The following is a 72089-nucleotide window of genomic DNA, read 5'->3' as shown; positions in this document are numbered from 1 at the left end:
TTCAAAGAACAAAGCGCACACCTTCCCTCGTTTGCAATGAATCAGCACGGGATGGTTCCTAACATCTAGAGAAAGGAAAAAGAAAACAATTTGGTTAGAATATCATGAACAAACTATACTATTTAAGATAGTGAAGTTCAAGATTTTGTAATACCGAGCACTACTCTCAAAGCTTCGCGAATCTTATCATTTGGAATGTTGACAAAGGGTTCCTGCCCACATTATGTGTAATCAGTGTGCAAAACAATGCTTTTTCAGATATTAGTTAAAATATCATATTGTCTTTTGCTTCTCCTCCCTTGCCTGGCAACCCAGGCGGAAGAAGGCAAATTTTGGGGCGGGGGTTGCTAACCTGTTGTGGGAGATTCCCAGGACATAAAAACTAAAAGCATGTCGAAAAAATCACTGATGATTGTAAAATGTTAAGAGCAAATTCAGCATAAGAGACACCTTCATACACTTGCTAAAGATTGACCTACTAGGCTACTAGCACTTAAAAAACACAGGTTACTCACCTGCTGTCAATAGCATGGAGCATATAGTATGAATCTTATCAGATAGTAATTGTACAAGCTAAGATAGACAGCTTTTAAGGAACATTCCTCAAAGGTAAAACGATCTCTAGACATAAAGATCATATTCATTTAAACCATAGCAACTTAAGGTTATATATATGTCCAGCCATCCCTGCCGTGTTCTTCAAAGCTTTGGTGTTTGGGTTTAGACGTTTCGTACAAGAGAGAGTATGAATGTTACTATTAGTATGTGGAGGTAAAGAGGACTTTTAGTTTGTACTGAAAGTCTTAAATTAAGCAAGACTACTGACCAGAAGGAATAAAAGGAGTATGAACAAGTGTTGCTTGAGGTTTTAAAATCAAAAGTTGGCTTTCAAAAGGTAACTAGAGTGTTATTGAACTGACTTATTTGAGCTTATCTACCGAGCTGAAACTTGTGAGATTGTTTGAGAAAAGGTAACTAGAGCCTTATTGAATTGACTTATTTGAGCTTATCTATTGACCTGAACTTGCAAGATTGCTTAAGAAATCTTATGAAAACTTCAGTTTATTTACATATAAGCTCTTCAAAATAACTTATGAAACCAGATTATAGCTTTATGATAACAACTTGACTCTCTATTTAATCATTTACTATGAGCTTGTGAAAAAATTGTTTATCCAATCAGAGCTTAGTTTACTTATACACACCCCTGTAAGAACATGCACACTCATGTTTGGATTCACAATAGGTATCAATTTGCAAGTATTCAACACGTTGGAATCAATCAAGTAACTCTAGTTAATAACAATACAACATGAAATTGTGATACAAACCTTACATCCATCAATACCAAATTGATAAAGCCTAATTCCATTAGCCTTCAAAAACTCCGCGGTGGTTTCAGGATAGGGTTCAGGGCACAAACATCTGCATCAAAACGAACATAAACACAAATCTTCCACAAAACAAACAATACAATACATAAAGGGAAAAATCGAACTCTCTCACATTACGGAACGTAGACGAAGAGATTTCATGAATCCGAAATTCGCAGAATCTGGAAATCCAGACCTGAAAATACCATTATCAACCATCGCGAAATTCAGCGGCGGCACGAATGCTTCATCGGTGTCGTCGGAGTTATGCAGCGGAGTAACATCGACGGCGGCGGGGAAGGAGATCTGGCCGTTGGAATTGGAGTTTTCGAGTTTCATGATTTTGGCGCGAAAATGGGAAAAGAGTGAAAGATGAAATGTTATTTTTATTGTTATTGTGATGAGTGATTCATGGGATCTAGAGTTTATAGAAGGCTCAAGGATGAACAGTGAATTGAATTGAAAATTGGAAAATAGAAAAGGAAAAGAGAATCTTGTGAAAGATGCTATGAAGTGTAGAAAAGGAAACGTGTGGAGAAAGAATATGCTTGAGATTGGAAGCCACCGAGAAAGGAAAAAACCCAAACTTGTTTGTATTTTACTGTTCAAAGTATCAAACCCACCCCCCACTCATGTGTAAAGTTGCATCTTTTCTTTATCCTTGTTACTTTTCTTACTTTTACTTTGAATCTTCTTTAACAATTGACTTTTGATGAATTGGATATACATGTAGGATGCCCAACTTTTTGTCTTAGAGTGAAACGTGTCATATTAAGACATGTACTTAAGGGCCTAATTTATGTCAAACTCATGTCACGATCATTTTTATTTTTTTTTTAAGTTGATACTAATTTGTTTTAAGTTGTTGTATATTTGTTATTTTCGTATTGATGACCTTTAAGAGGTTTTTAAGTCTTATATGTCATTAGATCATGACGTTTTTGAGGTTTAATGAATTGTCATTGTGGAAGATGATAAATTTCATATTTTCAAATAACTGGACTAAGACGTCTTGAGGTTTAACCCAACCTTAAGACGTGTCACGATCATCGAGAACGTACTCAATACCACATTCATAACTGGTGTGGATTTGGAGACCACCTTATTTCGTGATGACTATAAAGGTGACTATGAGGTCGGGATTCCGAGCACACTTTGACTAGGGAGTGCAGTGGACTACACAGAGTTGAGGTGAGTGGTAATTGTGGATATCATTAGTTTTCGACTAGCATAGTTAGTTATGTTCAGTACATAGGTGGTAGGAATTTTTGGTACAAGATGGCAGGCATCATGTGACTTTGAATTTTTCTCCCTGGAGTAACTCTCCTACACAGCTGTATCCAGAATGTAACGGTTTCTTATTTTTATTATAATAAGTATTAATAATAAAAAACCAATTTAATGTGGTCCATTGTTTTGGGATTTTGGTTCTGAAAAGGGTATGATTTATTTTGGTTTTAATGTAAATTGATATGACCATTTAATTGGATGGTAATGAGTTTTAATGGCTTTAAATTCTTGATGGTAGAATCAAGCCTATAAATAGTCTTTGGTCTCCAAAGATTTCTCTTATAGAAAAGAAATACACCATTTATATTGAGAGAACAAGAGCTTGGAAGAATCAAAGGCAATGCACTCACAACACTGCAACAATGGTTGGAGGTGAAACCTCTAATTCTATTTCCGCATTTTGTTTTATTGATCTTGTTGTTCTTTTGTTATCAGGAACATAGGATCAATATATATATATATATATATATATATATATATATATATATATATATATATATATATATATATATATATATATATATATATATATATATATATATATATATATATATATATGATTCTTCCATATTCGGTATTTTTTTGTGATTTAATTTTGAGTTTTGAATTTTAGAATATTATGTTTCAAAACATAGCAAAAAATTAAATAATTTACTTTCTAATTTTTTTTCCCTAATCCATGACATTCATGAATGTTACCGCTGGACTGCTTTGTTAAACATGTATTTTGATTATGTTCATATTCATATGATTTCATTTTTACTGATCATTATGCATTATTATTTAATCTTTGAATTAAATTTGTGCAAAAATTAAAATTGATTTATAATGTTATTATTTTGTTAAGCAATTGTATAGGAGATCTTATTTATTTAATTTTGTTCTCTCATATAATTGACTTACTATGTAGAGTGATCGTTATAATTTTGATTAATTTGGATTAGCCACGGCATCCTTAAATTAATTGAGATTATTTTTTTAAAGTTTTGAGATCACATAAATTATAAGACATAAAATTGTAATTAATTATACGTGGTATAATGAATTTTATCCTACAAGAATTTTTATTATATTTGTATGATTAATTGGGATAAAATGTCAAAATATTTTCATAACTTGCCCACATGAATTATGAATTGATACATAATTTGATAATTTTATCATAAAGTATTAATTTTGGATAGAAAAACAAAATTATATCATGCACGTAAAGTGTGAGGTTTGAAAAATCTATCGCAATTTTTTTAAAATCTTATTACATTAAAATTTAGCGCACAAGTAATTTTTATGTTGCAAGATTTATTTTATGGTATGTTTATATTGATAATAAATACAATTTGGATAATATTTATGCCTCAAATTTTGACATCAATTTTGTTTATCTTTTTAGCTTCTCAACCTGCTAATTTTTCTGATATCCGATGTGATATTCCCGAGCTCAGAGGAGATAATTATAAGGTGTGGAAGGAAGGAATTTTTCTCCATCTAGGATGGATGGACATAGATTATGCTATTACGAAATTTCTTCAGTTGCAATCGCACTATATGAGCGGTGGGAGAGATCCAACCGGCTCAGTGTGATGTTCATTAAGACTAAGGTCACAGGTGGAATACGTGGTTCTGTCGATCATCATGAGAATATTTGTGATTTGCTGAAAGTCATTGATGATCAGTTCGTCACTTCTGAAAAGACTTTGGCAAGCACATTAATTATGAAATTTTCCTCCTACTGACTCACTAGTGTGAAAGGTGTGCGTGAGCACATAATGAAAATGCGTGACATTTAAGCTCAACTTAAGAAACTTGAGATTGATATGTCTGACTCCTTCCTGGTGCACTATATTCTGAACTCTCTTCTGTTTGAGTATGAGCCTTTCAAGATCTCCTACAATACACATAAAGATAAATGGTCAATCAATGAATTAATGACCATGTGTGTTCAGGAAGAAGAAAGGCTTGTAATGGAACAGAGTGAGAGTGCATTGCTGACAAGCACTCATGGGAAGAACAAAGCTTTCAAAACTGACAAGTCACAAGCCAATCAGAAAGGGAAATTCAAAATACCACCGCAAGATGATATCAAGAAAGAAGCAAAGTGTTACTTCTGTAAAAAGGGAGGACACATGAAGAATGAATGCCCTGTATTCAAAGAATGGTTTGAGAAGAAAGGTAATTTATTCTCATTTGTTTGTTATGAATCTAATATGACCGATGTTAATATTAACACTTGGTGGATTGATTATGGATCAACAATCCATATAACAAATTCCTTACAGGGTATGCAAAACTTAAGGAAGCCAGTGGGAAGTGAGTGGACTGTCCTATCAAGAAGCAGGATGGGTTCACATGTGGAAGCTATTGGAACTTGCAATTTAATTTTGAATAATGGTTTTGTTTTGAAATTAGAAAGAACCTTTTATGTACCAAGTTTCTCACGAAACTTGATTTCAGTTTCTAGACTTGTACCTTTTGGATCTTCCTTTAATTTTAAAGACATCTTGTTTGAATTATTTTATAATTCGGAATGTGTTGGGAATGGTATATTGATTGATGGTCTTTATCGTATTAATTTACAAATCAAATCCATTTATAGTTCAATGCATGTTCAAACTGGCACTAAGCGGTGTAATATTACTGAGAATTCTTCTATGTTATGGCATCAGAGATTATGACATATCTCTATAGAGAGAATTAAAAGGTTAGTAAAAGATGGGGTACTTAATACTCTAGATTTTGCTGACTTTGAAACTTGTGTTAACTGCATTAAGGGAAAGCAAACCAACATGTCTAAGAAAGGTGCCAATAGAAGTTCAAGTATATTAGAAATAATTCATAAAGTCATATGATGTCCTGATATGGATGCACATGGTCAGAAATATTTCATCACTTTCATAGATGATTACTCACAATATATGAATATTTATTTGCTTAACAATAAATATGAAGCATTGGATGCCTTCAAAGTCTTTAAGGCTGAAGTTGAGAACCAGTGTGGAAAACAAATAAAGATAGTGAGATCAGATCGGGGTGGTGAATACTATGGTAGATACACTGAGAATGGACAAGCACCTGGTCCATTTGCTAAGTTTCTTCAAGAACATGGGATTGTTGCCCAATACACCATGCCCGGTTCTCCGAACCAAAATGGTGTTGCAAAAAGAAGAAACCAAACATTATTGAACATGGTGCGGAGTATGCTTAGCAACTCTAATCTTCCTAAATCATTGTGGAATGAAGCACTAAAGACGGTTGTGTATATTCTAAACCGGGTTCCATCCAAGGTTGTCCCAAAGACACCATTTGAGTTATTTAAAGGATGGAAGTCGAGTTTACGACATATGCGCGTTTGGGGATGTCCGTCTGAGGTGAGGATTTATAACCCACAAGAAAAGAAACTAGATCCGAGGACCATTAGTGGGTATTTCATTGGATATGCCGAAAGGTCTAAAGGTTATAGATTTTATTGTCCATCTCATACAACTATGATTGTGGAGTCAAGAAATGCAAAGTTTCTTGAAAATCATTTGACTAGTGGGAGCGATCAAATCAAAAATTCAATTTATGTGCATGATCATATAGAGTATGAACCTTCCACTTCAAGTAATAGATTAGTTACTATTTACAACATCCCTCAAGTTCAAATGGATGTTGATCAACCAATCATCGAGACTCCACAAGCTACTGATGATCCAGTAAATCAAGTTGGTCATCAAGATGATGAACAATTAGTTGAACAACAAGATCCACAAGAAAAATATTGATCAAACATTAAGAAGATCTACTAGGACAAGAAAATCAGTAATTCCTAATGATTACATTGTGTATCTACAAGAATCTGACTATAATGTTGGAGCTGAGAATGATCCTAAGAGCTTTAGACAAGCCATGAGTTGCAAAGAGTCAAATTTGTGGTATGATGCCCTGAATGATGAAATGAATTCCATGAAAAACAACGACGTATGGGATCTTGTAGAGTTACCTAATGGGGCAAAGGCCATTGGTTGTAAATGGGTCTTTAAAACCAAGAAAGATTCATTATGCAACATTGAGAGATACAAGGCCAGACTCATTGCTAAGGGATTTACTCAAAAAGGAGGGAGTCGATTACACTGATACTTTTTCTCCTGTATCAAAGAAAGATTCTCTTCGTGTCATCTTGGCATTAGTTGCACATTTTGACCTTGAGTTGCATCAAATGGATGTGAAAACAGCCTTTCTTAATGGTGATTTAGAGGAGGAGGTTTATATGAAACAACCTGAAGGTTTCTCTTCTAATAGTGGTGAGCATTTGGTTTGCAAGGTTAAAACAAGCCTCTCGTCAATGGTATCTTAAATTCCATGAAACGATATCCTCATTTGGGTTTATTGAAAACCTCATGGTTCAATGTATATACCAGAAGGTCAGTGGGAGTAAAATTTGTTTTCTCATTTTGTATGTGGATGGCATACTACTTGCAACCAATGATAAAGGTTTTCTACATGAGGTGAAACAATTCCTCTCTAAAAACTTTGATATGAAGGATATGGGTGAGGCATCTTATGTCATTAGCATTAAGATCCACAGAGATAGACTTCGAGGAATTTTGGGTCTATCACAAGAAACTTACATCAATAAAGTTTTAAAGAGATTTAGAATGAAAGATTGTTCACCAAGTGTTGCACCCATTGTCATGGGCGATAAATTTAATTTGAATCAATGCCCTAAGAATGATTTTAAGCGGGAACAAATGAAGAACATTCCATATGCTTCTGTTGTTGGAAGTCTTATGTATGCTCAAGTATGCACAAGGCCCGACATTGCATTTTCTGTTGGAATCTTAGGAAGATATCAGAGTAATCCAGGTATGGATCACTGGAAAGCTGCAAAGAAGGTGTTGAGATATCTTAAAGGAACAAAAGATTACATGCTAATGTATAAGCAGACGGATAATCTTGATGTGATCGGCTATTCAGACTCCGACTTTGCTGGTTGTGTTGATTCTCGCAAATCAACATCAGGATATATTTTTACAATGGCTGATGGAGCTATTTCATGGAAAAGTACTAAGCAAACTTTGGTTGCTACTTCTACTATGGAAGCCGAGTTTGTCTCTTGTTTTGAGGCTACTTCTCATGGTGTATGGCTTAAGAGTTTTATTTTTGGGCTTAGAATCATGGATTCTGTTTCTAAACGTCTGAAGATTTTTTGCGATAATTCAGCAGCTGTCTTTATGGATAAGAACAATAAAAGTGGAAGTTGAAGCAAGCACATCGACATAAAGTATTTAACCATTAGAGAAAGAGTTAAAGATAGAATAGTAGTTATTAATCACATTAGTATTGATTTAATGATCGCTGATCCTTTGACTAAGGGCATGCCACCAATAAAATTTAAGGATCATGTAGATAACATGAGACTTGGGTCCTCCTTATGATTGTATACATACAGTTTATTTATAAAACTCTTATATTGTGACGTTTTCTCATTTTCATGCGCACATCAGTTTGAGAAAATATGTTACATCTGGACCAAGAGTAAACATTGGTTTATTCATCAAGTTAGTTACCATATTACAGATATATACTTGAAAATAGACGTGTTGTAATACATAGATGAGACTACTCGCTTTAAGAGGGACTATCTCTATGATTCACATATTTATTTCTTGAGTAAGTTTTCCATGATTTATGCCAATAATCAGTTCTATGGACCAAGTGGGAGAATGTAACAGTTTCTTATTTTTATTATAATAAGTATTAATAATAAAAAACCAATTTAATGTGGTCCATAGTTTTGGGATTTTGATTCTAAAAAAGGGTATGATTTATTTTGGTTTTAATGTAAATTGATATGACGATTTAATTGGGTGGTAATGAATTTTAATGGTTTTAAAATCTTGATGGTAGAATCAAGCCTATAAATAGTCTTTGGTCTCCAAAGATTTCTCTTATCAGAAAAGAAATACACCATTTATATTGAGAGAACAAGAGCTTGGAAGAAAATTAAAGGCAGTGCACTCACAACACTGCAACAATGGTTGGAGGTAAAATCTCTAATTCTATTTCCGCATTTTGTTTTATTGATCTTGTTGTTCTTTTGTTATCAAGAACATAGGATCAATATATATATATATATATATATATATATATATATATATATATATATATATATATATATATATATATATATATATATATATATATATATATATATATATATATATATATATATATATTAATCTAACATAAAAGACTTTATATTATTTTATTGATTATGGTTTGTATCATAACTATCTTCTGTACTTTATGTATTTGGATATGTCATACCCCAAAATTTGCCCATTAATATTTCAAGACATTTCAGGGCACTCCGACTCACTTTATGACACTTAAAGGAACAAAGACCCAGCTCGCGAATGACCCAAATTGGCCTACTCGCTACACGCTCACCTAGTGATAATATGAAAGTGGTTTATTTGGAAGCGGAGGAAAAGGGGTGCAAAAAGAAAGAAAACGAACCAAACAGCAAAGCCCAACCCAAAGTACAAGAACACGGGTGTGGCATCTGTGACGAGCGTCACAGAGGCTGTGACGAGCGTCACGCCTACCCCTGTGACGGGCGTCACACATGGTGTGACGAACGTCACACCGTTCCCCTACTTTTTGGGCGCAGATAATGCTTCGGAGACTTGAAGGTCCGTTGGGCCCTAGATCCACGCGCGCGTTGAAGACCTTTTTTGGCAGCAGGCATGACCTAATGACAACAATATAAATAGCCACCTTGAAAACCTAAAAAGGGGGCTTTTTCCGAGATTCTTTTTCCTTTGCCGTTTTCGCCTTTGCATTTTTTCTTCTTTTCCAGCAGCTTAGGCATTGTGTTCTACAAGTGCTACACTATTTCTTTTGCAATTCCGGATTCCCTTTTGGTATTTAGTTAATTCTTTTCGCACAATAGTTTCTACAACGGAAACTATTGTGTGCCTTTTTACCGAATCTAATCTTACGGCGGCAGCAAGGTCACCTCCGCTCAATTCTATCCGATCGGCCAATTCAAGGTTGCGACTCAATTGCAAACAGGTTTGCGTTACTATTATCGCTTTATGTTCCTAATTCACATGTGATATCATAATTGAGATTCATAAATATATTTGAGGCTTTGCATGTAACTTAAGTATGCCTGGATACTTTGAATTGTTGTAATGGATGTCGCTGTTCTTCGTAACCATGCTTTGTTTACCTATTACTTTGGTGCAACTCTCGATTGCACCCTGATTTGGTATTCTAACCCGTTTGCTGAATTTTGCAAAGGTTCATATGTCCCGGGAAAAGATTGCTGTTTAGGTCTCCCACTTTATTTGTGGGATACCCTTGTGGAGACTCACCCTAAGTGGCCTAATTAATTTTAATGTGTTCATTTTAATGTCTTAATTTTAATGTATTAATTTTAATGTATCAATTTTAATGCATTGATTTTAGTATGGACTTAATTACTTAATTGACTTTAAAATATGACCTTTAAATAAGTGATCTTGGACCTCTCTTTGCTGCCTTACGGTATCACGGTATAACGGTCATGTCCCGCGAATATGGGGATATCCTTAGCAAAGACCCTTCGGTAAAATCATCATAGTCCCTCGGATGTTGCCTTCGGAAATACGATTTCGTCCCTCGATGACCCTTCGGTATAGCCTACGGTTAAATGATGATCGTCCCTTCGAATGCTAAGGTATCCTCACAACTGTTGCCTTCAATGACCTATCAATGACCCTACGATGACCCTTCTACATCCCAAGGATAAAACTACTTACTTCTCAATAGTAAGGACAGTTTTACCCTCATAAGGATAGGAAATGCCCGGAAAGACCTCGGACAGGTATAACCTAAATTGCTCATTCATAACCAAAAAAATATACTTTTCACCTCATACCTTTCAAACATCTTTTTGGAAAATCACCACTTAGCATACATCCGCACTAGGATCATTGTCGAGTTATATTTTTCTAAACTATTTTCTAAATTAAAACGAGATAACCACTTTGTATACATTCATGCAAGAATCATTACAAAGTTAAATTCTCATTTTGCAAAACATTTTTCACACCTTTCTCAACCACCTTTTTCAAACTAGAAAACATAAATGATTGAGCAATTAAGAGCCCATGGATAACCATGGATACAGAGGGTGCTAATACCTTCCCTTTGTATAAAGTACCTCTCGAACCTAAGAATTTAAAATTAAGGTCTTTCCTGTTCTTTTCCACCTTTCCTTATTGGATAAAAGAAAAGTCGGTGGCGACTCTTGCTAACCGCGACATTGCGATTACAAATCCAATAAAGTCCAGTTCACCGTATGACAGAACTGGCGACTCTGCTGGGGACTACAAAGAGAGGTCCATCTTAAAAAAAAAAAAAAAAAAATCATTTATGTTTTATTATTCCTTCTTTTAAGGGGGCTTTGAGTGAAAGATCCTACACCCGGATCTAGTGTACCTTAGGTAAGTAGCAATAGATCATCGCGACTATCCGGCGTATACTGGAATGGTCAAAATGATAGCTACGGTTAATGTGACACTTTGGTTGTCCTGATGGTCCTCATGTTATTTGAGGAAAAATTTGGCTTCCGCGTGGTGTCATCAAAGCATTAACCAGACCTTTAGAACCCTAATTGACTCATCCTAGCCATTAGAAAGTAGTGAGATAACTGACTTCGGTTCCGACTGGGGTTGGTTGATACTCGATACTACACTCCTTGAGATTGGACTTTAGGGAAGCTTCGGTCAACCACTTGGTGTTGCACTGAAGTGGACTTGAGGGAAGGTCAATGATTGGAGATCCTTTTAGAACCCGGTTACTATTCTAGGACAGGTTGAACCAACTAAACTTCAGTGGGGAGGGTACTTACCTATGGAACTCATGCAAGCCTTAAAACCTAGGAATGATGGTTGTGTGACTTGCTTGTGCTTGTTATTTATTTAACCTCATAACATCATAACATCATAACCTCATGACATCATAACATCATCATACTAACCATTTCAAGGACTTAGGAATTTAGCTTTGCTCTTTGAACAGGTTATGGCTTCCAGGAAGACTATCCGGATCAATCTTGTAGCAATCTCTCCTCAACTCAAGGATTTGGTGTCAGAACTCCCCGATCATGCTCAGTTCAACAAGAAACATGGTCATCTCCTCAATCTGGTTACCACGGGTTTCAAAGAAGATATGATGAGAGTCCTATTCCAGTTCTTCGATCCTAAGCATCATTGCTTCACTTTCCCAGATTATCAGTTGGTACCCACGTTAGAAGAATTCTCCCAGCTGCTTGGGATACCTATCCTGGATCAAATACCCTTCAGCGGTTTAGAAAAGATGCCAAAGTCTGAAGAAGTTGCCGCAGCTTTACACATGACGAAATCTGACATTGAGACCAATTGGGTAACAAGAAGTGGAATTAAAGGTTTACTCGCCAAATTTCTGATAAGTAAGGCCCGAGAATTCCTAAAAGTTATGAATGTTCATGCTTTTGAAGATGTTCTAGCATTGTTAATCTATGGTTTGGTGTTATTCCCTAATCCAGACCAATTCATAGACATGAATGCTATTAAGATATTCCTCACTCATAACCCTGTGCCTACCTTGCTTGGAGATGTCTTGCATTCCCTTCACACTCGTACTATGAAGAAGCAAGGGACTCTCATGTGCTGCGTACCATTGTTGTCTAGGTGGTTTATTTCGCACCTCCCTCAATCAGTCTTGAAGAATGATCAAAATCTGAAATGGTCTCAAAGGATAATGACACTCTCCCATTCAGACATCCGGTGGTGTTCTAACCTCAGAGAAAATGTTATCATCATCGACCGTTGTGGAGAATTCCCTAATGTACCCCTCATGGGGATAAGAGGAGGTATTACTTATAATCCTGCCTTAGCCCTACGTCAGTTTGGGTATGCCCGAAGAGATGGTCCACATGAAATGATTATTCAAGGTACAGTGTTCGACTATGACAATGACCCTCAAAATCTCCGTCAAAAGTTTGTACGAGCTTGGGGCATGGTGAAAAGAAGCAATTTAGGCAAGAAAAATTCTATTCCTATGGAGCCTTATCTCAGATGGGTCCGCGCCAGAGCTCGTGAACTTGTCATGCCATATCTTGCAGTCGGACCATTGATTGTTGAATCGGAGGTCGAAGGAGGTACTTCCCAGATCATTTCTTACCCAGATATGCCTACTGATGCTGAGGAATTGAAAAGATCCTGGACCCAGTTGAGAGAGGAGAGAGATACTTTCGAAGCTCAGTTCAATGCAGAAAGGAAGAAAGTATTAGAGCTCACCAGTCAGCTTAATGAGGAACGAAGACTCAATGCATATCTTCGCCCAAAAAGAAGTCGCCCCTGGGAGATTTGAGATGTCATTTTATTTTACTATTATTCCTTTTGTAATGAACATTGATTAAAAAAGTAGCAATAAACATTTCTCTCTTGTTGACTATTTATGCAAAGTTAAATTCCAAAAGTCCTTGAAAACATTTCATGCATTGCATCACATAACATAACATGGCATAACAGGTATTCTAAAGGACCATATTCTCACGGTCTGCCTCTTAAACAGAAAAATGGATCTCGAGCAAACTGTCAAAGATCTCCAGACTCAGAATGCTCAGTTCAAGGAGATGATGCTAAGCTTATCCAAGGGGCAGGAGGAACTGAAGGCTCTTTTGGCCGAAAAGAAGAAGGACAAGAAAGCTGTGAGCTTCATTAACCCGGGCAGAAGGCGTAAAGGACAGGCTACGGGAATCAAATTTGGAATCCCGAATGGTCCAGAAGAGGGGGCGGAAATTGATTCAGAGGAGGAGAATCCTGATTTCTCTAACCCTGAGGATGAAGATGAAGAGTATGAAAATGAACAGTACTCTCCAAGAGATGATAAGTACAAACTGCTGGAAGAACGCATGCTAGCCATGGAGGGTCAGAAGACACCTGGTCTGGATTTCGAAAGTCTGGGTCTGGTCTCCGATGTGACCATTCCCCGCAAATTCAAAATCCCCACTTTCACTAAGTATGATGGTGCGTCTTGTCCTCAGATGCATCTAAGGGCCTATGTGAGAAAGATTCAGCCGCATACCACTGATAAGAAACTGTGGATCCACTTCTTCCAAGAAAGTCTGTCTGGCACTCAGTTGGAATGGTATTATCAGCTCGAGAGCTCTGACATCCGCACCTGGACTGATTTAGCAACGGCTTTCTATAAGCAGTATCAGTACAATTCTGAATTAGCACCTATTCGGCTACAGTTGCAGAACATGGCCATGGGATCTAAAGAAAGCTTCAAAGAGTATGCTCAGAAATGGAGAGATTTGGCTGGCAGAGTCAAGCCCCCTATGACTGACCGAGAATTAGTAGACCTGTTCATGGGTACCCTGACTGGCCCATTCTACAGCCACCTACTGGGGAGTTCTTCATCAGGTTTCACTGAACTTATACTGACAGGCGAACGGGTGGAGAGCGGCATTCGGAGTGGGAAGTTACAGGCAGCTACTTCTACAAGCAGCAAAAAGTCCTACCATGGGAAGAATGAATCGAATGCGGTGTATGGTCAGAAGAATCCTAATAAGAAAAGTGGTGACCACGCCGTTGGAGCAGTGACGATCGCAGCACCGCCATCTCAGAACTTCCAACAAAGACAAGACAGACCAAGAAGGCAGTTCACCAGGATCAATATGACCTTGGCACAGGCACTGCAGGGAATGCTAAAGGCAAATTTGATCACCCTCAGAGATCCTCCTACAAATCCCAACACTTCCTCTTCTCGTTATAATCCCAATGCCAGGTGTGCGTATCACTCCGATAGCCCCGGGCACGATACAAACGATTGCTGGCCGTTGAAGAATAAGATTCAGGATATGATCGAAGCTGGAGAAATTGAGTTCGAGCCTCCGGAAACTCCTAATGTCATCACTGCTCCTATGCCTAATCATGACAAAGCTGTTAATTCTCTCGATGACGGTTCTCTCATCACTACTGTAGCGGACTTAACATCTCCTCTCCCGATCATAAAGAGGAATTTATTGCAAGCTGGTTTATTTCCAGGTTGTACTGAAGATTGCAATCTCTGCATACTCCGGCCCAAGGACTGTCTGAAGCTGAAGAATGGTATCCAACGACTGATGGACGATCGTACAATCCTCTTTGAAAGGGTTTCTAAGGCAGAAAACCCTATTGAAGAGATATCTGTGATTGCGAGGTCCAAAATTCCAGTGAAGATTACTGCTCCCAGAATACCTGTAAAGATTATTGCTGAGCCCAGAATAGCTCCCCTGATCATTACTGCACCTGGCCCGATCCCGTATTCCTCAAGCAAAGCTATTCCGTGGAATTATGGAGGTGATGTTTACATCCATGGTGTAAAGCAAGTTGGCAATTCTGCTAATCCTAATGACATTGTTGGGACTAGTAAAGTTACTCGAAGCGGAAGGATCTTCTCTCCAGAGATCTCACCTCCGGTTCCCGAAAACCGAGGAAAAGGACCAGTCAACCCTTCTCAGTCAGAGACACCGATCGAAGCTACTACTGAAGATGTTGCCAAACGAGAAATGGAAGAAATGCTGAAAATCATCCGCAAGAGTGATTTCGATGTGGTAGAACAGTTGGGGCATACTCCTTCCAAAATCTCGATGTTGTCCTTGTTGTTATCCTCTGAATCTCATGCCCATGCTTTGATGAAATTCCTGAAGACTGCCCATGTACCTCAAGAGACCTCCGCCGATCAGTTCGAAAACTATGTTGCTAACCTGACTGTTGACGACGGCCTAGGTTTTTCCAATGCTGACCTGACACCAGCAGGAAAATACCACAACAAGGCCCTGCATATTTCTATTGAGTGTAAGGGAATCACTTTGGCTCATGTGTTGATTGATAATGGCTCTTCCTTGAATGTGCTACCGCAAGTCGTGCTCGATAAACTTGGCTGTAAAGGCATTGAATTGAAGCCTAGTGATATTGTGGTACGTGCTTACGATGGTGCGAAGAGTGTTGTCCATGGCGAAGTAGTCCTCCCTATCAAGATAGGACCTCAAGTCTTCAATACTACCTTCCATGTAATGAACATTCGTCCTGCCTATTCCTGCTTACTGGGACGCCCTTGGATTCATGGGGCAGGTGTTGTAGCTTCGTCTCTCCATCAAAAGTTGAGATATCCGATAGAGGGTAAGATTGTCACTGTGTGTGGGGAAGAAGAATACATTGTCAATAGTGTGCATACCTTCAGATACGTTGAGATGGATGGTGAATTCTTCGAGACTCCAACTCAGTCATTTGAAGTGGTTTCTCCGCCCGATCCTGTCCTTAAGCCAACTCCCTGTGTGCCCAAGGTTATTCGTGCTCCTCCTGCTATGATTTCTCTGAAAGATGCTCAAGCTGTGGTCGAAGATGGTGGCTGTACTGGCTGGGGTCAACTGATCAACGTACCGTACAAGTCTGACAAAGCTGGTCTGGGATTCAACTCTGAAAAGATGGTCAAAGATCAAATCAATGCTGTAGAAGATGCTGACAGTGATGGCGACCTGGATAATTGGATCTACCCAACAATTGGCGACGGACTCAATAATTGGAAGGCTGAAGACACTATCCCGATTTCCTTTAGTCAGGAGTAATTGTTATTGTCCATTTAGTATTGCAAATCTTTATTTTTCAATTGAACCTCTTAAAGCATTGTGTCTACGCCCGGGGCACAATAGCTAATTTGTTAAGGGTTTTGTCATTTCATAAGCATATTCATATTCAATAAATCAATGGACTTTTTCGCATTCAAATATTGCGCTCTTTATTTTTTCCTGCCGTCTTTCGAACAAGCTATGCTTTCTTACACACACTCACGTAACAAATTGCAGATCCGTATCCACTCTGGATCCTATTGATAATAATTCCGCTACTGTTCATTATGACTTTGAAAATCCGATCTACCAAGCCGAAGATGGAAGTGAGGAAGATTGTGAAGTCCCTGGAGAGCTTGCCAGATTGTTACTGCAAGAGGAAAGGACTATACAGCCGCATGAAGAGTCCCTCGAAATCGTAAACCTGGGTACTGAGGTAGACAGAAAAGAAGTCAAAATAGGAGCAGATTTGGAAAGTAGTGTGAAAGTAAGGTTGATCCAGATGTTGCACGACTATGTGGAGGTTTTTGCTTGGTCTTATGAAGACATGCCCGGGTTGGATACTAATATAGTGGTGCATCGGCTGCCTACGAAGGAAGACTGCCGTCCTGTCAAGCAAAAGGTTCGCCGCATGCGTCCCGAAATGTCTGAGAAAATCAAAGCCGAGGTTATGAAACAATTCAATGCCGGTTTCCTAGCCGTTACTTCTTATCCTCAATGGGTTGCTAATGTGGTGCCTGTGCCAAAGAAGGATGGTAAAGTGCGAATGTGCGTAGATTACCGAGACCTGAATAAAGCAAGTCCCAAAGACGACTTTCCGCTCCCGCACATTGATGTTCTGGTAGATAACACCGCTCAACACAAAGTATTCTCATTCATGGATGGATTCTCGGGTTACAACCAGATTAAGATGGCGCCTGAGGACATGGAGAAGACTACGTTTGTGACGCAATGGGGCACGTTCTGTTATAAAGTAATGCCATTTGGTTTAAAGAACGCCGGGGCAACGTACCAGCGTGCTATGGTGGTTTTGTTCCATGATATGATTCATCATGAGATAGAAGTATATGTGGACGACATGATAGCTAGATCTCATACTGAAGAAGAACATCTCGATCACTTATACAAACTGTTCGAGAGGTTGAAGAAGTACAAGTTGAGATTGAATCCAAACAAATGCACTTTTGGAGTGAGATCCGGTAAACTCTTGGGTTTTATTGTCAGCGGTAGAGGAATCGAGGTTGACCCGGCTAAAGTGAAGGCTATTCAAGAAATGCCAGTTCCCCGTACGGAGAAAGAAGTCAGAGGTTTCTTGGGACGCTTGAACTACATTGCTCGATTTATCTCCCACTTGACCGCTACTTGCAAACCCATCTTCAAGCTACTGAGGAAAAATCAAAAGATGATATGGAATGAGGAATGTCAAGAAGCTTTTGACAAAATCAAGAAATATCTCCAGGAACCTCCGATTCTGATACCACCAGTTGAAGGAAGACCTCTAATCATGTATTTGACCGTGTTAGAAAATTCAATGGGGTGCGTATTGGGGCAACATGACGAGTCTGGTCGAAAAGAGCATGCCATATACTACCTGAGCAAAAAGTTTACCGACTGTGAAACAAGATACTCACTGCTCGAGAGAACTTGCTGTGCTTTGGCCTGGGCTGCTCGCCGACTAAGACAGTATATGTTGAATCAGACCACTTTGTTGATTTCTAGGATGGATCCCATCAAATACATGTTCGAGAAGCCTGCCCTCTCCGGAAGAATAGCGAGATGGCAGATGATCTTAACAGAGTACGATATCCAGTACACTACCCAGAAAGCAATCAAAGGAAGCGTGCTAGCTGATCATTTGGCTCATCAAGCGGTGGACGATTACCAATCTATGAATTTTGAGTTCCCAGATGAGGATGTCATGCTTGTTACTGATAATGGAAAACCTAAACCAGATGAAGGACCCGAATGGGGATCCCGATGGACTATGGTCTTTGATGGATCTTCTAATGCATTGGGCCATGGTGTTGGGGTTGTACTCATTTCTCCCGGAGGTTACCATACACCTCTCACGGCTAGACTATGTTTCCATTGTACCAATAATATGGCTGAGTATGAAGCATGTATTTTTGGACTCAAAGCTGCTATAGATTGGCGAATCAAGTTTTTGAGTGTGTACGGAGATTCGGCCTTGGTAATCAGTCAGATCAACGGGGAATGGGATACTAAACATCCAAATCTCATCCCTTATCGAGAGCAGGTGATGACATTAATCCCATACTTTGAAGAGGTAACATTTGAACATATTCCACGAGAGGAAAACCAGTTGGCAGACGCATTAGCTACCATGTCATCTATGTTCAGAGTCAGATGGGGCAGCGAAGCTCCCATGATTACCATCGGACGGTCAGATGAACCAGCTTACTGTTATGGACTTAACACTGAGAAGGTACAGGAGAAACCTTGGTTCCACGACGTAAGAAGATATTTAGAAGCTCAGGAATACCCTGAAGGGGCATCCATCAAGGACAGAAAATTCCTGAGGAAGTTCTCCGCTAAATTCTTTCTGAGTAACGGAGTGTTATACAAACGTAATCATGATTCGACTCTGCTTCGCTGTGTGGATAAAAAGGAAGCAGAAAGGATTATGGAAGACATGCATGACGGTATTTTTGGGACTCATTCTAATGGACATACAATGGCCAAGAAGATTCTGAGATCAGGGTATTATTGGTCTACCATGGAAGCGGATTGCCACCGTCACTCCAGAACCTGTCACAAGTGTCAGATCTATGCGGACAAAGTACATGTGCCTCCTGCTCCATTGAACGTGTTGACAGCTCCTTGGCCATTTGCAATGTGGGGCATCGATATGATCGGAGAGATTAAACCTACGGCTTCCAATGGACATCGCTTCATTCTTGTCGTTATTGATTACTTCACAAAGTGGGTAGAGGCGGCCTCATTCGCTTCTGTCACCAAGAATGTGGTGGCACGGTTCATCAAGAATAGTCTTATTTGTCGATATGGCATCCCTGAAAGAATTATCACTGATAATGGTACTAATTTGAACAACAAGATGATTACTGAACTCTGCACGCAGTTCAAAATTAAGCATCACAACTCTTCTCCGTACCGGCCAAAGATGAATGGCGCCGTAGAAGCTGCTAATAAGAATATCAAGAAGATCATACAAAAGATGACGGTAACATACAAAGACTGGCATGAGATGTTACCGTTTGCCCTTCACGGTTATCGCACTTCAGTACGCACTTCGACAGGGGCAACTCCTTTCTCTTTAGTCTATGGAATGGAAGCCGTTTTACCAGTGGAAGTTCAGATTCCCTCCCTAAGGATCATGAAAGAGGCGGGCTTAGATGAAGATGAATGGATTCAGACACGACTCGATCAGATAAACTTGATCGATGAGAAGAGACTTGCGGCTGTTTGTCATGGACAGATATATCAGAAGCGCATGACCCAGGCATTTAACAAAAGAGTCAAGAGACAGGTGTATCAAACTGGCGACTTGGTGATCAAGCGTATCATTCTACCCCAAGGTGATCCCAGAGGCAAATGGACTCCCACATACGAAGGGCCATTTGTAGTTAAGAAGGTATTCTCTGGTGGAGCCATGATACTTGCTGCAATGGATGGTGAAGACTTCCCACATCCCGTGAACGCGGACATAGTTAAAAAATACTACGCATAAAAGAGACCCGCTAGATCGACGTATCTAGGCAAAAGTAAGGGCATCCCGGCGAACCAAAAGGGTTCAGGCAAAAATTAGGGATATATATATAAAAGATGTACACCCGGCAAGTCGAAAACCTGAAAAGGCGGCTTGGGCAAAAAAGGGTATCCTGTTGGACTGAAAACCTGAAAAGGCGGTCCAGGCAAAAGTTAGGGATTAAAGCGTATGACTATGTCCCGTTTTCAGTCAACTTTCATCCAAGTTCAAGGGACTGACCAAGCCAATCACTTCTATCCGACAGCAGAGGATGAGATGCTTGAAGACATAATGGCCGTAGTAGACTTAAAATCAATAGGACTTTTTCTGCATAGTTTTCTCTTTGTTTCGACAATTTCCTCTTACCAGGATTTCTGTCTCCTTGTACACAAATTGCCTGTTTATAGGCCTCCTTTCAAAATCAATACAACCTTCTTGCAAAAAAGATATTTTTGTTTTTTACTTTTTCCGTCTTGTTTGCGTAAACGTCCATTGATTTAATTTGAATTAATATGTGCATTTGAATATGATCAATGTTTATCAAAAATACGTACATAGAATAGCAATAGCAGTTACTACAAGACTTTGGGATCGAGGATAAGGTCTAATCATGCTCCCGATGAGTCCACTACCAATTCTCTTCCCCCAGCAAGCCTGTTCTTCCCCAGAAGAAGTGGGCAGTGTTCCCCGGCACAGCCAGCTATCCCCCAACAGAGGTTGGCACCATCAGACAGATTGATCCTCTCTTCCATCCCCAGCCAGGCTCTGTTGAACATTTCCGCCATCAGACCAAATCAACAACCCCCTGCCGCGAAAGGGTCATCATTACAAGTATCTCCAATCAGTAGATGGGGATTTATTTTCCCCAGTAGAGTCTCCAAGCAGAACTTCTCATACGCATAACTCATTCCTTACATCATTTCACATCATACGCATGCATACAACATTCACATTTATTTTCGAAAGCATAAAACATCTCATGCATCATGACATGGCATAAAGCTAACCTTTCTTTGCAGGTTAATTATCCTCCTGATATAGTCAAAGTAAAAGGCTCATCCAGGCAGACGCCTTTATCAATCACAGACAAGATTCAGATACATATTCCAGATGCAATTCACGGGAACATTCATTCAGACAGACACCTCTATCAATTATGTACAAGATCCAGATATGTATCTCAGATACAATTCCCGGGACATTCATTCTGACTACAGTTCAGTATCTTCCTAACGATGGCATCTTTAAGCCCATCCCAGACATTTATTGCAAGTACAACATGTACAGATATTATCAGATACAGCCTAACATACGGTTCATTCTGATTCAGCCCAACATATGATTCCTTCAACTATTTCAAGACGGTCTAATGTACGACCCAATTAAGACCTTTGTCTCCTCAGATGCTACCTAGTGTACGGTACATTTCTGAAGTGTAGTCTAGTGTACGACTACCCCCTTTTTATCATCAGATTCGGCCTAATGGACGGCTCATTCTGCTCTGATACGGTCTAATGTACGACCCAATTAAGACCTTTGTCTCCTCAGATGCTACCTAGTGTATGGTACATTTCTGAAGTGTAGTCTAGTGTACGACTACCCCCTTTTTATCATCAGATTTGGCCTAATGGACGGCTCATTCTGCTCTGATACGGTCTAATGTACGACCCAATTAAGACCTTTGTCTCCTCAGATGCTACCTAGTGTACGGTACATTTCTGAAGTGTAGTCTAGTGTACGACTACCCCCTTTTTATCATCAGATTCGGCCTAATGGACGGCTCATTCTGCTCTGATACGGTCTAATGTACGACCCAATTAAGACCTTTGTCTCCTCAGATGCTACCTAGTGTACGGTACATTTCTGAAGTGTAGTCTAGTGTACGACTACCCCCTTTTATCATCAGATTCAGCCTAATGGACGGCTCATCCTGCAACTCCAATACAGTCTATCATAAGACCCATTTGGATCTTCAACTCAGACACAATCTAGCGTACGATCCGTTCTGATTTTTCATCCTCAGCAAAGTCATCTGCCTAATGGATAGCCCACTCTGGTCTTCAGACACGGTCTAATGTATGATCCATTCTGATCCCTTATCCCCAGCAGTATAGCATACTCTGACTCCCCGACGAAGTCAACAGCATAATGGAGGGTTCACTATACGGTCTGATGTATGACCCGGTGTGACACCCATGTCTCTAGATATCGTCTAATGTACGACACAATCTGGAAATCTCCTCAGCAAGTTTCTTGAATGGTATCTTTAAGCCCATCTCCACCAAGACTAATTGGCAAGTGCAAAATTTTGGGGCATTCTAGTGTTCAATAATCTTTCACCTCTAGACCACGAGCGGCACATACCATTCTACTCTCTCGGCTCAAGAATATTGAACAGGGGCAGCTGTCATACCCCAAAATTTGCCCATTAATATTTCAAGACATTTCAGGGCACTCCGACTCACTTTATGACACTTAAAGGAACAAAGACCCAGCTCGCGAATGACCCAAATTGGCCTACTCGCTACACGCTCACCTAGTGATAATATGAAAGTGGTTTATTTGGAAGCGGAGGAAAAGGGGTGCAAAAAGAAAGAAAACGAACCAAACAGCAAAGCCCAACCCAAAGTACAAGAACACGGGTGTGGCATCTGTGACGAGCGTCACAGAGGCTGTGACGAGCGTCACGCCTACCCCTGTGACGGGCGTCACACATGGTGTGACGAACGTCACACCGTTCCCCTACTTTTTGGGCGCAGATAATGCTTCGGAGACTTGAAGGTCCGTTGGGCCCTAGATCCACGCGCGCGTTGAAGACCTTTTTTGGCAGCAGGCATGACCTAATGACAACAATATAAATAGCCACCTTGAAAACCTAAAAAGGGGGCTTTTTCCGAGATTCTTTTTCCTTTGCCGTTTTCGCCTTTGCATTTTTTCTTCTTTTCCAGCAGCTTAGGCATTGTGTTCTACAAGTGCTACACTATTTCTTTTGCAATTCCGGATTCCCTTTTGGTATTTAGTTAATTCTTTTCGCACAATAGTTTCTACAACGGAAACTATTGTGTGCCTTTTTACCGAATCTAATCTTACGGCGGCAGCAAGGTCACCTCCGCTCAATTCTATCCGATCGGCCAATTCAAGGTTGCGACTCAATTGCAAACAGGTTTGCGTTACTATTATCGCTTTATGTTCCTAATTCACATGTGATATCATAATTGAGATTCATAAATATATTTGAGGCTTTGCATGTAACTTAAGTATGCCTGGATACTTTGAATTGTTGTAATGGATGTCGCTGTTCTTCGTAACCATGCTTTGTTTACCTATTACTTTGGTGCAACTCTCGATTGCACCCTGATTTGGTATTCTAACCCGTTTGCTGAATTTTGCAAAGGTTCATATGTCCCGGGAAAAGATTGCTGTTTAGGTCTCCCACTTTATTTGTGGGATACCCTTGTGGAGACTCACCCTAAGTGGCCTAATTAATTTTAATGTGTTCATTTTAATGTCTTAATTTTAATGTATTAATTTTAATGTATCAATTTTAATGCATTGATTTTAGTATGGACTTAATTACTTAATTGACTTTAAAATATGACCTTTAAATAAGTGATCTTGGACCTCTCTTTGCTGCCTTACGGTATCACGGTATAACGGTCATGTCCCGCGAATATGGGGATATCCTTAGCAAAGACCCTTCGGTAAAATCATCATAGTCCCTCGGATGTTGCCTTCGGAAATACGATTTCGTCCCTCGATGACCCTTCGGTATAGCCTACGGTTAAATGATGATCGTCCCTTCGAATGCTAAGGTATCCTCACAACTGTTGCCTTCAATGACCTATCAATGACCCTACGATGACCCTTCTACATCCCAAGGATAAAACTACTTACTTCTCAATAGTAAGGACAGTTTTACCCTCATAAGGATAGGAAATGCCCGGAAAGACCTCGGACAGGTATAACCTAAATTGCTCATTCATAACCAAAAAAATATACTTTTCACCTCATACCTTTCAAACATCTTTTTGGAAAATCACCACTTAGCATACATCCGCACTAGGATCATTGTCGAGTTATATTTTTCTAAACTATTTTCTAAATTAAAACGAGATAACCACTTTGTATACATTCATGCAAGAATCATTACAAAGTTAAATTCTCATTTTGCAAAACATTTTTCACACCTTTCTCAACCACCTTTTTCAAACTAGAAAACATAAATGATTGAGCAATTAAGAGCCCATGGATAACCATGGATACAAAGGGTGCTAATACCTTCCCTTTGTATAAAGTACCTCCCGAACCTAAGAATTTAAAATTAAGGTCTTTCCTGTTCTTTTCCACCTTTCCTTATTGGATAAAAGAAAAGTCGGTGGCGACTCTTGCTAACCGCGACATTGCGATTACAAATCCAATAAAGTCCAGTTCACCGTATGACAGGATACTTCATCATCCATATATTATGGTATTATGTTTTAATCTTGTTTTTTTAGTTTATATTATAAAGAAAATGTTGTTCACTTAAATTGTATTTAAATTTAAAAAATGGTATTTTTGCATAAAGAAAACCTTTAATTCACATATTTATGAAAGTATTTACCTTTTTAAAATACACTCTTAATGTTAAAAATTAAGGTGTTATATTATGATATCAGAGCTTAGATTTAGATTTCTTTGGAATTATGAGTTTAGTGTTCTAAGTTGATTATGTGTCGAGTAAAGTTTTAGGATTTTGTGTCCATGTTTTGGGGTTGTTAATTTTCGTACATTTGTTTATGATTTGAAATTAAGACATTGGAAATTCTCTTGAAGCTAGTGGCAAGAATTCTAATTTGGTATTAGTTTTGTAGAGAACTTATGCCTTCAAGGTGTTGTTGGGTGAGAACATGGACTATGAACGGTCTAGAGAGGGGTGAATAGACCTCCAAAAATAAAACTTTCATTTGAAAAATATTTTAATCAGAGTTTCAAAAATAAAATATTTTGTGTGGTTGAAGCAAAGTTTGCGTAAAAAGAGATTATGCTTATATTGAGAGATTCACAAATGTACTTAATGAGTTCACAATGTATCCAATTGAACTACTGAATTTCACCAAATTACAAATCAATCGAATTGTAAAATCGTTCAATTTCACAAGATGTGTTATTGAATAATTTTCAATTACACACACGATTATGCTATCACAATCTTCAGACTTAATCCACACTAAGACAAGGTAGAATTACAAATTCTAACAAAACATAGAACTTAAACAACAAATCACTATCTACGAAAAAACCTATCAACATGTGATTCTAGAAAGAAACAACAACAAAATAATAATGTGATTTACTATGAAATTGAATGTGTGTGTGTCAGAGAGAGAGAGAGAGAGAGGTACATCAGGATTTATAGTGGCTTGGCACGTTCGTCTCTGCTTTGTGCTTAATCCACTTTCCAATGGTTGTTTATTGAAAACTCGTTGGTCTTCAACTATGATTTGCAACAATATTAAAGAGTTCTTACAACCACTAGTCCACAAATAAAATGTTGAAAATAAAATTTCCTTTATTCTGGATCTTGAATTGTACATAACTCTACAAATTGAACTATATGCAAAATCTTTACTTGAGATCACTTCTTGAATCTTCCAGCCCCAACAACCTGCTCATAAGTCTCTGTCTGCACCAACTTCCACACAATTCTATTGGTATCTTGAGTGTTGGTTTGTCCGAAGATCAAAAGAAATCTTACCTTGTCTATAGACTTACATACACTTCTACCAAAGTCAACTTGGAAAGAAGAATCTTCTTCTTTTCCTAAGAGTTGTCACAACCAATCACATTAGTCATAACACCTCACAATCTTGCAAGCCTATGAAATTTTAAACAAATCTTCAAAGAAACATTAAATCCAAAATTGAATCTCCTTAATCAATTACGAATCTCTCAATATGAGATCCAGATCCATGCAACAATGGAAAAATAATTAGGTAGAAGATGAAAGAAATTGTTTGCAAGTTGTTCAAGAAAGATTCAAAACACTTTGAAAATGAGAGAACAAGTGGTTTGTGTGTTTTCAAATCATAAATGAATGAATATGTTTTCTAAAATTACGAAAGTTTGAGAGATGAAAATGATATGTAAGTGTTGGATATGAAGCAAAAAAATAATGAAAATGTCATGTTTGTTGAGGCAGACATTGCACCCATCATGAATTTGGGTTGCTAAAGCTATAAACTTCTTAGCTATTTGTAGAGAACTAAAAGAAAAGATGAAATAGGATAACCAGAGAATGAGAAAAACGATATGCTCATAGTCAAATACCTCTTCAGTCTGATCATGGTGGTCTTGATATAAGCATTAAAGCTAGCATGAGTGAAGATAAATTGGGTTTTGGGTCAGATGTATCCCCCGGTTGGTCGAAGGCCAATAATGGCAACAAAATTAAAAAGATTGGGGGTTATCATTCCGCAGCAAAGGTGAAATGTATTTGTCGAACTCTCCCAAAAGTAAAAGGTTGCGATAAGCATGTTGGCGTTGTACTTTGGACCAGTTCTTGACAATTGAATCAAGTAAAAAATGCCTTGGTCTTTCCAGATTTTTCCTTTATTACTTTCCACTTTATTCAACATATTGAGATAAGATATGTTGTTGGTAGGAGGAGGAAAATGGAATACACGGTGAGGTGAATCCATAAACGCTAACTCAAATATTTTATCCTCAAACGCACGAGGTTTATAAGATGGCAAACAAGGAAAAATTTGCTAAATTTAACAGGTTTTGTAGAAGATTTAGGTAAATAACCTAAAAATGCATGAACACTACCTGACATAGAAATGAGAATTAGTACATGGGAAACCCGGATGGTGGTTTTTTCTTTCTCCAGTGGTGGTTCATGGATGCAGGTGCGATTGCCAGAGTATGAAGGAGCAGTAACTTCAACAACAAAAGGAATTTGGAGTTGTTGTTTTGAAGTAGAAGTAAAAGTCATTTTTCTAGAACTGGAGTTAGAAGAAGATGTGAAAATGAAAGGTTGCAGGGTCGAGATTTCTTAAGATTCAGAAGAACAAAGTAGTGAAACAGAAGAAAAAAACGAAGAAGAAGTTATATAGTTGTTTAAATAAGACTCTTCATTTTCCCTCTAAGGCTAAATTATTAACGTTTTGAGATTTTCCTTTTATTTTAATGTGGTTAATTCTTGTGGCCCATGATGGCCTTGGAAATCAGAGGCATGATGGTAGATGCACACATGTTACTGACGTGATGACTAGGTAGTAGTAGTAGTAGTAGTCATGATGATGACGTATGCATTATAATTTGAATAGTATTATGAGTTACTCTAAAACGCCATTTGTCTGCCATATTGAAAATATGATAAAAAATGACATTTGGGGGGGGGGGGGCATCTATTAGCCTATAATTTTTGACTCAAATTGATCGACAAGTAATGTGGGTGTTAAATGCAGGTATCGAAGGTATGTCTTTTGACACCAAACCACAAGATTCGACAAGAGAACTTTTCTACAAAGGTAGTTAGAGAACTTGAAGATAATTTCGAGTGTGATAGCATTTTGAGGTAGTTCAAGAACCAAAGGCACGTGGAAACACATTAGAAGATAAAAGCATGCGTAACAAGATACATGTTGAATCTTGAAGGAGTAATTGTTTCAGACAGTTATTGATATACATAGTATATAAGTAAAAAATGGTCTCTAGGGCAAGGGTTCACATTTCATTTTATTTCCAATAGAATTCAAACAACTGAGTCACAAAGATACATAAATTCTGAGAAATGTATGAACTTGCGTCCCACTTTTAAATTCAAGCATTTTTATCCAATTGCTTTTGTTGTTCATTTTTATCATTTACTTTATCCTTTTTAAGTACATATGTGCTTATTTCTTTCAATTTGCATCCAATACTTTTAAATTCAAAAACATCACAACACTATTACATTTTCTCAAACATTTCACACAAAACGTTCTTATGATTTTTTCGAGTTTAATCCTTTAGTGAATTAAAACTTATGATTTGTTTACAATAAATACCAGTAAATAGGAGCATACTCTTTGATGCGATTTTTTGTTTGTTTGAAATATGGGTAATTTAGTATATAGTTGGGAAATCTGATTATTTTGAAAACTAAGTTGGAAAAGATGGTTATTTTTAAAATAAATAAATTCGGAGGGAGTAATATCATGAAATTTGACATAATTTCTTTTTTCAAAACAAGATTAATTAAGTTCCATAATTTGTACGAAAGGTTCAAAAACACAATATAATTTGGGACGAGTAGAATAATTTTGTAAAGAGGAAAAATAAATCTAATAGGAGTAAAGTCGAAATTGGCTTTAATTAAAAGCAAATCAATTAAACTTTAATCACAAGGGATTGTGTGATTCGAATCACACATCCAAAATCTTAAAAAAAAAGTATTCAAAGTTGATTTGAGATTTTACCTGTGATATGACTTAAACCAATCTCAATTATGGTTCTTATTTCAAAAACTCGACTAATTGAATTAAAGTATAAAGTTCATACTCAAATATAAGCAATTTGAATTATGCATGCTAAAATATAGATTAAAAACTCACTACTACAAATCATATATTCATGAGAAAACTTTCACATCAACTAATTAAAATCTGAGGACAAATGCCCTAGAGCACACCATTTTATTTTTTATTTTTAAAAGTTAAGTCTTATCCCTCAGTTGGGAAATGTTCCCCATTACTTTTTCAAAAACCGATCCCAAGCATTTCAGTTTCATTTCACACCGGAGATTTTTTTTAAATAACCATTATTTTCAACTTTAGTCCCTAAATAACCATTTTTTTGAAAACAATACAAAAATAACCACTATTTTGAGCTGATGCGTCAATTGAACTGACACATGCAATAAACTAGAGAGGAGACGCCATTATCCTTGGCGCATGCATGCAAAACCAATGCATGTAGGCTCCACATGCATTGGTCCATGCATGCCTTTGTGCCACATGCATTGGTGTATGCATATACTACATAATGTATGCGCCAATGCATGTGGCGCATGCACCTTTATTTTATTTTTTAAAATTTAAATATTAATTTTACAAATAAATAAATAAAAATACTGAAAATAAAAATTATATTTATGTTATAACCAAAAATTACACAGAATTAACAAGAAATTGAATGACCCGCCCGATTGAAACGCCCTCATGTTCCACATTCAGGTGCGTTAGTCTGTCTTCGAGGTCTCCCACGATTTTCCTGAGGTGTTTGGGGTCTTTGAGTGTTGACATGATCCAATGGTGGTTGGTGTGAAGGTTCGGTGGAAGGTCCAACGGTATTTGATAGATGTGTCATCATTTGTTCCCAATAGACGGGGGATTCTCGCCAATGACGCTTCTGTAATTGAGTTCGGTGCACATGTTCTCGTAGTTGGGTCATTGTGGTTGGGTAAATTGTGGACGATATGATTGCCCGAATTGGGACATTGAATCGGTTTGGAAACGAATCAATGGTTTCTATGGTGTACTATAGTCAAACAATGGTTGGATGTTGTGGCGATGGAATGTTTGGATGGTCATTGGTGGGGGGCTACGATGGCATGAATTATATGAATCATCTAGGATATAAACTGTTGTGGTGGCTGCGTGTGGTTGTTGGTGGGTAAGGTTTGATTCTTGGTTTTGAGGTTGGGTGTGTGGCATGAATGTGTTGTGAGGTTGAGTGTTTGGTTGTTGGGTGTATATGGTATGGTGATGGTGTGAGGTTGGTTGTTGGGTTTGGGTGGGTTGACATTGTTCTTGGACGAGGATTTGCTGTTGGGCGTATAATGACGAAGCTAGTTGGTGTGGATCAATCAAATACCTTGGTTCAGACACAAATTATGTCGTTGTAACCAACCTAACCTATGCCATATAATGTTGAGTTGGTCTAGCATTCTGTGTGACTGGTTCGTTTAAGATGTGTTATCGTCGATTCCTCCAATGATGACACATCTCTTTTGCAAAGTCCCTCCAGTCGGAATAATCCCACTTGGCATCGACTCTCTGTTGATGTCAATCTCCCAAACACGTCGGAGGTTATGGAATTTGTTATTGCATGCCGAACTATAGTTTTACCTGGTCACTCTTGTGAATCTCCACAGTAATGAACCAGATAATTTGTGTTTTTGCTGTCCAAACTGCATCATCATGGTTAACCTAATGATTAAGACCCAAATATGGCCTCTAGATAAACTGTACAAGAATATGACCTGATTAGATGATAAATAATTTGATAATTATTTTTTAATCAAACCAAAGTTGTGTTGGAGTATTACATTGTCTGGTCCAATGTGGTCCAATAGATTGAGATATACAACTACAACGTGTTTCAGACACCTGTTGTAGTTCATCCCTCTAACTAACCACCCAAATCAAAAACATTTGAAAAAAAATATTATTTAGAGTTAGTTGTAATATAAAGTCTAATAATTAGATGGTAAAGTTTTAAACTTACTTTGTTGCAAAGGGGAATATGAATGAATTCTCGTTTACCGGGGCGAGTGACGATATTCTTGACCAATCTCATGCTTGTAGCAAATATGCGCATGAATAAAATGTACAAGTATTTTTTTTTGGCATTTTTATACAACACACTAATAAAACATAAGTAAGAAATAAAATAAGAAGAAGTATTAGGGCAAAAGCATCTTCTTTGCAGGCGCATGCTTGTAGTGTTAGGGAAAAGATTCTTAGGACATGGATTCTTTGCAGGCGCATGCTTTGCATTGTCTTGTTCATGCATAGATTCTTTGCATTGCATTGTCTTGTCTTCGCAGATTAATTGCATAATCAATACATACACCATCTCCCCTATTTAACTGCATGCGAATAGCAGATCAATGCATTCACCATAAGTACCCATACAGATCAGTAGAAACACTAAAGTTAAAAAAATGTCTTCCTCACCACATTACATGATCAATGCCCATACCGAAGTTGAAATATTTGAGCATCAATTATTCGGTTTTTGTTTTCGCAACATAAAAGTAACCCGATTTACAATAAATCGAAGATCAAATTTTTCACATCTGAAACAAAGAATAGAAAAGAAATTACAGTTTAATCTTGTGGACCAAATCATCTATAAAAATCCGGTGTAGTTTGTAGACAGCCAGGTAGAGTTTTATCAATTGAAGATTCGAGATGATGACGATGTTAATCATATGTTTGTCAGTCATGAACAATCTGGGTACAACGATATAGAGTTATATATATTACCACAACAACAACAAATGTCTCAGTTAGAAACACTAAAGTTAAAAAAATGTCTTCCTCACCACATTACATGATCAATGCCCATACCGAAGGTGAAATATTTGAGCATCAATTATTCGGTTTTTGTTTTCGCAACATAGAAGTAACTCGGTTTACAATAAATCGAAGATCAAATTTTTCACATCTGAAACAAAGAATAGAAAAGAAATTACAGTTTAGTCTTGTGGGCCAAATCATCTATAAAAATCCGGTGTAGTTTGTAGACAACCAGGTATAGTTTTATCAATTGAAGATTCGAGATGATGACGATGTTCATCATATGTTTGTCAGTCATGAACAATCTGGGTACAACGATATAGAGTTATACATATTACCACAACAACAAAAAATGTCTCAGTTTATTGATCAGTCACAAGTGTTTTATGAAACTGATAACGATGAACAAGCTGAGGTCAATGTTATAGATGAGGAAGAAGAAGCCGAGTTATTAGTTGATTCAATGATGAACGATGAAGAAGAAGAGGAGCCATTACCAGCTAGTCATGTATATTGTCCACCTCAACACATGACAAGCTTGAATTTGGGTGTTGATGAACCTTCATTAGATATATTTTACAATCCTTATGTGCAAATTCAAGGATCATTGAAAGAAGGAGACACATTTCCCATAAAAGAAGATTGTGTAAAAGCTATTAAAAAGTATCACATGGATCTATCAGCTGATTATATAGTTGATCGAACTAATGCAATAAGGTACAAGATTTATTGTCGAAATGAGAGCTGCCTTTTCAGGTTGTTAGCTTCGTACTGGTAGATGAGTGATTCTTGGGAGATTGGATCCATGGGTCCAATTCACACATGCATGCTCACAAACCCAATGCAAGACCATCGGAAACTTAGCTCTCAGTTAATATGTGATGAAATATTGTCTGTCATTAGCGACAATCCGTCGTTAAAGGTGAGTACAATAATCTCGCATATTGTAACACAATACAACTATACTTCATCATACAGGAAGGCTTGGATAACTAGTACATAGGCGGTTGAAAAAGTGTATGGAAATTGGGAGGAGTCTTACAAACAACTTCCAAAATAATTGGTGGCTCTTAAACAATATACTCCAAGGACTATTGTCAAGTTGGAAATGTTGCTGGCGTATACCTTAGACGAGACTTGTGCTATTAGAAATGGAATATTCCACCATCTCTTCTGGGTGTATCAACCATGCATCAAAGGTTTTGCTTTATGTAAACATATTATACAAATTGATGGTACATGGTTGCACGAGAAATATAAAGGAACGCTACTGATGGCAGTGGCACAAGATGGCAACAACAACATTTTTCCAATCGCCTTTTCCCTAGTTGAAGGGGAGACTGCCGAGGGATTGAGTTTTGTCAAACGCAGATGCAGTACGGTGGATCAACAGTATTCCATTGGAGAAGTGGACTAGGGCATACGACAACGATCAATGTTGGGGCCACATGACAACAAATCTTGTGGAATCAATGAACTCTGTCTTTAAAGGCATCTGAAACCTACCTATAACCTCTTTAGTGCAGGCAACATATTTCAGGCTAGAGTCACTGTTTGAGACCAGACGTTCCAAATGGAGTTCGGTGTTGTAATAGGGGCAGTTGTTCAGTGATGCTTCAATGAAATTCATTAGACACAAAGCTGCCAAAGCTAACACACACGTGATCACGTTGTTTGATCGTACTAAAGGTTGGTACAGTGTTGTTGAGTCAATGGATCACAATGAAGGCATGTCGATGGGACAATATCGAGTGGAACTAGATAGAGGTTGGTGCGACTGCGGAAAGTTCCATGCCTTTCGTATGCCTTACTCCCATGTCATTGCGGAATGTTCAAAGGTTCGAAGGGATCCATCCTACTTACTATCTGACATTTATAAAGTCATAAGCCTATCCAATGTTTACAAAATTAGTTTTTCAGTTGTTGCAAAAGAGGATTACTGGCCTGAATATCAAGGGGACATTCTCTGGCACAATGAAGCTATGCGAAGAAAGAAAAAGGACCGCCCAAACATCACCCGTATTCGAACCGAAATGGATACAACGAACAAAATGGTTCAATTATGTAGTTCATGTCGTCATCCAGATCACGATCGTACTAACTATCCTAGTGTTGGAACAAACACAACAAGATAATTTTACATGTATCTCTTTTGCTTTATATTAAAAATAAAATTTATTTCATATGATAACTTTGTGAGGAAATACCATCACACATAAATACAACACAAGCAACGCATAAACAACAACACAAGCAACTACAACAATTAAAATACCATTACTATAACTAAGCGATTACAACCATCCAAACAATTTTGAATATATTATGCATCATCATGTGAACGTCTCTGTCAGTCTTAATATCCACCCACTCACGCACTTCTCCATTTTGATTGAACGTGGACTAAAGCCATTGAATTCTTCTAATCCTTTCACCATCTGCAATTTCTCCATCTAACCAACGGTTCAACGTCCGATTAAGACGTTCAAACAAATCTATATTCCAAAGTCTAATCTTTATCGGAGGTGCGACTGCTGAAAAGATTAAATCGACATTTCTCTTGTGAATGTATTCAGACATGATTAAAGAAAACAAAATTGAAGGTGATTGAAGAAATTGAAGAAAAATGGAAGGAGGGTAAGAAGTTGCGTGAAATAATATGGGAGATGCACATGGTATTTATAGAAGAATCAAACCATGCATGCGCCAAAGCACTAGGCTACACACACACACATAACACACACACACACACACACATGCGCCAAGGATAATGGCGCCTCCTTTGATGCTCAATTGGATGCGCCAGTTCAATTGACGCATTAGTTAAGAATAATTGTTATTTTGGTAATTTTTTTTCTTCGAAAAATTGGTTATTTAGGGATTAAATTTGAAATAATGGTTATTCTAAAAAAAATCCACATCGGATCATGACATGGAGGTTGGTCAATGATACTTAAGATTTCCCTTACTCTTTCAAGGGCCGATAAATTCTTTGAGACAACTATTATGAACCGACCAAATTCCTAATTGACCAAGATCCAATCCATCTCAAATCCACTCTAATCGACTCAAAGTATACAAATAATTCACATAATCTTGAATCTTGAACTGACTTGAACGTTTGAATGTTAACCATGCATGTCCACTTCGTGCCACCTTAAAAGAGATCGAAGCCACCGTTCAAGATCATCAGTTATTCAACTGTCCTCATTTCTAATTCATTCATGGAATTAGAACATCTATTTCTGATTTCTAAAAAAAATCATATCCGAAGCATTCATTCATAAACTATTCAATTAATAAAATACAATGCATGAAAATCATACTTTTCTTTTATGAGATCCATCTCTTCCTCGTATACATGCATGAACTCTCATCTAATAAAGCATGATGATAAATTTGATTTCACCATGTTTTTTTTATGTTTCAATCAATAAAACATAACTTTTTTTATTCTATCTTATTTTATCTTGCTCTATTAATCAACCATATGATAAATTTGATTTCACCATTTTTTTTTATGTTTCAATCAATAAAACATAATTTTTTTTATTCTATCTTATTTTATCTTGCTCTATTAATCTAACCCATTCATCTAATGATAATTTCTTTTATTCTATCTTTTTTGATAAAGACTCAAGTATCTATGTATTGGATATTTACCCATCATCTATTCATTAAATGTGTCACTATTCTGACAATTTATTTTTAAAATAAAAAATTTAATTAATTTTAGAGGGTGTATGTAAGCTTAGGGGAGGTTTTAATATTAGAAGCGATAACATCAGCTGAGTTTAATTTTTCATTCGTTTTCAAACTAAGATGTCTGTTTGGACATTTTTTAATTTTAGTTCTTAAAATTTATTTTTCAAATCTATTTAAAAAAATTATTTTTAAGAAGAAAATTAACAAAAAATTTATTTGATAAATTAATTTTTAAAAACTATTTTGAAAATATGAAAATTTGTTTGATAATCTAATCTTTTAATAGTATTTTAAGAAGAGAATAAAAATGCATATTTTGTCATTTACTTTTAAAATCTATTTTATTGTATAAAATATTACAAACTTAAGAAAATTAATTGATATTTGGTCGAATACAAATAATTGGGTTAAATCAATTTTTAATTTTACAAATCACATGACACTTATTTGTAATAATAATAAGAAAAAAACAAGTAAAAAATGGGATTCCACATTAATAATTTTTTTATTTTATTAAAAAACACAAAAAAAAATTAAGTAAAATAAATAAACATATTTGAAAAGATTACTTATACATAAAAAGAACACAAATAAAAGAAATAACATACTCTTTCAAATACGTTTTTCTATTTTATTTTTAAAATATAAAAATTATTAAAATTACATTAATGCTATTAATGAAAATTATAAATTTTTATATTTTTTTCAAGTTTTATAATACTAAAAACTAAAAAGTAACAAGCAAAACACTTCACTTTTTTGCTTTTAAAAACTGAAAAATAAGAAAGAATTTTTAAAAATACTTTTGCAAAACATTATATTCAAACAAGTTGTTAAATTTTAAATTTTCAAAAATTAAAAAAAATAATTTAAAATGCATTTCAAACATTCCCTCAAAATTTCATTTTTTCTTTCTTTCTATACATGATTAATTAAGATACATAATTATGTAATTTTCCCTTAAAACTAAGGATACTTTAAAATTTCATTTTTTTTCTTTTAATTAAGTTCCATAATTTGTACGAAATGTTCAAATACATAGTATAATAATTCTGTAAAGAGGAAAAAGAAATGTAATAGGAGTAAAGCCGAAATTAAGTTTAATTAAGAGTAAATCAATTAAACTTTCAATTAATCACACATGCTAATGAGTCTAATTAGAGCAATCGCAGCTTTCAATTGAAGTAAACGATAGGACTTAAAATTTCGAAACTCAAATAATCAAACACTTCGAGATTCGTTACTGTGACTTCATTCTAACTAACTACACAGATTCATTCTAAAAGATGATTACTGTTTCCGATTGGATCCGTTCATCTTCGAATCAACAAATCGATTTGTACAAGCAATTGTTCAACTTGGCCGATTCAGGTTTTTTTTCTACTTGCTTAGTTTTTCATCAATTTTTCTTTTCGTTTTTCATTGATTTTGTTGCTTGATCGTAGATGGTGATGGCCGTGTCACTGGAAATGATGCCACCAAGTTCTTCGCTCTCTCCACCTTGTCTCGCCCTCAACTCAAGCAGGTATGTATATTAATTTTTTTTTCTCATTTCAATTAGAAATAAGTTGCATTGAACTCTTTGTCATTGGTTTAGCTGGCTTAATTGCATTGAGCGATTGCGATTTACTAATAATTTCATTTTTCTTTGTATCTTAGGTTTGGGCGATTGCTGATACAAAGAGACAAGGTTTTTTAGGTTTTGAAGAGTTTGTTACTGCAATGCAGGTTATATAGATTTTGAAAAAGTGAATGTTGAGTTTTACTAATATGGATGGATTATGTGATGTTGAAATTTGACTTTAAAATTTAATTTTTCCTGTGATAAACAGCTCATTTCTGTGGGTCAGGCAGGGTATGATCTCAACTCAGATATTCTAAAAACTGAAAGTAAGTTCACGGATTAATGGTTTTTTTTTATGGGTTTGAGGTGGTATTTTGTTTGTGTTGATTGTTTGCATTGATTAACGATAAGAGAAGCTATTAGGATAAATCTTGAGATTAACGAGTTGGATAAAAATAGGATTTTTGATAAAACATTAATTATGGGGTAATCTGATCCATGTAGTCGACCTCACTTAGTTGGAAAGTGTATGCATTGCTATTTATCTTATCAAAGGAGAGAATGTGCTTTTTGTTCCGAAAATATAAGTCATCCTTGAGGAGGTTGAGTGTGATGGATTCGCCAGTGCTGCCTGTCTCCATTGCGATGGCGGTGCCGGTGCAAAAGGCACTCCATATATACCTCAGAAAGGGTTGAAGATATTCCTTGTATAGGAAGTTAATGGACTTCCTTATTGGCCTTGGTATACTTGTTCTGGTCTCAATTGGTTATTCCAGTCGAGTTATGGATAACAACTTGTCATGATAAGGATGATGAAGTGAGGTCTCGTGTCATGACCTCTATCTGTCGAGTGTAAATCATTTGGCTTGATAATGGGCACTTAGTGTGTAGCTACAAGGCTTAATTAATGGGTACCAACAAGAGAAAGTTCATTAATGTTTATTTTCTTTGCTATTAATATTATGCATTTAAATTTCAGAGAATATTGAAACAGCAAACAGACCTGAGAAAATCTGCTGGTCTTAATAATTGCAGAAATCGGTAACCTAGTTCATGAACCACCTAAACAGGGAGGGTATTGGCCTCAATTTGCATAATGATGATATATGTATGTAAATACTAGCTGTTGTTGGATTGAAAGAGACTGAGTTTCCCTTCAGTCTTACTACTTGTGCTATTTATTCTTGTAAATGCATTTAATCATCCCATTTCTTATTAATTTCAGTTGACAGCGACAAGATCAAACCTCCAGTACTGGAAGGAATTGATGCACTAGTAGCAGTAAGCAGTGCCTTCTATATCACTCTGCTGTATCAATTAGATTGTATATTATTTATGTCTGATTCCTTTATTGATTTGTTTTCTGTTTGCTTTTTTAGAATACAAAGAGTCCGACAATAAATGCGCAACCCGATGTATTTGGTTAGACATGTATTTTTTTCTTTATTAATGACATTGTATTGTTTAATTAATATTGATTGAATTATTTTACTGATAATACTTAGGGACTGGCCAGCTTCAGCCTTTTCCACGGGTTGCTTCAAAATCTGCAAAGAAGGTGAATCCTCCAAATATATGTCCATTTTTGGCAAAATGTTTTTTTTATAAATATGAAAGCCATAAAAAATCTAAAATGATGAGAGACCACCTTTCTTTTGTAGTTGAACAACCAATCTGTAAAAATATGGTCACTCGTGCGGTCACTATTTCATATTTCTAATGGACTAATGATAGTTAATTTTCCAATGCTTAAATGAAAGGCCTTCTTTTATTACTGAATGCTTTGTTATATTTATAATTGACAACTATCTCTGTTGCTCTCATTCATTGCATCATGAGTCAGAAGATGCATGCAAGGGAATATTGAAGTGATGTAATTACTATGTAAAAACATTTTGAAATGTGCAGTTGTGAATTAGTTTCTTTGCAAGCTCTACTGTGTATGCCCTTACTTTTTATTTCTATTTCTTGCTCGATATATTCTAATATAGTAGTTTCTTTTTTCTTAGTTACCCCTCAATGCAGTGACATCAATAATTGATGGCTTGAAGAAGTTGTATGTGGAGCGGCTAAAACCGTTGGAGGCTACTTATCGATTCAATGATTTTGTATCTCCATTATTGGTAAGTGATATATCAATAAAGTATGCTAATTTCTGTACATACCATGTGTGAATGGGGTTGTATCATGATTCATGGTATTATATCCATGTAATTATGACTAATCAAGTTAGGATGCCTATCATTTGCCCCTTTCAGACCAACAGTGATTTTGATGCTAAGCCAATGGTCATGCTTCTCGGTCAATATTCCACAGGGAAAACAACATTTATTAAACATTTGCTAAGATGTGAATATCCAGGTTAGTTAAGTTGTGGTTGATCTAGCACTGCATTATAATTCCTTCATGCATATAATTTGACGATAGAGGGATATAAATTCCTCATGCATATAATTTAAAGATAGAGGGATATAAATTCCTTCATGCATATTATTTGAAGATAGAGAGATATAAATTCCTAAACTAAATTTGTATCAACTTACTCTTGACACAGGGGCGCACATTGGACCAGAACCTACGACTGACAGATTTGTTGCTGTCATGGTATAATAATCTTTTTTTCTAGTATTGCCTTTGGAAGTTAATCAAATCTAAACAAAACTCTTCTTTTTGGAGTGTCAGAGATCGTTCTGCAATTGTGAATTTGTTCCATAGTGTTCACAGAGGTTCAAAGCTCAATATCTTTTTATTTGTAGTCTGGAACAGATGAGAGGAGCATTCCTGGAAATACTGTAGCTGTCGATGCTAGCATGCCTTTTAGTGGCCTGACAAGTTTTGGTAGTTCATTTTTGTCAAAGTTTCAATGCTCTCAAATGCCACATCCAGTGAGTCTTTTTTATATCTTTCCAATTCCACTTTTGCTCAATTGGCATTTTCGTCCTTGAACTTGAAACAATATTTTCTTTCAGCTGCTAGATGAAATAACATTTATCGACACCCCCGGTGTCCTCTCTGGAGAAAAGCAAAGGACTCAACGGAGTTATGATTTCACCGGTGTTATATCTTGGTTTGCTGCAAAATGTGATTTGATTCTTCTCCTATTTGATCCTCACAAACTTGACATTAGTGATGAATTTAAACGGGTGATTTCCTGTCTACGCGGTCAAGATGATAAAATACGTGTTGTTTTGAATAAGGCAGACCAAATTGATACTCAACAAGTAAGGCATTATCAACAACTTAATTTAAACTGATCAAAATATTTCTGACAATTTATTTTTCTAGTTTGTGGCCTATTTATGTATCCAGTATTGTAATGTCGCAGCTCATGAGAGTTTATGGAGCACTAATGTGGTCTTTGGGAAAAGTTCTGAATACCCCAGAAGTTGTACGTGTATATATTGGGTAGGTTAGTTGTCTATAAAATACAGATAATGATTCACTGATTTGCTTACAAGGGCTCATTTTTGCTATTTACTATTCATTTGGGCTTATGCTGTCCTGTTGCAGTTGAACATTATCTTTATTATCTCTTCTTTCTTAGCATTTTGTAGGTGAATTCACGTTTAAATATGTAGTGTTTGCCTGTGCTTCGCATTGTATTAATGTTTCTTAATGAATTTGTTCTCTAATTAATTTGACATTCTTCAGCTGTTGGTTTTTTCTACTTTACCTGACTTTTCAGCTCATTCAATGATAAGCCTATCAATGAAGGCTTTGTCGGGCCATTAGGACAGGAGCTTTTTGAGAAAGAACAAAGTGATCTCCTTTCAGATTTGGCAGATATTCCAAGAAAGGCGTGTGACGGTCGGGTACAGTTCTACTTTCATATTGTTTTTAGATAGGATTATACAGATGAGTAAAATATATGAATATAGCAAATCGCTGCAGGCTTATACTCTTTATTTGTTTGCATTTTTTATTTTCCGGTTCTAAAATCTGATGTCATTGGAATGGTGCAGATCAATGAATTTGTCAAACGTGCTAGATCTGCTAAAATCCATGCCTATATAATTAGTCATCTTAAGATGCAGATGCCTGCAATGATGGGCAAAGCTAAGGTGCAACAAAGGCTTATAGATGATCTTGAAGATGAATTTAAAAAGGTATCCTCCATCCATTTTCGTTTCCTTAATATGCTTAGTTTCTTAGTTACTTATTATTTACTATCATCTTGCAAAACAGGTTCAAAGGGAGTTTCATTTACCCGCTGGTGATTTTCCTAATGTAGATCACTTCAGAGAGGTTTTGAATACTTACAGCATCGACAAATTTGATAAATTGAAGCCTAAAATGATTCAAGCTGTAGATGACATGCTTGGTTATGAAATACCAGAGCTGTTAAAGAAATTTAGAAATCCTTACGAATAAGTTGAAAATCGTTTAAGCTTATTTTTGATTTTGTCATGAATGTTTCTGACTGAGATTTTGATGTTTTTCTAAAATAATTGAAACATTTCGTGTGTGCATGTTGAATGTGTAATGTCTACAACCTGTACAGTCCAGTCCCTGACATAAGATTATAGATAGGGACTGGTTTAGACAATTGCCGCTCTATTTTGTTTTTTTTACTTGTATATGACGGTCCACCATTTGAAGGTGCTCTCTATGCTATTTACTATTTCTAGTGCCCTCGTGAGCGGGAGTGGGACGATAAAGGTGCTCTTGTATAACTGTTTCGCTATTATATCTAAACAAGACACATAAACATGTGGCATATGATTTTTATTGGCGGCAGCATTTTTGGTTGATTGCAGGTGATTAAGTCACAGTTTCTGTGATGTTCTGATGTGAAGACATTCACATTTTGGTATCCTGCAGTATCCTTTTCACTTTGCCAGGGCAAAGAGTCAAGTCACTTTGCTGCTATCTTGAGTTTTGGTGCAATCAAGACTTCAAGCTCAGAGTTTTGGATGGCATTGTTTTACAGCTGTATGGCTTTTTAACTGTTGTTTGCATCCTGTAGCTATAGGTTTTATTTTGCATCTATTTGCTGCTGTTTTCACTTGTTTTATTTAGCTGTTGTTGGATCTTTCATTTTGTATATGGTGTCGAAGACTTCTCACTTCTCAGCTGTTTTTTTATAAGTTCTAAAAAGCCTAGTGGCGAAATACTCACACACACCAATCTTAAACTCTTACAAGTTTACAACTTTAGTTCACAAAAACGAGTTAACTCAAATTTTTTATCATCCGAGTTGTGTTTACGGAACACTCTTAAGTTGATTTATCAGCACTTCTAGTTCTAAAAAAGTTAGGTTTCTCTTTTTAACATATTGATTTTAATTATATATATAAAAAGGAAAACAAATGTGTTTGTCTTGCCCATCCTTAGAAGTCTCTCAATATCTGCTTTATTATGAGGCATCAATTGAGAATTGAATCTTCCTTAAAGTTGATTGTGTGACTTATATATTCTTTCTTTAATTCATAGCTTGGGTTTAACCAAATCAGCCATCTCTGGTACATGTAACAATTGATTAATTCCACCAATCACTCTTTCTAACCTCCTTTAGCATTCCACTGATATTAGCCATTCTAGACTCTAGGGGTTCCCTAAGACTCTCGGGATTCCCTAAGTTGATTTTCACAGTGTTAGGAAACTACGCAACATTTTCTCATAGTCAGATTCATGGAATAGCGATATAAATGCGAAATAATAACACACAAAGTTGTTAAAGACTTTTTATTTACTGGAAAGATAAAATACACATTGTATTTAAGAATTTCTCTCACTAGTGTATTTCTCTAATTATTGAAAATGCTCTCAGTGTTGGAATGAATATTATTTTGGCTTTTACATCTTATATAGCCAAAACATTGGATACATCATCCGTAACCCATTTATTACGGTTCCTATAAAGTAGTAAAATCTTCCATTTATTTCTAAATAATAAGAAAACAATGATCATCCAAATAATAAGGAAACAATGACTTTTTCAACAATCTCCCACTTGAAAAAGTCATTGTTTCCTTATTATTTGGATGGTCATTGTTTTCTTATTATTTAGAAATAAATGGAAGATTTTACTACTTTATAGGGACCGTAATAAATGGGTTACGGATGATGTATCCAATGCTTTGGCTATATAAGATGTAAAAGCCAAAACAATATTCATTCCAACATTGAGAGCATTTTCAATAATTAGAGAAATACACTAGTGAGAGAAATTCTTAAATACAATGTGTATTTTATCTTTCCAGTAAATAAAAAGTCTTAGCAACTTTGTGTGTTATTATTCCGCATTTATATCGCTATTCCATGAATCTGACTATGAGGAAATGTTTCCTAACAACTGGTATCAGAGCTGATTAGTTCTTTCCGTTTTAGAAGCGATCCAGAGGAGTCAGATTCGAGTGGGAGCGATGGCGGCAGACGAAGGAAAGGTAAAAATTGAGAAGTTTGATGGTGCGGACTTCAGCTTTTGGAAGATGCAAATAGAGGATTATTTGTATCAGAAAGGTATGCATGAACCTCTAACGGGCACGAAACCAACGACAATGGAGGACGGTGCCTGAACCCTTCTCGATAGAAAAGCTCTTGGAGTCATTCGATTGACGTTATCTCGTAATGTTGCTTTCAACATTGCAAAAGAAAAGACTACGGCTGATCTTATGAATGCTCTTTCCAGCATGTACGAAAAATCGTCGACCTCAAATAAAGTTCATTTGATGAGGCGGTTGTTCAATTTATGGATGACAGAAGGTGCGTCAACGACGCAACATCTGAACGAACTCAACACTATTACAACTCAATTGAGTTCAGTTGGAATCAACTTCGATGGAGAAGTACAGGCTTTGATACTCTTGTCTTCCCTTCCAGAAAGTTGGAATGCTACAGTCACAGCTGTGAGTAGTTCATCGGGAAGCAACAAGTTAAAATTTGATGATGTACGTGATTTGGTTCTCAGTGAAGAGATCCGACGGAGAGAGTCGGGTGAATCATCAACCTCTTCAGTATTGCATACAGAGTCAAGAGGTAGAAGTTCAACTAGAGGAAGCGAACACAGTAAATCAAAGGTGAGACGATCAAAGTCCAGAAATCATCATAGTTCTAACAGCTCAAAGACTATCGAGTGTTAAAATTGCGGGAAGACCGGACACTACAAAAATCAGTGCAGGAGTGCACCGAAGAACAAGGAGGCGAAAGATGAGGCAAACATTGCTTCAACCTCAGGAGGAGGTGATGCGTTGATATGTTCTTTAGAGAGCAAAGAAGAGTTTTGGGTGTTAGACTCTGGAGCATCCTTTCATGCAACTTCACAGAAACAGTTCTTTGAAAATTATGTTCCCGGGAACCTCGATAAAGTTTACCTTGGTAATGAACAATCTTGTGAGATTGTGGGAAAAGGTGTAGTGAAGATCAAGTTGAACATGTCTGTTTGGGAGTTGAAAAATGTCAGACACATTCCTGACCTGACGAAGAACTTAATCTCAGTAGGCCAGTTGGCCAATGATGGATACACAACAATCTTCGAAGGAGATCATTGGAAGATTTCAAAAGGTGCAATGGCACTTGTTCGCGGTAAAAAGAGTGGTTCTCTTTACAAGACAGCTGGAGCATGTCATTTGATTGCAGTTGCAGCAAATGAAAGTTCCAATCTATGGCACCAAAGACTAGGCCATATGAGTGAGAAGGGGATGAAGGTTATGCACTTAAATGGAAAACTATCGGGTCTTCAGTCAATAGAAATTGACATGTGCGAAGACTATATACTTGGAAAGCAGAAACGAGTTAGCTTTCATACAAGTGGGAGAACTCCAAAGAAGGAAAGACTCGAGCTTGTCCACTCTGATGTTTGGGGTCCAACTACCGTCTCATCTATTGGTGGAAAGAAATACTTCGTGACTTTTATTGATGATCATTCCAGAAAGGTATGGGTATACTTTCTGAAATATAAGTCTGACGTATTTGAGGCTTTCAAGGTGTGGAAAACGATGGTAGAAAACGAGACCGGATTGAAGATAAAAAAGCTCCGAACTGACAATGGTGGTGAATATGTAGACACCAGGTTCAAGAAGTTATGCTATGAGCACATAATAAGAATGGAGAAGACTGTGCCAGGTACGCCTCAACAGAATGGTGTAGCTGAGCGTATGAATCGAATGTTGACTGAAAGAGCCAGAAGCTTACGCGTGCAGTCAGGCTTACCGAAGCAGTTCTAGGCAGAGGCAGTCAACACACCAGCTTACTTAATCAACTGAGGTCCATCGGTACCATTGGAGCATAGAATACCATAAGAGGTATGGAGCGGAAAAGAGGTAAAACTCTCACATCTTAAAGTTTTCGGCTGTGTAGCATATGTGCACATTAGTGATCATGGCAGGAACAAGCTTGGCCCCAAATCAAAGAAATGCACTTTCCTCGGTTATGGTGAGGATGAGTTTGGGTATCGCTTATGGGATGCTAAAAACAAAAAGATGATCCGCAGTAGAGATGTAATCTTCAATGAAAGAGTGATGTACAAGGACAAACAAAATACATGTGTCAGCAACTCAGATTTGAGTGGGCCAGTTTATGCATAGGTGGACGATGTCTTAGAAAGTCCTATAGTTGATAATCCTCAGCTAGAGGAAACAATTGAACAAGGCAGTAAGCAGCAACCTGGCATATCAGAGCCTCCGAATCCAACTCATGTATTGAGAAGGACTTCTAGAACTCATGTTCCTAACAGGAGATACATGGACTACATGTTATTGACAGATGAAGGGGAGCCTGAAGATTATGCAGAAGCATGTCAGGCAGCAGATGCTAGCAAGTGGGAACTTGCTATGAAAGACAAGATGAAGTCTTTGATCTCCAATCAGACGTGTGAACTTGCTGAGTTACCTATGGGAAAAGGGCACTTCACAACAAATGGGTGTATCGGGTGAAGGAAGACCATGATGGCTCCAAAAGATACAAGGCCTAACTAGTTGTCAAAGGATTTCAGCAAAAAGAAGGAGTTGACTACACTGAAATTTTTGCGCCAGTTGTGAAGCTCAATACTATCAGGTCTTGTTAAGTATTGTTGCCAGTGAAGAGCTCTACCTAGAGCAGTTGGATGTGAAGACTGCGTTTCTTCACGGAGACTTAGATGAGGAGATCTATATGCATCAACCAAGAGGTTTCTTAGAAGAAGGCAAACAGAAAATGGTGTGCAGATTAAAGAAGAGCTTGTATGGTCTAAAACAAGCTCCAAGACAATGGTATAGAAAGTTTGAAAGCTTCATGCACAAGGAAGGTTTCCAGAAGTGCAATGCCGACCACTGTTGTTTCTTCAAAAGATATCATTCAAGTTATATCATTTTATTACTTTATGTCGATGATATGTTAGTAGCAGGTCCAGATATTGATGAAATCAGAAACTTGAAGATGCAATTGTCAAAAGAATTTGACATGAAGGACTTGGGTCCAACAAAGAAGATTCTTGGAATGCAAATCACGAGAGATAAGCAAAGAGGAATTTTGCAGTTATCTCAGGCGGAGTACATCGACCGTGTTTTATAAAGATTCAACATGGACAATGCCAAACCAGTTAGCACACCTTTAGCTAGTCATTTTCGCTTATCAAAGGACCAGACCCGAAAGACGGAGGAAGAAAAAGAATTGATGGCTAAGATTCCATATGCTTCAGCCATTGGAAGTTTGATGTACGCGATGGTATGCACGAGGCCAGACATTGGCCATGCAGTGGGAGTTGTAAACATGTTTATGTCAAATCCAGGTAAAGCCCATTGGGAAGCTGTGAAATGGATTTTGAGGTATCTACGAGGCACTAAGGAGAAATGTCTGTGCTTTAGTAAAGGTGAATTAAAAGTACAAGGCTATGTTGATGCAGACTTTGCTGGTGAAGTTGATCATCGAAGAAGTACCACCAGTTACATATTTATTTTTGGTACTACAACTGTTAGTTGGATGTCGAGGATACAAAAGATCCTTGCTCTATCCACTACAGAGGCTGAGTATGTAGCAGTAACAAAAGCTAGCAAAGAGTTGATATGGCTTCAAGGATTATTGACAGAGTTGGGATTCATCCAAGAGAGGAGTGTTTTGCACAACGATAGTCACAGTGCAATACATTTGGCTAAGAATTCAGCATTCCATTCTAGAACGAAGCACATCGATCTCCGTTATCACTTTATCAGAACTCTGCTTGAGGATGAGATACTAACGTTGAGGAAGATTCTGGGAAGTAAGAACCCATCAGACATGTTGACAAAGGTAGTAACTATTGATAAACTGAAGTTTGCTCAACTTGAGTTGGCTTGCTAGAATAACATACCAAAGAAGGCTGCTGCATGATCGAGATGTGAAGACCGACTGAAGTCAATCTTCAAGTGGGAGATTGTTGAAAAAGTCATTGTTTCCTTATTATTTTGATGGTCATTGTTTTCTTATTATTTAGAAATAAATGGAAGATTTTACTACTTTATAGGAACCGTAATAAATGGGTTACGGATGATGTATCCAATGCTTTGGCTATATAAGATGTAAAAGCCAAAACAACATTCATTCCAACATTGAGAGCATTTTCAATAATTAGAGAAATACACTAGTGAGAAAAATTCTTAAATACAATGTGTATTTTATCTTTCTAGTAAATAAAAAGTCTTAGCAACTTTGTGTGTTATTATTTCGCATTTATATCGTTATTCCATGAATCTGACTATGAGGAAATGTTGCGTAGTTTGCTAACACAGGAGGATTTTAAGTCTCAAAGGTTGGCAATGTCCTGCCGAATTTCTAAAACTCTCAGTCATCTTGAGATCTTTGTTCTCCTTTATTCTCATTTTCCGAAAACATAGTGTCAAATATTATGAATTCAACTCTTAATATTTCAAGCCTATCTAGTATGTGGTCTATTAATTGAATAACCTATAAAATGTCCACAATTCAACCAGAGAGCGTCTTCAATTAAAAGCCTTCATTAGTAATGTGATAGGTTCCAAGCGCCCTTCTTCACATTTCTTGGGAACTAGTATCATGGAATTCAAGTGAGGTGAACTTATTCAAAGTAAGAAATGACATAGCATTGAGTACAACTCCTCCATCAACAAAGACTCATAGATTTATATGTTTTACTATATCTTTAGTTGATTTTTCAAAGAGCATTCCTCCAATTTATTTTCCATGAGCTAGGGTAAGTTATGTACCTTACAAACACGTCTCCTTAAAGTTTTCTTAACAATAACTCATTTAATCAAAATTCAACAGGGATAAGACTGACGAAGCCTATAGCTGCAATGATGTTAACATCTGATACTAAAGAGGATTTTTAATGCACCCCATAAACTTATTAGCCACTATGCAAAAATCTAAAAATGTCTATGTTTTTAGAGATGCATCTCCGGACGCATTCATTACACATACAATGCAAGTCATTCTAAGTGGCGTCCTAAAAGTTGCGTTGTTTTTATTCCGGAGATACATCTCCGAAACATTTCATAAAATATATTCATAATTGATCAGTTCAATAGAAATTCCGAAAATACATAGCCGGAGGTTTGAGCGGGATTTTAAAATATTATGTCACCTTTGCATGTCAGATACTTTCGGAGATGCTTCTCCAAAATAATCTGATAATAGCATCAGCTGCATGATCACACATCCATTGTTGTTTTTCAACTTAAGCCCTCATAAAAAACCCATTCATTCTCAATCCATTTTTTCACTCCAAATCTCCAATCTTTTGGTTCATCACATCAAAAGAGCAATAGAAGATATAATTTCAGGTAAAGATCCTTTATTTTCCACTGCGTTGTTCACATCAATCATGCATTTTATCTGGAAAAAATGAGCGTTGTGTCCGGAAATATATCTTCGGAACGAGTATGAACTTTTCTGGAGATGCATTTCCAGAACTAGTCTGTGTTTAATTTCCAGCTTTGTTTTCAACAATGTCGCTTATATGCTGTTATGTTGTAATTGTTTTTATTAGATATGGTGCACCCCAATATTTTTCCAAAATAAGTTGTTTCTCCGGATGTCCAAGGTGTTGTCGTGAAAACGGTAGATGTTGGGAACCAATTTAAAAACGAGCAAGAATTTGAATCTTGTGATCAAATGCTTCAGTTAATTCGTATGGAAGCCTCTAAACTTGAATTTGGTGTGATTATCAGAAGGTATGATAATGGTTCGAATAAGATGCGCTTTTGTGAAATGACGTGCGAAAGAAGCGAGAAATATAGAACTCCTCTCCGAAATTTTAAAAGAGACGACACTGGTTCAAGAAAATATGAGTGTCTGTTTAAGGTGAGTGGTTACATGTTGGCAAATAAAAATTGGAAATTTAATGTGATACATTATTTGTGTGAAAAATTAGTCGGCCATCCTAGTGTGTGTACGCTCATGCCAGAAGAGAAGGAATGCATTATTGACATGACATTGAATCTGGTTCAACCAAAAAATATACTTGCAACATTGAAACAGAAAAGACCCAAAAATATATAAAATATCAAATAAGTGTATAATATTTGGTACCTAACTAACAAGACACTTATGGGGGATATAACTGAAATTCAACAACTCTTAAAATTATTGGATGATAACAATTATGTGTCTAGGTACCGAACATGTAAGGATGAAGTTAGTGTTAGAGATATATTTTGGACTCATCCTAATTCTATAAAGTTGTTCAACACATTTCCTACCGTGCTCATACTTTATTCAACCTACAAGAACAACAAGTATAGACTTCCATTATTGGAGATGGTTGGTGTTACCTCAACTGAGAAAACATATTCTGTTAGGTTTGTATTTCTTGAGTGTTAAAAAAAGGACAATTTTACTTGGGTCTTAGAGGTGTGTCGGGCATCCTTCAAGGACCAAGGTGAGATTCCTAAAGTGATTGTTATCGACCGCGATACCACCTTGATGAATTCGGTTGCAAAGGTATTTCATTCTTCTAATGAATTACTTTGTAGGTATCACATAACAAAGAATGTGAGAAGTTAGGTTAAACCCACGGTAGGGACGAAACAAATAAAGTTTGTAGATGGAAAGTTAGTGAAAACTGGTGTGGTTGTTGAAAAAAGAATGGATACATGAAATCTATAATAATTTCTTCCGCAAAAGAACTATATGCCGATTCTGTTATGCATTTCAGGAAAGTGTGTGAAAAGTATTCTGATTTGTTGAAATATGTTGAAAGCACAATTATTGACCAGGTGAAGGAGAAAACTGTTTGTGCATGGATTGACAATGTTAGACATCTTGGAAATACAACAACTAACATAGTTAAGTTTGTCCGTGCTACTTTGAAAAATTGGTTGGGAAATAGTAAGGGCGATTTGGGTAGAGATTAGGATTCCGCGAACCACATGATTCAAAACCAACATAATGAGATACATACATCATTTGGTCGGAGCATTATAGTCTTGAAACATAGATTTAAAGACAACACTCCTTATTCTCAGTTGGTCGGTAATATTTCTCAGACGAGTTTGAATTATATTTTTCACGAGGATAAACGAGTTGATAATGTAGGCTCCGATAGCGAGTATGGATGCACAATTATGAAAACATATGGTCTCTCATGTGCTTGTGTTACTGTAAAAAAGGTGAAACTTGGTGATTCAATAAGAATGGATGAGGTTTGCACTCATTGGAAGAGACTTAGGTTTGATGATGATGGTGTCATGAATGACGGTAGATCGAATATCTCTATTTTGACCGAATGTGAAGTAATACAAGAGACATTTTTGAAAGTCGATGACAACATGAAATTCCACATCAATAAAACAATTGAGGAAGATTGCCTATCCGAAAACCACCAACATGAAACTGCTCTCTCAACCGGTAAAAAAAAGGTGCTCCAAAGAAAATGAAGCATACACCGAATGACAATTCGACTACACGGTCACCTTCATATTTTGAACATGTTGACAAAGTTTTTCCCTACTCACCAACTCCAAAATCTCAAAAAAGTGTTATCAAAGGAGCTGATCGTCAATGTTGACGGGGACAATAATTATTGTTAGACGATATGCCAAGATCTAAAACGGGTGAATATATCACAAGTTAAAGTTTAAACCAAAATTGGTTTTGAAAAAGTTTATAGCGCGGAAGCAAGTTTCAAAAATTTCCCGCATCAAAAATTGTCTAACTAAACCTACTATCGAAAAACTCGGATACACGTAGAAGTGTCAGTGCAATGATAATAATCCACAATTAAATCACAACAACTAATCACAACTAGTTGAATACAATATAATAGGAAAAATCTATCTCCAATGATCAAAACACACAAAAACTTAAGTCAAGCAATTTGTCGAACACTTAGTGTGCGATCAACAATTCAATCTGGTTCAACCAAAAAATATACTTGCAACATTGAAACGGAAAAGACTCAGAAATATATCAAATATCAAACAAGTGTATAATATTTGGTACCTAACTAACAAGGCGCTTATGGGGGATATAACTGAAATGCAACAACTCTTAAAATTGATGGGTGATAACATCTATGTGTCTAGGTACCAAACGTGTGAGGATGAAGTTACTCTTAGAGATATATTTTGGACTCATCCTGATTCCATAAAGTTATTTAACATATTTCCTACTATGCTCATACTTGATTCAACCAATAAGACCAACAAGTATAAACTTCCATTATTGGAGATGGTTGGTGTTACCTCAACTGAGAAGACATATTCTGTTAGGTTTGTATAGGACAATTTTACTTGGGTCTTAGAGGTGTGTTGGACATTCTTCGAGGACCAAGGTGAGATGCCTAAAGTGATTGTTATCGACCGCGATATCGCCTTGATGAATTCGGTTGCAAAGGTATTTCATTCTTCTAATACATTACTTTGTAGGTATCACATAAAAAGGAATGTGAGAAGTTAGGTTAAACCCACGGTAGGGACGAAACAAATAAAGTTCGTAGATGCAAAGTTAGTGAAAACGGGTGTGGTTGTTGAAAAAATAATGGATGCATGAAATCGTATAATAATTTCTTCCATAAAAGAACTATATACTGATTCCGTTATGCACTTCAGGAAATTGTGTGAAAAGTATCCTGATCTATTGAAATATGTTGAAGTATAATTGGTCATCTTAAGATGCATATGCCTGCAATGATGGGCAAAGCTAAGGTACAACAAAGGCTTATAGATGATCTTGAAGATGAATTTAAAAAGGTATCCTCCATCCATTTTCATTTCCTTAATATGCGTAATTTCTTAGTTACTTATTATTTACTATCATCTTGTAGAACAGGTTCAAAGGGAGTTTCATTTATCCGCTGGTGATTTTCCTAATGTAGATCACTTCAGAGAGGTTTTGAATACTTACAACATCGACAAATTTGATAAATTGAAGCCTAAAATGATTCAAGTTATAGATGACATGCTTGGTTATGAAATACCAGAGCTGTTAAAGAAATTTAGAAATCCTTATGAATAAGTTGAAAATCGTTTAAGCTTGTTTTTTATTTTGTCATGAACGTTTCTGACTGAGATTTTGATGTTTTTCTAAAATAATTGAAATATTTTTTGTGTGCATGTTGAATTTTTTCTACCAGGCTCGTTCCATGCTCACCTTGGAAGAAATCGGGTAGGCTAAGATGGAAAACACAGGCTCTCATGCTGCTATACACACCATTCAGCCGAAACCTACTAAAGACACCTCTCAGTGTGGCAACCGCCGCCCCGTTAACCGTTCTCGCTCTCGTGGCAACCAGGGTCACGAAGGGGGACATGGTAACCGCAGTACACCTCTGGAGCTCCCAGCGCTCCCTTACCTTGGTCCGCTCCTCCTTGGCAACAATGACAGTAATACCCAAACTGGAAACCATGGGGTTGGACTCCACCACCATGGACTATGCCACAGTGTCCGTACCCATCTCTTAGTGGACACGCCCTGTCGGTCCTCCTAAGCATCCAGGCATTCTAGGACAACGTCCTCAAGTGTATGCAACCTATACCTTATCTCAGATACCGATACACATTAAGACCGCAATGCACACCACGTCACTCCATACTCCTGACAATCAGTGGTACATGGACATGAGCGCAACATCTCACACAATCGCATCACAAGGTAATCTCTTGTCTTATTTCCCAGTAAGTAATTCAAATCAGAAAGTCATTGTTGGCAGTGGCCATGGAATTCCATGTTGGTGTAAGTCCTAGAGGCCAATACTTTTGGTACTTGTATCGAATTATTTATTAATAATAAAAAGGCTTTTTCTTTATTATGTTTGTTTAATAAAGTCCCTAGAATAGCTAGTCCGTTTAATGTATCAAGTGTGACTTAATCATGAGATCACATTAAACATAAGGACACTATTCTTAAAGTATCCATAGTCGAGCTTTATTGTGAGGTGGGATAACATTAAAGCATTAAGACTATTATGTATATAGACTGATGATCACGTCTCATGGATCATGGATAAGGAGTTATCAAGTCTTAAACATAGGTATGAATATTAAGAGTAATATTTATACTGGATTGACCCGTTATGAGAATACTATATAGAATGTTATACAAAGTGTCAAAAGTTATTCTCATGGTGATAATGGTGTATATCACCCTTCGACCTGAAACCACTATGGACCCTAGATGTAGAGTCGAGTGCCTTATTGCTGATCAAACATTGTCCGTAACTGGATGACCATAAAGACAGTTGATGGGTACTCCACGAAGTATGCTAAGGGACATGAGTGACCTAGATGGAATTTTCCCATCCCGCGTAACATGATAAATGTCTATGGGCCCAATATTGAACTGGACAAGGATGACACGGTCTATGCCTTGTGTTCAATATAGACATAAGGGCAAAAGGGTAATTGTACACATAAGTATTATCACAAAAGGATTTTTCAGATCACATGACATTTTCATGTCTTGGGTAGCAATGACGTGTTGCTAGATACCGCTCACTGTTTATTATGTTAAATACGTGATTTAATATAATTTCCAATACTGCGAAAACCTACAGGGTCACACACAAAAGGACAGATTGATGAGAGATAGAGTAACTAAGGAATACCGTAATGTACGGTGCACTTAAGTGAATTGTGGAACATCGTAAGGTACGGTGTACTTAAGTAAAATACGAAATATGGTAAGGTACCACGCGCTTAAGTGATTTTGGCATATTATAAGATATGAGCCACATACACTTGAGTGGGATTTTTAGCTTACAGCCCACACAAGTGGTTCTATAAATAGAACCCTTGTGTAAAAGCATTTGTGCAGTTGTAATTTCGTTTCTCTCTCTCTCTCTCTCTCTCTCTCACACACACACACACACACACACACACACACACTCAAAGCCTTCATTCGTAGCAGCTAGCACTGAGATTGAAGGAATCTGTTCCTGTGGACTGAGTAGAGGCGTTGTCATCGTTCAATGTTCGTGATCGCTCTGTAGATCTACATCAAAGGTTACAATCGCCACAAGAGGTAACGATTCTATCACTGATCATGCACATTCGTAAGGATCCCTAAAGGAGAAATTTTAAATTCCGCTGCGTTTTGGATCGCTATTCCCCTTCAGTGGTATCAGAGCCAATTACGAAACCATGCATCTGATAGCTGTTTATTTTCTGTATTTTTTGTATTAATACGATTAAAAGACAGAATGAATCAAAGAATAAATGAGTAATTAAATTTGGCATCATGTGTGTACGATTTGGATGATTGATGTTGACTATGCTTCAGAATCCGACATTAGTATGGTGAAGCAACGATACATCGATCGTCCATACGTTATGCAATTGAGATCGATTAAGTTATATATAAGATATAAGTAATCCTGATGCAAAATACGGTATATATGATATACTATTTCTGTTTCATTCATTCAAACACTTAATGGTTGTTTTCCTTTGAGCGATCAATGGTCGTTTGCTTCTTGATCCGACATTAGTATGGTGAAGCAATGACGTATTGATCAATCATACTGAATTAACAATCGAGGTGTGTTTGACGGTCTGAAATTGGTGCATTAGGGTTAATAACGGCACAAGGGTTGTGTTGTCAAAGAGTTATGTGATTAGGGTTGTGACTGTGCAAGAGTTGTGCTTTAAAGTATCAAGTGTTGATGCGAAAAACGATATCGATTTCAAATGAATTGTTCATTAAAAATTTCGGCCAGGGGCGCTACCCCCTTGACCCCCGTCCGCTGATCGGTCAGCGGAAACCACCGTCCACTAACCGGGCAGCGGACCCCCGGCTAACTCTGCGTAGTGTGATCGGTCGCCGAAATTTAATTTGGTTTTAATTAATTAAAAGAATTAAAATTAATAATAATAATGTGTTTATTATTATTGTCTTGTGGTGATCGATTATGGCCTTAGTTTTCCTTTATTTTATTTTGGTTTTTTAAAATACGACCTGCGTGTCGTGCCTCTCTTTTAATCTCTTAATGTAACTTCTTTTCTCATCTCACTCCCTCGTATGTAAAACGAGTTTGTTTTATGTAATGTAATGTTATGAAGAAAGATAAGAATTCAATATCAAAGGAGGGCAACCTTGAAGATCTTGCTTGGAGATGCTTAGATCGTTATTAGGTTAGCTTAGGTTCTCTCATTGGCTTGGGAGAACAATTGCGCTAGGGGCCATAACTGTTTCATTATGTATGTTGATGCATGTGAATGTATGTTGATGCATGTGAGAGACGGCTTGAGGGGTGCTCCCTCTAAGTGGTACTTAAGCCTTGATCAAAGTAGAATTCGTTGTTTCCAAGACTTATCTGATGCTTTCATCCAACATTATAAGTATAACATGGATATGGCCCCAGATAGGAGGCAATTGCTCAGCATGTCCCAGAAAGATAACGAGTCTTTTAAGGAATATGCACAACGATGGAGGGAAGTGGCCTCGCAAGTCGAACCACCCCTTGTTGAGAAGGAGTTAGCAGATTGGTTCATGGATACGGTAAAACCTATATTCTATGAAAGGATGGTGAGTAGTGTATCGGCAAGCTTCTCTGACTTGGTTGCCGTGGGCATAAAGGTCAAGCTTGGATTGAAGAATGGAAAAATGATAACCACCTCTGAAACATCTGGTAATAATGTCAAAAAGTTTCCCGGAAGTTTCCAAAGGAAGAAAGAGGGCGAAACAAACGCAGTGTCAACCAGTCAAAGAAGGAGTCATTCATGGAAGAAGCAACATCAATTTGCTCAGCAACAACCAACTTATCCAGTGTAGTATATTCAACAACCGTATGTGGCAGCAGTCACAGCAAATTTCAACCAGTCATAAGCTACTGTCTATTAACCTATTCAACAAGCACCAGTATACCAGCAAGCACCCATGCCACCCGCTTATCAACAGCCGAGGGCACAGGCTCCACGTCCACAAAATCTTCCAAATCAAAATAGGGTACAAAGAGGTAGACCTCCTTTCGCTTCAATCCCTATGACGTACACTGAGTTATACCCATCGTTACTGCAGAAAGGGTTAGTGACTCCCAGACCTTTGGGTCCTCCACCAAATCCCTTACCTCCATGGTACAATCAAGATGCCCATTGTCCTTTCCATGAGGGTGCCCCTGGGCATGATCTAGAGGGATGTTATGCTTTGAAGCATATTGTGCGAGAGCTGGTTGAGAAGAAGATCCTTTCATTCCGAGATGTTGGACCCAACGTAAAAAGTAACCCTCTGCCGGCGCATGGTGATGTTAATGCCATTGAGGATGCTTCTGATGTTTGTATAATAAAAAATGTTGAAGATGTTAAAACTCCGTTGCTAGCACTCCATGCAAGATTTGTGGGAGCTAGTTTGATTGATACATGTCACGATAATTGTGAAGAATGTGTCGTTCATCCAAGGGGATGTAAAGTGGTACGAACTGATATTCAAAACTTGATGGATCAAGGTGTTTTACAAGTTTGTGGTCCTGCAACAAACGAGGAAATTTCAGTCATTGAACCCTTTTTCAATCTACCAGAACCTGTTGAGATAACTTATCAAAGAAAAGATGTTGTTCATCCATCACCCGTAGTAGTTTGTATGCCTACCCCCTTTCCCTTTGAAAGCACCAAAGCGGTACCTTGGAAATATGACATAACTGTGGTAGATGGAGTGGTAGATGAAGAACCCAAAGATGTTGAAGGTGAGAAAAGCTTGGAGAATGTTGACACCAATATCACTAACATCGCAGGGATAAGCAGAATAACCCGCAGCGGTCAGATTTATACTCCTGATGTTAATATAATCCCTCAAGAACCAACAAGGGAAGCTACAACTGCAAATCCTTCCCCAGAATATGGAGGGGCACAGCCGTCAGTGCAATCAGGTGAAGCGATTGAATTTCTGAAAATGATAAAGAAAAGTGACTACAAGATAGTCGATTAGTTACATCAAACACCGTAAAAAATATCTATCTTGTCCTTGCTTCTGAATTCCCAAGCTCATAGGGAGGCTCTACTGAAAGTGCTTGCTTAAGCTCATGTTACCCAAGATATAACGGTTGGACAATTCGATGGGGTGGTCGCCAATATCACAGCCTGCAACACTCTAAGTTTTAGCGATGAAGAGCTACCCAAGGAAGGGAAGAATCACAAACGCGCCTTACATGTATCCATAAAGTGCCAAGAAGATGCTCTGGCTAGGGTCTTAGTTGACACTGGATCGTCCCTCAATGTTCTACCAAAGAGGGCGCTTGCTAAATTATCTTACCAAGGTTCAGAAATGAAACCTAGTGCACTTATGGTAAAAGCATTTGATGGTTCTCGGAGGACAGTAGTTGGGGAGGTATAGCTGCAAATCCAAATCGGACCGCATGTATTCCCCATCAATTTCTAAGTCATGGACATAAATCCCGCTTATAGCTGCCTTTTGGAACGTCCGTGGATACATGCTGCTGGGGCAGTGACTTCTACTTTGCATCAGAAAATGAAGTTTGTCGTCGGTGACAAGCTCGTCATTGTCTCGGGTAAAGAAGATTTTATCATTAGTCAACTCTCCTCTTTCCGTTCTATCGAGGCTGATGAAGATGCCTTAGAGACCTCTTTCCAAGCACTTGAAACATCCAATGCCACACTTGTAGAAGTAAAGGATCCTATTGAGAAAACCAGTTTGTCGTTCTCCTCTTTGAATAGTGCAAGGTCAGCAGTTGAAAGTGGAGGTCCTACAGGTTGGGGGCAAGTCATCAATGTCAGCGAAAAAAATGATCGTTTTGGTTTGGGGTACAAGCCTTCTTCTAAGGAAGGAGCCCTGGTCCCTGCAAAGGACCACATACGGAGCATACAAGAAGTTTTCCAAAGCACAGGATTTATCCATGGGGATCAAGTTGGTGCAGTTGAAGATGACACTAAAGATGGAGAAGCATCAAATTTGATATACCGGTGTGAAGCAGCCTTAACAAATTGGGAAGCAGTTGAGATTCCATAAGTTTTTCCTGTGTCAAAGTAATTGTGTTTTCCTTTGTTTTTTGAAAATCCTTAGCTCTGCCCAAGGCTAACGAATCATTTGTAGGGCCACTTTAAATTTCAAAATCATTATGACAAATAAAGAGCATTTTGTTCAAATTCTTATCGTTCATTTATTTGTTTTTCTTTCCTTAAAATGACAATCCTTTCAAAAAAATACAAAAATATTTTTAACTCTTTTGCATTTTATTTCCACTTTTCTATTAAACCATCATTTAAAAAACATGCAGAATAATCAATAAACCAGTTGAATTCGATGACCCCACTACTTCCTATAACTTTGAACTCCCCATCTACCAAGCGGAAGAGGATAGTGAGAAAGATTGTGATTTCCCTGAAGAATTGGAAAGGCTACTCGAGCACGAGTCAAAGGCCCTTCAGCCGCATCAAGAACCAGTGGATACAATCAACCTTGGCACTGAGGAAGAAAAGAAAGAGGTCAAAGTTGGGACTACACTTGGGGCAAGCATCAAAGAAAGATTGATCAAGTTGCTACAAGAATATGTAGATGTATTTGCTTGGTCGTATCAGGATATGCCAGGTTTAGATACTGATATTGTTGTCCACAAGCTACCACTACAGCCAGATTACCCGCCAGTGAAGCAGAAGCTCCGAAGAGCAAGACCCGACATGGCTCTAAAGATTTGTGACGAGGTGAAACGTCAATTTGATGCCGGTTTTCTAGCAGTTGCGAAGTACTCTCAATGGGTAGCTAATATTGTACCAGTATCCAAAAAGGATGGCAAGGTCAGGATGTGTGTTGATTATAAGGATCTAAACAAAGCTAGTCCAAAGGACGATTTCCCCCTGCCACATATTGACACTCTGGTAGACAACACTGCTAAGTTCGCGATCTTCTCCTTTATGGACGGATTCTCGGGTTATAATAAAATTAAGATGGATCCAGAAGACATGGAAAAGACCACATTCATCACCCCTTGGGGAACATTTTGCTACAAGGTAATGCCATTTGGTCTCAAAAATGCTAGGGCAACTTACCAAAGAGCAATGGTCACTCTTTTCCATGATATGATGCACAAGGAAATTGAGGTTTATGTAGAAGATATGATTGCAAAATACCAAAGTGAAGAGGATCATATAGATCACTTGTAAAAGTTATTTGAGCGTCTCCGGAAATTTCAACTACGGCTGAATCCTGCTAAATACACCTTCGGTGTCCGATCTGGAAAATTGCTTGGTTTCATTGTTAGTCAACAAGGAATTGAGGTAGATCCAGACAAGGTTAGAGCAATACAAGAAATGCCTGCTCCACGTACAGAGAAAGAAGTTAGAGGATTCTTGGGACGTTTGAACTATATCTCTAGGTTTATATCTCATATGACTGCTACGTGTGAACCTATATTCAAGTTGCTTAGAAAAGATCAAGCAGTTGAATGGAACTCCGACTGCCAAAGGGCTTTTGAGAAGATCGGACAATACCTACAAGAACCCCCTATTCTAATTCCACCTGTTCAAGGGAAACCACTCTTTATGTACCTAACTGTGCTTGAAAAGTCAATGGGATGTGTGCTGGGACAACATGACGAAACCGACCGAAAAGAGCATGCCATCTACTATCTGAGCAAGAAGTTTACCGATTGCGAAACCCGGTATTCACTCTTGGAGAAAACCTGTTGTGCTTTAGCATGGTCCGCTCGCCGTCTAAGACAATACATGATTTGCCACACTACTTTGTTGATCTCAAAAATGGATCCTATAAAATATATCTTTAAAAAGCCTGCTTTAACTGGAAGACTCACTCGTTGGCAGATGTTACTATCTGAGTATGACATCCAATATGTATCTCAGAAAGCCATTAAAGGAAGTGTCTTATCTGACTACCTGGCAAACCATCCCGTTGAAGACTACCAGCCGTTGAGATTTGACTTCTCTGATGAAGACATTATGGTAGTAAAAGATTGTGAAATCCCAGGACCTGAGGAAGGACCTGAACCCGAATCTCGGTGGAAGCTCATGTTCGATGGTTCCTCCAATTACATGGGGCATGTCGTAGGAGTTGTCCTATTGAACCCGAATGGAGGGTACACTCCTTTCACAGCAAGGTTGTGTTTTGATTGCACAAACAATATAGCAGAATATGAGGCGTGCATCCTTGGCATTGAAGCAACAATTGACCTCAGAATCAAAATCCTTGAAGTATGTGGAGACTCAACCTTGGTGATATATCAAGTCAAAGGCGAATGGGAAACCCGTGATACCAAGATAATCCCATATCGTGCCTATGTCATGGAACTAATAAAATACTTTGACGAAATCACTTTCCGTCATATCCCGAGAACTGAGAACCAAATTGTTGATGCTTTGGCTATGTTGGCTTCAATGTACCAAGTTAGATTCCATAATAAAGCGCCTCTCATTCAGATAGAGCGGAAAGCTGAGCCTGCCTACTGCCAATCGGTTGAAGAGGAAGCCGATGGTAAACCTTGGTTTCACGACATCAAATGTTTTTTGCAAAACCAAGAATATCCAACAGATGCAACAACCCTTGGTAAGAAAACATTGAGGAAGTTAGCATCCAAATTCTTCTTAAGCAATGGTGTGTTATACAAGAGAAACCACGACATGATTCTGCTCAGATGCGTGGATGGACATGAAGCAAACCTGTTGATCAAGGAAATTCATGAAGGATCCTTTGGAACTCATGCCAATGGGCATGCCATGGGAAAGAAGATTCTGAGAGAGGGTTATTACTGGTCGACCAGGGAATCCGATTGCTTCAATTATGCTAGAAAATGTCATAAATGCCAAATCTATGCAGATAAGGTACACGTGCCTCCGACCCTACTAAACGTTTTAACATCACCTTGGTCGTTCTTGAGGTGGGGCATTAACATGATTGGCGCCATCGAGCCTAAAGCTTCCAACGATCACCGCTTCATCCTGGTTGCCATTGATTACTTTACCAAATGGGTAGAAGCCGCCTCATATGCTAATGTGACAAAACAAGTGGTTGCACGGTTCCTCAAGAAAGAGATTATTTGCCGTTATGGAGTTCCAAGCCGGATCATTACAGATAATGGGACGAATCTGAACAATAAGACCATGAAAGAACTATGCGAAAGCTTCAAGATTGAGCACCATAACTCTTCACCATATCGTCCAAAGATGAATGACGTTGTTGAAGCCACTAATAAAAGCATCAAGAAGATCCTGCAGAAAATGGTGAAAACCTATAAGGATTGACACGAAATGCTACCCTTTGCACTGCATGGATATCGGACTTCCGTCCACACTTCAACAAGGGAAACCCCATTCTCTTTAGTATATGGGATGGAAGTGGTTCTCCCAATTGAAGTGGAGATACCTTCAATGAGAATCTTGATGGAAACAAAGTTAGAAGAGGCTGAATGGATCCAAAACAGATTTGATCAGTTAAACCTCATAGATGAGAAGCGAATGACTTCTTTATGCCATGGACAGTTATACCAGAAACGGCTCAAAAGGGCTTTTGACAAGAAAGTACGTGTTCGGGAATTCAGAGAAGGAGACCCCGTGCTCAAGAAGATCTTGCCAATACACAAGGACTCGCGTGGGAAATGGACTCCCAATTATGAAGGCCCATATGTTGTGAAGAAAGCCTTCTCCGAAGGTGCCTTGATTCTCACAACTATGGATGATGAAGAGTTCTCACACCCCGTGAACTCTGATGCAGTTAAAACATACTATGCCTAATAAAAACTCGCTAAGTCGAAAACCTGAAAGGGCGATTTAGGTAAAAAAAAAAGGGTATCCCGGTGGATCAAAAACCCGAAGGGGTGATCCAAGCAGAAGTTAGGGATGAATAAAAAATGATAGCTCGCTAAGTTGAAAACCTGAAAGAGAAACTTAGGCAAAAAAAGAGCGTCCCGGTGGATTGAAAACCCGAAAGGGCGATCCAGGCAAAAGTTAGGGGCAAGAGGCATAAACTGCATCAGTTGTTACTGATTGATACCGAAGAATCTGAGGCGGGAGATCAATCCAGTTACTCCCCTTAGAAGCAAGGTTTTGGGGAATCATATCTATTGGTGATGTTAGTGGTCACTGAATTCAACGTAAACCTTTCCTTATTGCCATTTTCAAAATTGTAACATTCCATGGAGCTACGCCATTTGTGTGCTACCATCCTTGAATAAAATACAAGTTTTGGCTATCAATCATTGTTAATTGTGTTCTTCTATGTTTTTCTTTGTTATGCAAAGTGTCATTTATTTGTTAATAATGAAATTTTGAAACTTGAAAAGAATTTGAAATTTAGTGAAAGGAACAAAATTACTTTGATATATGTGAAAATCAAGAGAAAACCATTTGTTTTTCCTGAAAGTCTCAAGATTGCATAAATACTCCTGGATCACCAACACAAATCTCCATGAAACGCAACTTATTAATCCTCTGGAAGGATGGACCTTTGGTTATTTATAACTGTCAATCTTGATAGATTCTCCTCTGGATATGCCTATTACTTGTACGGGTTTGAGTTATTGGTGTTGAGGAATCAGAATCTCTATAAACAGTCCCTACAAACTCCCAGACTGCCTATTGTCAGCATTGCATATCATGGTCATTCATATATCATGCATAAAACAAACAAAATTAAATCATGCATGGTTCAAAATATACTTTGTACTCATTTGTGTTGCCCATTCGGTCTCGTCGTTGATTGTTATCCCTTGACCCAAAGACCATTTGTCGCTAGCACCTCATCCAAAGTCCAATCATCATCAGCATCCCGTAAGGTCCAGTTATCACTAGTGTTATCTCCAATCCAATTGTCAGTAGTATGTCAAGTTCAGTTGTCACTAGTATGTTATCAGAAGTCCAATTGTTATTTGGTACCCTTGAATCTAGTTGTGACTAGTATCGTTTCAAGAGTTCAATTGTCATTGGCATCTCCAAAATTCAGTTGTTACTAGCATTATCATTATCATCAAAAATCCAGTGGTTACTGGTACCTTTTCAAAATCTCATGGTCATTGGAGTTTATTTAGAGTCCAGTAGTAACTGGCACTTTGGTCTTAAAAAATCAATTGTTGTTGGTTTTCTCAAAAAAGTCTAGTTATAACTGGCACTCCATTTAAAAATCCAATCGTAATTGGTACCTGAAGTTTGGTTGTTGCCAACATCATTTAAAGTTTAATTGAAGTTGTCACCAATCCGTTAGAAGCTGGTTGTAATCCATTGCTTATGATCCAAGTCCAGTTGTTGGCATTTACAGAGAGTTTGATTACCTGTTTTTCCTGATGGTTCCTAGAAAGTCACGAGTGACTCTTCGTTTTAAGGAATTCCCAGAAGATTGGATGTTACTCTTGTTGAAAAACTCCAATGATGTTTGGTTTTGATTGATTTCTTTGTAAAGAATCATCGTACCCTTTTGCATGGATGATCTTCTTGTAAGAAGACTCCTAATCTAGTTTGTGTGGATGATTTTCTAGTAAGAAAACTCCAATGTGTTATATGGACAATCTTCTCATAAGAAGACTCCCGTCTTTTCTGTTGTTTTGGGTAAATTTTATGTTAGAAATCTCCAAAGTCTTGGATTGGATATATTTCTTATGAGAGATCCCCAGAATTGTCAGAAGCATTCTAAGGGGTTAGGTCATGTCTGAACCTGTTTGATGAAACACACTTCGAATATTTCTTATGAGAAATCTTAAGAACTGGCAAATACATTCTAAAGTGCCGGGTCATGTCTGAACCTATCAATTAAATTGTACCTTGGATGTTCCCTAGTGTCTTTTCCCCAGCAAATTGTTGTCCCCAATGAGTCTCCACGCATTGCCTTTGACATTTTCTTCCGCTACCGTATTCTCATCATTCCCCATAGGTCCGTCCATCATCCTTCATAAAAATCACGCTAGGGTCTATCATATCCCCAGTAAACAAAAAAGTCGTTCAACTCATAGCATGGCATGTCATCACATCTAGGGGCAAAATTCGGGTCTTTTGTATTTAAATGCCTTTCACTTTGGATACCCTGAGGATTATCATCACTCATGTCATCTAGTAAAAGTATTTAAATAGGGGCAACTGTCATACCCTAAATTTTGCCCCGCCTAAAGGCATTCATTTACATTTCAAAGCATTTGTTTATCAATTTGCACCCACTCATTGACATAAATTATTCCATTTTAAAAAAAAATTATTTCACTGACATTTATTTAATTTTTATTAGATTTATTTATTTATTTATCAATTCACATAAAAAAACATGACCTTTATTCATAAGCATTCATATTCATAAATCATTCCATTTTTTAATTTCATTTTAATGACATTTATTTAAATTTCATTAGAATTTTTTCTATTTACCAATTCACATAAAAAATATGATTTTTATTCATAAACATTCATATTCATAAATTATTCCATTTTAATTTTTTCTATTTATCAATTCAAAAAAAAAAATATAAGATCTTCATTTTGAAAGTGTAAATAAAATACATTTTTTCTACTTTACATAAATTACATTTTTTATATTTATATTGAAAATACAAATCAATTTTTATTTCAAAATTTAAAATTAAGACATAAATTTTAAAAATTATAATTATAGTATTTTGTTCTACAATTTGTTTTACAATTGGTTTTACAATTGGTTTTACAATTTGTTTCACAATTTTATCTTGTTTTACCATTTTTTTTTCTTTCATTTGAATTTAAATAAATATTTTGTCACATTTTAATTAAACTATTATTTATTTCTTATTAAAATTTTAAAAATAGTTTTTATTTTACTTTTTCTTTTCTACCTCATAAAAAACAATTAAAAAAAAGAAGAAATCTTTAGTTATATGTTTGCACTTTATTTTATAGTAACTAAATAAACAAAGCAATTTGGTTTCTAATATATTAGTTATTATAGTAGGATTACAAGTTGTTTGCAGTAGCCATTACAAAATAGAGGGATTTCAGTTAAGTAATAACTAATACAGTCAAATTTATACAGTGATATTTCAAAGAAAAAACTTTTAAAAAAATTCAGTTATATCAGTTACATATTTGTCTAATTTTGCAGTAACCCCAAAAAGTAACACAATAAGTTGATCCTGCCATTTGCTGTTGCTTGTGTCTTTGAGCAGAAAAACACTTTTGTCTTGTTGCTATAGAAACTACAACACATTTTAATTATTTAACAGTTGAACCAAAGAGTCAAATTGCAAAAGAGCATAGCAGAGTGTCACATTTTTAGAGTTGAGCAGAAATTTGCATAGATAGCATGAGATGAATCATGTTATATTATTATATCAGACAAAAACCCTATGATTTTTCACTATAAAAACAAAAGCATGTACATATCATAAAGGGGAATTTTAAAAAAAAGAACACTTCTCAGAACAACAATTTTTTCACAGCAAATTTTTTCACAACAACCATTTCATTCTTTACAGCAACGATTTTTCACAAAAAAAAACATAAGTTTCTATTTGGCTCATACATTTGATACAAAATCCAGAAACAGAAACAACGGAAAGGAAGAGAAATCAGATTACCCGGTTTTCATCAGTCAGTTATCCTTTGTCTTTCACATTTTATTTGTTGTAAATTCTTGTGCTTGGTGTCATTTTTCGAATAGCTTGATTGTTGTTGTGATTCAAGTATCTTTTCGCGAGCTTTGTGAACCCTATCGGATATTTGGTGTTGAGGAAGAATGACACGGCCGGAATCATGTGTTAGGTGGTCGTCCGTTGTCACGAGCGTGTAAGTGGTCGGAGCCGCCAGGCTCTTTTCATCCACATCATCATCGCAAGCACGGAATCGCGGCCATGGCTACCGTTTTTGACGCCGTATGCGTCACGGACCATGGATGGTCGGAGTCTTGGGTTTTTCCGTCAACGCCTCTGTCACGAGCATGGTGCGGTCGGAATCGCGGCTGTCGCGTTCTGCCTTTGTTGGTTGAGAGATATTGAGAGAGTGCGACGCTGAGAAGAGAGGAAACCTTAGTGTGATGCAGAGACATTTTCGACCGCGTGAACTAGGGTTACCTCCATTTATTTTTGTTTTGTGTTTTAAGCAGTCGGGTCCGGTCTGGAGCGAACCAACCCGCCTCATTTTGGGCCTTTCGTTAATCTCGGGCCCATCATTATTTTCTTTTTCCTTTTTTTTTGATGTTTCGCCGGTTTTGCTATTTGTATATGCGAATGTATACAACATCTAACTAACCGCCCCTAGCCTGGTGGTTGAGACTTCCCTTGTCTCCCACCAGGTCCTTGGTTTGATCCTTAGCCTTTGCTGTTGTTGATTTCTTTAATTTTATTTTCTTAGATTTATCATTTTCCTTTATTCTATTTTATTTTCGTAATTTTTTTTGATTTAGATAAATCCTTTTTGTATCCCTTTTTTTAATTCAAATTATTTTAAAACATTGTTGGTTTTATTATATTTTCATTTTCTTAATTTTTTTTAAATGCGTCAATAAGGAAACTTATTTATTTATATATTTATTTATAATCGACTTATTTTCGGGTCCTTTTATATCAAGTCTTTGTGAGGGTATCCCTTCAACTTCCTTCGACTTCAAACTTCCACACTTCGATCAGTTTAATCTCAAACCTTTACATTATCCTTTTCTTTTAAATATTTCTTAACTAAAATGTGAAGAAAAAGATTATCCTGGATGGAATATCCAGTCGTAATCCCGAATATTAGGCCCAAGTTGTAAGAGCTTGTAAGCCCTATGTATTCGTCTTCTCTTTAAAACACTCCAATATTCAAATCATTTTCATAAGTGAGTCTGAAGAAAAAGATTACCCTGGATGGAATATCCAGTCGTAATCCCGAATATTAGGCCCAAGTCGTAAGAGCTTGTAAGCCATATGTATTCGTCTTCTCTTCAAAATATTTATAAATATTCAAACGTCTTTTCTCAATAAAATTACCTGAGTGAAATATCCAGACGTAATCCCGAGTATTAGACCCAAGTTGTAAGAGCTTGCAAGTTATAAATACTCGTCTTTCAAACCCAAAATTACATCCAACCAATCAAACTCTTTTTCGCCGCCGTGCGATTAATAAAAGACCCTTTTCATAAACGAAAGATATCTTGTCTTGAGATGATGCAAAGCAATGCTTCGGCCATAATTGTTGAGTTGAGATAAGTGACATTTTTCCGAATGTTGATTTGTAAATCCATTCGATGTGTGGTATATGTCCGCTCCTCATCTGTTTTGGGTAAAACAATGTTTTCGTCGTTTAATACAATATAGCTTTCGCTAAAATCGACCAACAAACAAACATTTTCTACCCAGAACTACGTAAACCTTGAGTTCTCTAACATAGCTACCCAGGCCCACTAATAAAAAACTTAAGTTTAGTCCTTCGTTAAAAATCCAAAAATATTCTCCTCTCACCTTTTCTTTCTTTCCCACTTAATAACTCGAGAAACCTAACATTTCTAAGCTAACAAAAACGCACACAGCTGACCTAACGGTTCCCATTGAGTACAACGAACGTGAGGGGTGCTAATACATTCCCCTTGCGTAATCGACTCCCGAACCTTGATTTGGTTGCGATGACCAATATCATTGTCGTTCTTTCTTGGGTTTTATCGATATTTCCCCTTTCCTTTTTAGGAATAAATAAAGTTCGGTGGTGACTCTGTTCAGTCCATCACCCGAGCGTGCGATTGCGCTTCGCTAAGTCGTGTTCTCATTTTCCGAGGTGCGACAACTACGATTCGTTGTTGCAGTGAGATGGCTATTGCCTTTAGGTAAACTCTTATCTTTCGTATATTCTAGTTTTCAAATAAGAATGCTCTGATCTATAACACTGGGGATAAGGGCGTTTGTTTGCATCACTTTGATTTGTTTGCAACCAACTATTGTGAGATTTTGATTATGATGTATTGATTCAGTTCTATTCAGACATGTTTTATGGTGTTTCTAAAAAATTTCCGCTGTGCAACATATGTTGTTTTATGATTTATAAAGTATTTATGATGGAGTAACATCATTTTTCTATTATTTTTATTAAAAATATATTATCCGAGGTTTAGGGTGTTACATATATATATATATATATATATATATATATATATATAGAGAGAGAGAGAGAGAGAGAGAGAGAGAGAGAGAGAGAGAGAGTATACGAGGATTTGATTAGCAAGTTCCTCAATCGACCTCGCTATGGGTATGTCTACCCTCTATTCGAATTCTAATTGAGATATTATAATAAACTTTACTTTGCAAAATTTGTGTATACAAGAGATGAAGAAATTGAACTCTACAAACCCTAAGTTTGATGTTGACTCTACCACTTCCGAAACCCTTGATCAAAAATTGATCAAGTAACCAACAATGTCGCTTCAATTCATCTATTCTTGTTGCTTTCTTGTAAGGGCACTCCTTGTCCCAAGGCTTTCACCTAGTTGAATTAATCCCAAATGCACACTTGTTGAAACCCAAGATTCGCCAACACGATCCACCGTATCACGTTACTCCATTGCAAGGCACCCCTTGTCCCAAGGCTTTCACTCGATCAGATCTGAATTGTACAATCTTACCCAAAACCTTCAAACCCTAAACGATCTTGAAGGAAAATCCCAACTCAATTTTCTGATTTGAATTCCTCAAAGTTCTCAACCCAATGTTCTCGGTACAACAAACCTAATTGGACGTTATCAACCATAATCTAGATGAAACTCAATCAAAAAATTATTGTGTGTAGTTTGATTATATGTATGCATAGATGGAGTTGAAGATGATGAGGATGCTTGGAAATCATGGATTCGTGTAGGTTTTACTCACTCTAGAAACTTTGCTAGAAAATGATGCATGTATGAAGTATTTATATGCATGAGTGATTTAGGGAAAAAATGAACGCAAAAGACTTGAAAAAATATGAGTTTCTGAAAAAAAATACATCGAATAGGCCGACCTATGAAAGTCACGTGTCGACCTCATAGGTCGACCTGTCTAAGGTCATGTGTCGACCTATGAATGTTATGCACTCCATATGTGTCGACCTGAAGAGTCGCCACATGAGACATGAGCTACATGCTTTAATACTGCAACATACACGTCGACTTATATAATGCATGTATCGACCTATAACTAAGAAATATTTTTCATTAGTCGACCTGTAATTGCATATGTCGACCGATAATGCTATTTTTCACAAAAATTGATTTTCATGCATGTTTGATCCATGAGACCTTTTCCAAGTTGTTCCCAAATATTTTTATGCTTCCTAATGCTAAGATGCACATAGAGAATCAGAGGATACCGTCCAATATAGATTAAAGTATCATAGTTTTAACATCATACATAACACATCTAACAGAAGTTGCAGTCACATACTCCCCCTTTTTTATGATGGAAAAACTTGAGACAATGTGTTTGCAATGAAAACTCCCCCTGAATATATGCACCCAACTTCATCTTGCTTCTCCCCCTTTGACAACGTAAAAAATAAATGAAGTAATTCATGAAAAGTATCTTAAATCACGCATGAACCAATATAACACACATATGCGTTTTGCAAAGATAAGAGCATAAATACAATAACACTCACATAAAATGATTTTCATATTGGAAAAAATGTCTAAACATAAAGAAAAGACAATAATGCAACAATAGAACATAATTGTCACAACTTATGCCAAATAACACAACACAAACATGAAAAATAAAGGATACAGTGTGATAAAAAACTCTTGAGTTGCTACAAAAGCGACACAATTACGTGACTTTGGTGCTCCCGAAATGCTGCACACGCATGTGCTCTAGCAAGGCGTTAAAACACTATACCACCACTCAAACCAAAAGTAGAGATGAAAACATAACAATGACACAACAAGAATTTCGCTAACATTATAACATGTTCAATCACAATTCATGAGACAATAGATAGCAAGCCAATGCACCAACTATATATTTCAAGCATGAAGAAGATAAACATAAAGTCACTATAAGCATATAAATTTGAATACATCAATTAAACATTTTTGGAAGTGAACATTCATGAACTATGTTATACGTCAATAATATCAATCATTCGGAACATAAAAACATGCAAAAGGAAAAATGAAACGATAGTACCTTGCTTATGAATTGATGAAGAATGCACTCTTATGTAATATATATATATATATATATATATATATATATATATATATATATATATATATATATATATATATATATATATATATATATTCTAAATATGACAAGTTCCACTAGTACTCTTCCTATCCGATTTGCAGCCGGCAAAATCGGAATCGGTATAACCAATCAAATTACAATCACTTCTCTTGGAATACCAAATCCCATACTTATAAGTACCATGAAGATACCTAAGAATATGTTTAACGGCTTTTAAATGTGATTCCTTAGGAGCCGATTGATAACGGGAACACATACAAATGCTAAACATAATATTCAGCCTAGATGTAGTGAGATATAGAAGAGAACCAATCAAACCTCTATACTTTTTCACATAAACATCCTTACCATTTTCATTCCTTTCCAAGTTACTGTTTGTATGCATCAGAGTGTCAATCGATTTTGCATCTTCCATGTCAAATCTCTTTAGCATGTCATTGCAATACTTGGTTTGAAAAACAAATGTGCCTTCATCGAGTTGCTTGATTTGAAGACCTAGGAAGTAATTTAACTCACTCATTAGGATCATCTCAAATTCATCCTGCATAAGCTTAGAAAACTCCTCTATAAGTTGCATGCCACTGGATCTAAAAATAATATCATCGACATAAAGTTGAACTCTTTGAAACAGGCATAAGCTATGAAGAAAAATAACCAGGTAAAAGAAAGAACTTCCATACAAAGAGAAAGTTGAAAAAATATTACCTCACCATATGAATGACGGAGGATGCACATGCATTTCACAAGGAACTTTTGAATAAAAGTTGGAATAAATGTAAAACGTGCCACAAACCTTTAAACAACAACGATCTTACCACTTTTCTCTGTCTCAAAGTACCTGAAAGTGTGATTAATAATGTATCCAAGAATATTATTGATTTAATGATCATTGGAGATTCTCCAAGTCAAAATAAGATCGTCCACTGCAATTGGACTTTCAACCTTCTCCTTTTCACAATCATTATCTTATTCTTTCTCATGTTCCACCGCTTTAGGAAGATCAATTCCTTTTTTGGTTTCTTTGAGAATGTCTTACGAAGATATACATATATCATTAAAATAAACACCTATCTCGATATTTCTCGGACAAAACATTAATAGTAATCAACACACTTTTACCAATTAAAGAACACTAGATGTTGATCCCTTTTGCTCACACAACCCTTCTTCCTTGCCATAAAGTCAACGAATTAGGGATATGTAACATGTCACATGTATTGAGTATCCACAAACAATATCCCATACTTTCTTCATATACTCAATACATTTATCCTGTAAAATCAACAACAAGTGCTAGGTACCCAACCTTCATTAGGTCCTTAGGGGTGAGTGAAAATAAGGTTGCAGGCAACCATTGAAAGGCTCCTTTAGGAACTAAATGTTTCCTAAATTTTCATTTTTCAATAGTATGACCTTTCTTGCAACAATAGAGACAAGACATATTATGATGAGATGTGCTTTTTCTATTAGACCCCTTTTTGACAAATTTATGCTTCTTATATGAATGGTGTAAAGACCTTTCATACTTTGATGGATCAATAGTAAATGCAATATTTGGTTGTAAGACTTTGTCTAATTTGACTTGAAGAACATTTATCTCTTTTTGTAAATCATGATAAGATTCACAACTAAAATTTGAAGGTTTTTCATCCTCATTCTTGTCACTTTGAATATCTATCATAAATCTCTTAATAGTTTCTAACTTCCTTTCGGATTCTAACATTCTAGCTTCTAAGTGTTAAAATAATTTTTCATGTGAAGCTAATTTAATAAAGGCTTTTAAGAACTCTCTATGAAGATCTTAAAAGTACTTTTGTAATTGAAGATAAGATAAGTCATTAATAGTTTCAATCTTAGAAAGACTTACATTTTCTTCTTCTTTATATTTGCCATGAGATAAATCCGGGTCGATTCTACACTTGAAGTTGAGCTTTCATCACTTGAGGAATCACTTGCTCTCTCCCAAGTACTATATGCTCTTATAGACTTGTTAGACTTCTTGTGATGCCCTTTATCATTGTCTTTCTTAATTTTAGGATATTCCAGTCTATAGTGACCAAATTCTCCATAATT

The 72089-nt window shown here is 36.9% G+C and overlaps 3 protein-coding genes across 5 annotated transcripts in view; 2 read left to right on the top strand and 1 right to left on the bottom strand.

Annotated features, from left to right (window-relative positions):
- LOC127138330 (probable tyrosine-protein phosphatase DSP4) overlaps window positions 1-1950 on the bottom strand; it is a 2438-nt gene extending 488 nt beyond the window's left edge. The window contains exons 1-4 of one of the 2 annotated variants that reach the window (XM_051064755.1): window positions 1570-1950; window positions 1332-1425; window positions 155-212; window positions 22-65 (exon numbers count right to left, since the gene is read on the bottom strand). In XM_051064755.1, coding sequence (XP_050920712.1) covers window positions 22-65; window positions 155-212; window positions 1332-1425; window positions 1570-1712 — 339 coding nt within the window. In that variant the 5' untranslated portion in view covers window positions 1713-1950. Of the gene's footprint in view, window positions 1-21; window positions 66-154; window positions 213-1331; window positions 1426-1506 lie in introns of both variants that reach the window. The other variant, XM_051064754.1, reaches the window with a different exon arrangement.
- Window positions 1951-36079: 34129 nt separating this feature from the next.
- LOC127138329 (EH domain-containing protein 1) lies at window positions 36080-41214 on the top strand. 2 transcript variants are annotated; one of them, XM_051064751.1, is made up of 16 exons: window positions 36080-36363; window positions 36438-36517; window positions 36652-36720; window positions 36825-36882; window positions 37782-37837; window positions 37936-37978; window positions 38062-38114; window positions 38566-38679; window positions 38815-38917; window positions 39111-39160; window positions 39313-39441; window positions 39526-39777; window positions 39882-39961; window positions 40242-40368; window positions 40519-40662; window positions 40742-41214. In XM_051064751.1, the coding sequence occupies exons 1-16, from the start codon at window positions 36279-36281 to the stop codon at window positions 40925-40927; spliced, it is 1629 nt and encodes a 542-aa protein (XP_050920708.1). In that variant the 5' UTR covers window positions 36080-36278; the 3' UTR covers window positions 40928-41214. The 2 variants fall into 2 exon arrangements, with proteins under 2 accessions (XP_050920708.1, XP_050920709.1); XM_051064752.1 differs by lacking the exons at window positions 36080-36363; window positions 36438-36517; window positions 36652-36720; window positions 36825-36882 and adding an exon at window positions 37566-37664.
- Window positions 41215-50947: 9733 nt separating this feature from the next.
- Window positions 50948-51943, top strand: LOC127135717 (EH domain-containing protein 2-like). The gene is made up of 3 exons (XM_051062359.1): window positions 50948-51198; window positions 51582-51678; window positions 51758-51943. The coding sequence occupies exons 1-3, from the start codon at window positions 50948-50950 to the stop codon at window positions 51941-51943; spliced, it is 534 nt and encodes a 177-aa protein (XP_050918316.1).
- The last annotated feature ends 20146 nt before the right edge of the window (window positions 51944-72089 follow it).

The sequence above is a fragment of the Lathyrus oleraceus genome, chromosome 4, assembly GCF_024323335.1.
Source record: "Lathyrus oleraceus cultivar Zhongwan6 chromosome 4, CAAS_Psat_ZW6_1.0, whole genome shotgun sequence".
Taxonomy (NCBI): domain Eukaryota; kingdom Viridiplantae; phylum Streptophyta; class Magnoliopsida; order Fabales; family Fabaceae; genus Lathyrus; species Lathyrus oleraceus.
Note: the sequence above shows the minus strand (reverse complement) of the source record. Positions and strands in the feature narration are given on the sequence as shown.

Excerpts from the sequence above, each read along its gene's own strand:
- LOC127138329 (XM_051064751.1), top strand. The coding sequence starts at position 36,279 with ATGATTACTGTTTCCGATTGGATCCGTTCATCTTCGAATCAACAAATC. Across the intron at positions 36,518-36,651 it reads CTCGCCCTCAACTCAAGCAG|GTTTGGGCGATTGCTGATAC; the intron begins GTATGTATATTA and ends TTTGTATCTTAG. Across the intron at positions 39,962-40,241 it reads GTTGTACGTGTATATATTGG|CTCATTCAATGATAAGCCTA; the intron begins GTAGGTTAGTTG and ends CTGACTTTTCAG.
- LOC127135717 (XM_051062359.1), top strand. The coding sequence starts at position 50,948 with ATGGGGGATATAACTGAAATGCAACAACTCTTAAAATTGATGGGTGAT. Across the intron at positions 51,199-51,581 it reads GAGAAGACATATTCTGTTAG|TATAATTGGTCATCTTAAGA; the intron begins GTTTGTATAGGA and ends AATATGTTGAAG. Across the intron at positions 51,679-51,757 it reads TTGAAGATGAATTTAAAAAG|GTTCAAAGGGAGTTTCATTT; the intron begins GTATCCTCCATC and ends CTTGTAGAACAG.